The sequence below is a fragment of the Lytechinus variegatus genome, chromosome 2 (assembly GCF_018143015.1).
Source record: "Lytechinus variegatus isolate NC3 chromosome 2, Lvar_3.0, whole genome shotgun sequence".
NCBI classification, from domain to species: domain Eukaryota; kingdom Metazoa; phylum Echinodermata; class Echinoidea; order Temnopleuroida; family Toxopneustidae; genus Lytechinus; species Lytechinus variegatus.
The window spans coordinates 44,921,775-44,993,863 of NC_054741.1; the positions used below are offsets into that span (position 1 = coordinate 44,921,775).

At 37.7% G+C, this 72,089-nt stretch overlaps 2 protein-coding genes across 2 annotated transcripts; one reads left to right on the forward strand and one right to left on the reverse strand.

Moving 5' to 3' along the window:
* The first annotated feature begins 1,627 nt into the window (after positions 1 to 1,627).
* LOC121408135 (adenylate cyclase type 2-like) lies at positions 1,628 to 31,105 on the forward strand. Its single transcript, XM_041599460.1, has 4 exons — positions 1,628 to 1,901; positions 9,462 to 9,675; positions 10,029 to 10,153; positions 29,978 to 31,105. The coding sequence occupies exons 1-4, from the start codon at positions 1,791 to 1,793 to the stop codon at positions 30,137 to 30,139; spliced, it is 612 nt and encodes a 203-aa protein (XP_041455394.1). The 5' UTR covers positions 1,628 to 1,790; the 3' UTR covers positions 30,140 to 31,105.
* Positions 31,106 to 35,305: 4,200 nt separating this feature from the next.
* On the reverse strand, positions 35,306 to 37,128 carry LOC121406829. Its single transcript, XM_041597699.1, has 2 exons — positions 36,270 to 37,128; positions 35,306 to 36,075 (listed from the first exon to the last, which is right to left on the reverse strand). The coding sequence occupies exons 1-2, from the start codon at positions 37,126 to 37,128 to the stop codon at positions 35,306 to 35,308; spliced, it is 1,629 nt and encodes a 542-aa protein (XP_041453633.1).
* Positions 37,129 to 72,089: the final 34,961 nt, after the last annotated feature.

The window sequence follows — 72,089 nt, forward strand, 5'->3', positions numbered from 1 at the left end:
GTAACAAAGTGGGAGGTTTGTTTAATTCCATCTCATTTTCATTGGTATTTCTTTTGCCATTTTTAAAAAAAATTAATTTTGCCATGGTAAAAGAAGACCCCCTAGTATATCAATCATCCAGGATATATCCTGGTCAGCTGCACCCATGATCAGCAGCCTCAGTGGCTGGTAGTTAAATAACTGCAAAGACACATTCTAATACAAAACAGTGAAGAAAAAAAGAGAACAAGTCTGGAGAACTTCTTGTAGTGTTGTGTTATAATGTTGCTCCCTACATGTAGCTACAGGGCCTTGCCTAATATGTTTCCACATTTCAACTTTTCGTGATGTCATATTCTGCATTGAAAATTTATATGCTTGTGAATATATAGTTAATTGGCATAAATGTATACATACAGCATGTAAATGTGTATATATATATTCTTGAATATTTTCGACAATCATGTAGCAATACGTGTGTATGATCATGAAAGAAAAAAGAGAGGACTACTTTTCCTTGGTGGAATGACACCAAACTCACATGACCCAAAAGTAATGTGGTTTCATGGTCTGTGACGTAATTTCACCACACCCAAAATGATCGTATGGTGTTAGAAATTAATAATAGACGCATAATGCCTGCAGGTCTGTATGCATGTAAAAGGCGTAAAATTATGTTATAATTGTAGATTTAAAAACAAATACATTGTATACATAATTCTAAATGTCCAAGAATATTTAAAAATAGATTTAAAGGTCCCATGAAATACTGCAAAGATGCTGATTATTTTGTTAGCTTAGTGGTTACTTATTACGATTCCATCAAAATTTTAACTGAAAAACATCCCACATCAGGTTCAAAGGCATTTTGTATTGAAAATTGAGCCAAATTCGCCCCGCCCACAAAAATTCAGCCCAATTTGGTTTTGTATATCACGTGATCATTATGACGTGCCTATTGTGGTTGTCGTCAGAACTTGATGAAATTGGTCGGCTTGAATGGCTGGAATAATATTCAGAACCTGAATCTTCAAAGTCCGAAGAATCAGACGCAGCTGATGACAATGCTGCAGCCACGATCAAAACCTCGTAAAAATCTAAAAAATCGGTTAAGGATGAGCTCGGTCGAAACCGTAACTACACGAGAAACATGTACAATAACTAGGGATCCGGCTGCACAGCTGATAAAGCCTTCCTTCGGTGACGTCACAATGATTGACAGGTCGATCGGCCGACTTTTTTGAACATTTTAGTGGGCGTTTCCGTTGAAGTTTATTTCCATGGAATAACTCAACACCGGTTCGTCGTACACAGAAACCGATGACAAATTTGTATTTTTCAAGTAAAACTGCCTAATAACAGATTTGTATCTAGAATGAGATGGCCTGTGTGTCTTAGAACCTTTAACCTAACTTATAGTTACACATTCTGAAAGAGGTGGATTTTTAATTGCTCAAGCTGGGTAATATTTTGTAAAGTCGGTGGGAGAGAACTCCAATGTATTGGTGCAGCTTTCTGGAAAGCCCGAACTCCTTGTGATTTGGGCTTGACAGTAATTTCAGAGAGAAGATTTTGTGAACCAGGACAGAGATTACGCCTGGGTTTATGAATTTTAACAAGTTCTTGAAGATAAGCAGGGGCAATACCATGTTGAATGTTGATATGAGATGTTTATATTTGGTCCTTTATCGAATGGGTAGCCAATGAAGGTCAGACGAGATTTGAAATACAAATTTACACATTTTAACTCATGTTTCTTTTGATTGTTTTGCTAGGAGCTGTATCACCAGTCATACAATCTGATTGCAGTGATGTTTGCCTCCATACCAAACTTCAAGGAGTTTTACACCGAGACTGATGTCAATAATGAGGGTCTAGAGTGTCTGAGACTACTCAATGAAATCATTGCAGACTTTGATGAGGTGTGTTCTCAATGTATCTTCAAAGAAAGATCTTTGCAGCTCTTTTTAATGAAGGCTCAATTTTCACAGTTTGTGTTGGGAAAATAATTTATTTATTGACACCTATGTTTACATTGCTCTTGCTCAGCTTGATTCCCCCCCCCCCCCCCCCCCCCGTTTTCATCAAATTAGACGTTCATACTTAAAATTGTATTCTTATTTTATTTATTCTTGCATATTATGCTTTATTCTTTCATCCCATATTAAACAATATCTAATTAAATGCTTTGAGATTTGTGTTTGCCAATTATTTGTAGAGTGCTATTTCTTATTAATTTGACATATCGTGGCTGGGCTGACAAAACCTCATATCTCAAAATTAAAACATTTTGAGGGCAGCTTCGAAAAGGCTGCATTTAGAAATATAGCTATGTTGGTCTCATATTCTCTGGGAAAAGTCTCCTGATACCTGTGAAAAACTCTTTTGAGGCAAAAGTAGGTAGGTGCCCATGTTTACTTCTAAAATCTAGCATATTCTGAGCTGTCATCAGAATATTTAAGTTATGAGACACAAGGTTTTATCAGCCCAGCCACAATATGATTTTTCTATTTTTAGTGAATATTTTATTCAAAACAAAAGAAATATTTTAAACATGCAATTTTGTAATTGTTAGACATCTGAAATTTTCACTCTTAAACCCAGTAAAAAAAATTTAATACTGAATACATTATTCTCACAGTATTCATTTAGAACAATTATTTTTCTAAATCTGTGAAATATGTAATTTCAATATACGAAAGCACTACTTTACGGCAATAACAAGGACACATCTACTTGATAGGCCATTTTATTGTCTGTCACATTGTGTTTGATGTGAACCTGACTTATTAATCTAGTCAGGCTGTTTGACCATCCAATAATTAAATAATTAAGATAGAATTGTATATTTTAATCAAAATGAGTTTATTATAATATAAAATTTTGCCAACATAGAGGCTCACAAGCTGTCAAAACATAAGCATCAGCAAATGAGTATCAACGAGTTGTGGAACAATCTGTTTCAGTTCATTTTAGTATAATCTGAATAATCTGCGATTCCTATCTAAAAACAGAACACAGTTTTGTGTTTATAAGAACAATTTATAAAGTAATTACTTGACTGATTTTTATGCTACCGCAGACGAAGTCAGGAGGGGGCATAAAGCGTTGCTCCTGTCCGTCCATCCCCCCACTTGGTTTTCGCGCAATTACTTGAAAAATATTTAATGGATTTTTGAAAAATTGGGTGTTTAGGTAGGTGACACCAAAATACAGGCTAAGTTAGAATTCGAAGTCTGCAGGTCAAAGTTTGCAGCTCATTAAATATGCGAGTTGGTTTTCGCGCAATAACTCGAAAAATATTTAATGGAGTTCAAAAATTTTTGGTATGTAGGTAGATGACACCAAAAAACAGGCTAAATTTGAATTCGGAGTGCGCAGGTCAATGGTAACAGCTTTTGGTTTCTGCGCATTAACTCGAAAACTATTTAATGGATTTTTAAAAAATTTGGTGTGAGGTAGATGACACCAAAATACAGGCTAAATTTGAATTTGGAGTGCGCAGGTCAATGGTTACAGCTCATTAAATATGCCAGTTGGTTTCTGCGCATTAACTCGAAAACTATTTAATGGATTTTGAACATTTTTGGTGTGTAGGTAGATGACACCAAAAAATACAGGCTGAGATCAAACTCAGAGTCTGCAGGTCAAAGGTCACAGCTCATGAAAATATGCAAATTGGTTTCCGTATGACAACTTATGAAATATTCAACAGATTTTTTAAAAATTTGGGTGTGTAGGTAGATGACACCAAAATACAGGCTAAGTTCGAATTTGGAGTCCTCAGGTCAATGGTCACAGCTCATATATGCGAGTTGGTTCAAAGGTCTAAATTTGTTCATTACATGTATACGCATATAGGTTTCTGCATGATATTAAGTTCAATCATATTGAATGAATTTCTGATCACGTTAAGCAGGGGCATCTGTGTCCTTTGGACACGTCAAATTTCTAGTCTTATTTATGAGATAACTGGATACATCTACTTAAGTCCCTCCCACCAGCTCTTTGCCTTGCAGTAACATGTCTCAGCTTTACGAGAGCTCACAACGAGGATGCATGTTGCAACTGATTGCGTTGTGTTGAACGGAAGTGCGTATGATGGCGCTATTATGCAAATATTTGTGTACTATTATTCAGAAAGCATATTATTTATTTATTTATTGGTATATATGCACATAAAAATTGACCAGCAGCACAAACTGAAAGGGTCAATTTACAAAAATTAATGAAGTACAATATACAGATATAACAAAGCAAATGCATAAAAACATAATTACAGTATTCTACATCAAAATTTATCTCCAACTAAAAGATGTATCTCTTAAATAGAAGTTGAGAAAGAGAGAAATAAGCAAAGGGGAAGAGGGAAAGAGAAGACGAAGAGAGAGAGAGAGAGAAATGAGAGTAATGGAAAGAAAGAGAGGGGGTATGTCCTCCAAATAGAAAGAGAAAATCGAGTGAGGTAGAGAGAGAAAAAAGAAGAAAGTAGTTAAGAAGAGGAGGGTGACATGGAGAACATGAAAGCCAAAATACTGTAAATTATGATTGACACTACATAAAAATATGAATATTCTACATGAGATACAAAATGATTTATATATAAAAAATTGATTCAACATAAGAACAAATAGTATATAATACATTTTAGCAAGACAATAACTAATCAATCCAAATTTTCCATGTATGTAGGCCTAACCTACAAAAAAACGATAGAAAGCTAAAGAAAGGATGTAAAGAAAGAAAGAGGGACAGACAAGAAAATAAAAAGAGAAAAGTGTAAGGGATAGGACTCAAATAGGTAAAGAAAAATTTACTATAGGAAAGGGAAAGAACGAGAAAAGGGGAGAAAAAATAAGGTAAGAGAGTAAGTTTACATTGTAACAACACTAAAAAAAAAGGAGACAGAAGGATCGTGGGCTGACACGGTGACAAGGAATGGCTACATAATCAAAATACAGAAATTGAAACTACTTCCAAATCTTTGCAAGGTGAGGAATGGTGGATTTACGGTATCTTTCAGTATTGCATTTGATTGTGGGAAACCAGTCATGTTGCGTGATAGACTAGTACAAGAAACGGACCTTGGTGTTGGAAGTAGGTGTTTATGATGATCAGAGTTCATCAATTTCTGTCCAAAGTTTAATAAAAGTGAATCCCTTCGGGAAGATAGTGAAGTGAGTTTGCTAATTATCAGAGTAATGAATGTCATATCCTACAATTATTTTGAGTGCCCGCATTTGAACAAATTCCAGTTTATCGGATTCTTTGATTGTGATAGAAGTGTGCCAGACAGGGGAAGCATATTCAAGAATTGGCCTAATATATGTAGTGTATACAGTCACCATCTCAGCCAAACTTGCTATTAGACAAGAATATATCATAATCATAATATATCCAGGAAGCTCATGAATGAGAAATTCAGGTATTTTCATGACATACATGTACATACATTATACACACAAAAAATATTGGGTAAAAATGCTCCATGAGGGTAATTATCTGTCCAACCAACATTCAGCATTTCTTTTGTGCATTTTTATTTATCCAGTGCGATGAAATTTTTGCCTATTCTAAAGTAATTGCTGCTTATTTTTGTCTCGCCTGCATAGCTGAGCGACACTAAAGGTGCCACTTTTCAAACGGCAGTGGCGATGGCATCGTCAACATTGAAATCTTAACGAAGGTTAAGTTTTTGAAATGTCATCATAACGTAGAAAGCATATATACCTGATTCATGAAGTTTGGACATAAGGGTAATCAAGTATTACTGAACATCCTGCTTGAGTTTCAGGTCACATGACCAAGGTAAAAGGTCATTTAGGGTCAATGAACTTAGACCATGTTGGGGGAATCAATATTGAAATCTTAACCAAGGTTAAGTTTTTGAAATGTCATCATAACGTAGAAAGTAGATATACCTGATTCATGAAGTTTGGACATAAGGGTAATAGTGCATCAGTAAAGATCCTGCCTGAGTTTCAGGTCACATGACCGAGGTCAAAGGTCTTTTAGGATCAAAGATATTTTAAGCTTTTGTCCTGGAGAATGAAGCCAAATTATTGAAAGCCAATGCAATGTGAAATTGGTCATTCTATCTACTATGGGGAGTTTAAAATGGCAATTTTAAGATGGTATGGAGTCAGCAGTTACTGCTTTGACAGGTTACTGGGTCATATATATACAAATGTCACACTAGAATTTAATTCGTCATGCGGACGAATTAGGTGGTCTGTCATGATTTGTCATTCAGTGTCGGCTGATGTATGAAATAAATCATTTAGATATCATTGATAATCTTGATCGTAGACATCCTAAGTTTTGACCATTACTAAATGTGATTATTGATGTGGTGATGACAATCGTCAGACATACATCTTCAAACAGATACATACAAGATAGATGATTATACCTCACGGATCAACACGGCAATGCTGGCATGATCCGGGGAGGTCCGGGATACTTTTGCCCCAGATGACTGTGAACACGGCATCAACACGGCAGCACGGATCTACACGGATCATGCCGGCAGAGCACGTCGTCAACACGGACCAATACGTCAGCAACACGGACCTACACATCAGCTACACGGACCACCACGTCAGCAACACGGACCTACACGTCAGCAATACGGACGAACACGTCAAATGCGTTATCCATTGAGCAAGCATATTCCCCATAGAGATTACACGTAAGCAAGTTTGAGAATTACAATTCAAATTTTGCAAGCGATATACGGGCATGATCCCGGCATCTGATCAAAAAATGGAGGGCACACTTCCCAAAGCTTAGAATCTCGGCTACTACATATCGAAAGTTCAGGGAAAACTGACATGAAACAATGGAGATATGGATCACGAAATAGAGGAATGTCGAATCTAGTTTTGAGAAAAAGTCATGTCCCATAGAGATTACACGCAAAACACATGTGATATGAAAAAAGCAATTATAATCTGTTTTATCTTGCTAAATTTTAACTTTTATAGCTTTTAATTATCATAAAGGATCATGTAAGAAGTGGCAAAAAGAAAAAAAAGTGAAAAAAAAAATCATCTTGTTCACCCCCGGACTCGAACCCGCGCCCTTTAGAAAGCAGTCAAATCCAAGATATTCCCCATAGAGAATACACGTAAGCAATTTTAAGAATTACAAGTCCAATTTTGCAAGTGAAATACGGGCATGATCTCGGCATCTGATCAAAAAATGAAGGGCACACTTGTGAAAGCTTAGAATCTCAGCTACAACATACTAAAAGCTTAAAGAAAACTGACAAGAAAAAATGGAGATATGGCTCACGAAATAGAGGAATGTCGAATCTGGTTTTGAGAAAAAGTCATGTCCCATAGAGATTACACGCAAAATGAGGAAAAATGACATGCCTCTTTTCATCGCTGTTTTACGCAATGATGCGTTTCTCAAAACGAATATTCATGTTAACTAAGGAGAAAGAGTACATTCTAAACTACAACATATCGAAATCTGGGCGAAAAACGATCTATATTCGAGAAGTTACAACCAAATTTGCATAAATTTGATGACGTCATTTTTGAAAAAATGAAATTTTTAGTTTAGGCGCCATTTTGATGACGTCACGATATAATTAAGGGACATTGATGACATGAAATCAAATCTACAACTCATACTCTATCGATATATGAAAAAAAAATTGGGGGTCAACGGACCTTTTAAAGAGCTACAGTGAATTTTCAATAGGCATGTTTTTGCCCATATATGGCCTATAGTGAGAGCTCGCGCGCACACGTGCTGCAGACTTTAACGGGTGTTAATTTCGTCATTAATGGTCGTAGAGAGCTAAATTCAGTATCAAATTGCTCAGAATTATATTATCAATGCAATGAAGTAAAAAAAACGGTGTTTCTGAGTTTCGTTAAGGTGTAACGTGCGGAAACGCGTGCGCATACGTGCGCGCGCGCAAATTTTTGAAATGCTTAAAATGACCTATAACGTACTCTCGTTTGGTAAAAAAGTGATTTTGAGCATTTTGAAATTTTGACGCGCGCGTACGTGCGCGTCGTGACCTCTAGGTTATTTTTGATGACATGACCTGATGACCTTTGACCTGAAGTTGATGTGATGTTAATTTAATTGATTTTTGATAATGTGATTTTACAAAATGGCGCCTAGATGACGTCATCATGACCCGATGACCTTGAAAAGCTTATTTTGACGTGTCCATGATAGATCCTATAGATGACATGAAATTCAATGATATTGATTAAGTCTATTTTAAGATAACCTGGCGACAAGAAAATCCGTAAAAATAAATAAATAATAATAAAAATAAGAAAATTCTGACGAAATTAAGAGGTGATCTGTCATAAATGACAGACCACCTAATTAATACACCTGTATACTTGTTATTTGCTTTTATAGTATGTCTATGAGAACTACAATCCACATATACAATTTGGCTCCACTGATTTTATTTTTTTCTCACCTGCGAAGCAGCTTGAGACTCTCGCCGCTTTTCTGATGGCTTTGGCGGCGTCAACATAAAATCTTAACCAAATATTAAGTTTTTGAAATGACAGCATAACTTAGTAAGGAAATAGGCCTAGTTCATGAAGCTTAAACATCAGCTTAATCAAGTATTACTGAACATCCTTTCTGGATTTCAGGTTAGGTGACCAAGGTCAAAGGTCATTTATGGTCAATGAACTCAGACCTTGTTGGGGGAGTTAATTTCGAAATCATTACCTAAGGTCTAGTTTTTGAAATATAACTTAGAATGTATATGGACCTAGTTCACGAAACTAGGCCATGAGGGTAATCAAGTATTACTGAACATCCTTTATGAGTATCAGTGCACATGACGAAGGTCAAAGGTCATTTAAGGTCAATGAACTTTGGCCATATTGGAAGTATTTGTTGTATTACCATCATAACTTTAAAAGTTTATGGATCTGATTCATAAAACTTGGACATATTAATCAAGTATTATGAACATCCTGTATGGGTTTCTAGTCACATGACCAAGGTCATTAGCTATCTGTGGGGGTATTTGTTGAATTACTATCATAACTCTGAAATTGTATTAGTTCATAAAACTTGAACATAAGAGTAATCAAGTATCACTGAACATCCTGTGAGAGTTTCATGTCACATGACCAAGGTCAAAGGTTTTTAAGGTCAATGAATTTTGGCCATGTTGGAGGTAATTATTAAATTGCTGTCATGACTTTCAAAGTTTATGGATATAGTTTATGAATTGTGGACATAGGGGTAATGAAATATGCCTGACAAGTCTTAGGTCATATGATCTAGTTAAAATATCATTAAGGTCAATGAACGTAGTATTGTATCATTGTATAAATGGTGTTTAGAATTGTGAATAATTATTTTGTAGTAGTTTTCAAAGTCAGCACTGCTGCTATAATGAATCACGTAATGCAGGTGATACTGCCAGGGGCACTCCACTTGTTCATTTTATTAATATATTGGTAGTCTTTATTCTATTTCAGCTCCTATCAAAGCCTAAATATAGCTGTGTTGAGAAAATCAAGACCATTGGTAGTACATATATGTCTGCAGCTGGTCTGAAACAACCGGAATCAGGAGTCAGTACCAAACAGTCTCTGTACTATGTAGGAGTCCTTACTGAGTTTGCTATGGCTCTACAGGATAAACTAGAACAACTAAACAAACAGGCTTTTAATGACTTCAAACTAAGGATAGGTAAGAACTTACAGGGTTGTATGTTTGATGGTGATTATAATGATGGTGGTGGTGATGATGATGATGCTAATTATGAAATTTGAGATCCAACGTAAATATTTGTTATTTCAGGTAAAATGTAATTTCAAACTGTCAAAGATTCATGTGTTTTAGCTATTGAAATGTCAGCATTCAACTAAATTCTAGCTAAAGAAATGAGTCCTTTTGAAATGAAGATTGTCGGATATAATGTATATAAGTTTGAAAAAATACAATAGACCCTTATTTCGTATTATAAGTATCATATTATTAACAAATTATAATTCTCATCTAGGATAAAGGATATTATTTTCCAATTAATAATTTTCACCCAGGTATTAACCATGGTCCTGTTGTGGCTGGTGTGATTGGAGCTAGAAAACCCCAGTATGATATCTGGGGAAATACTGTCAATGTGGCGAGTAGAATGGATACCACTGGAATGATTGGTGAAATACAGGTACAGTAATTGTTCAACTTCAATTTGATTCAAGATATTTATATTTTAAATTATTGTGGATATGAATATCAAAATGCGTTTTTACCAAATATTTTCTGTGTATTGATATTGTAATGTAGTTTAACCTTAATTAGACTGGGTCTGATTCCGCCTCCCCCCCAAACATTTTTTGTTATAAATCTGCTGCGTGACATTTTTTGACCCGCTGACTTTGCTGACTTTTTATTTTCAAATCTCGCGAAACTTTTGAGGCAAAATTTTCGACCCCCAGGTAAGCAGTTCCAAAATTACGCAACATTTTGTAAGTGCATGCAGACCCAAAATTGCTGAAAAACATCAATTAGTGTACAAATCCAATCCAAATAGTGTTTTTAGCCCAAATTCATAAATGTATTATTATTTCTCATTTTACTGATTGAAATCAATTAATTTCATGTTGTTTATATTCAGAATAAAGTCTCTGATGATTTCCATCGAAAAAAAAAATTAAAAAGCAAAAGTTAATAAAAACAGAGAATACGTACAAAATTTACCAAAAAATAAAATACATAGAAAATAATTGTGATGTTGAATTATTTTCATACAATTGATTAGAATCCTTTAAAATGTTTAAGGGGCCTTATTTAGTTAATTAGAGCAACATTTTGAATTTACACAATTAGTGATAAGACTGTTTGAAGAATTTGATATTACCATTTTGTAGATTATGCCATGGGTAATGTGCGTGCTGATTTTTTTTCGTGATTGCATGACTGACGGTCGAGATCCAGCCCCCCCCCCCCCCCCCACTCTTCTTAGGCGTAAAAATAGCAGTTTATTTAGGGTTAAGTGCTGGAAATAGGGGGCTTTATTCAGAATTTCTGGTGAGGAGGGCTTGTCAAGTTTATCTGGGGTTAAATTTCGTGCTGATTCCAAAAATGTGAGTCATATTGATCATCCTCACAAAATTTTGGCCATTTTGGCCAATATTTGACCGAAAATGACCATTTTGACCACTCTTTGGAAAATGGTCCCTGAACAGAATGCTTTGTTAATCTCATCCAATATAAAGGGTCTATCCTAAGTAAAAATGCACCCAGATTCCAGATAAAGTGGTTTCATTTGCCAAATCACAATTGTAGCGGTCATTATGGTCATATTTTGAAATTTAGAAATCCAAATTTCCTTTTTAAATTTATGCTGGATCATAACTATCAACCTCATGTAATTTATTCCATCACTTTGGTTTATGAGGGTTATTTTTGCTACTTTAGATATTACTGACCATTCGCGCAACTTTGCATTAGAAAATAAGCAGAAAACTAAGGTCTTCAACGTGTTTTATCATCGTCCCTAATTAAATGAGAATGCATTTAAAGGTCCATCTCGTGAAGAATTTTTATGCTGAATCCAAATATATCAGTATTAATGACCCTATTTAAAAGCTTATAGTCATTTTGGCTACTTTGACCCCTGCCCAATGTGTATGTTCAGCTTATAGCGAGAATCGTGAGGAGACAAGTTAGGATTGCGTTAATATTTATCATTATTAGCCGTATCAGACATCTGAGCAGGGCGACTTAAGTACATTATTGCTTGGTTATGACTGTGATCAAATGGTCAGTGAATAAGTTTCCAATAGTTTATTCACGGACCCAATTTATTGCCTGCTCAAGAAAGTCAATGAGAAAATGCGTGACCAATGTATTAGGCAATTTGGCCCCCAAAATAACCAATAACATCAGTTCAATTAATAAAAAATACTTCTAATGTCACCAGAATCGTTACAAGGGTGTGCTGTGACACCTAACACTGGTGTATTAATCCTTTAAATCATACATTTCAAAGTAGTTTTGACCTCATGTAATTTATTCCTATTTTGACCTATGAGGGTTATTTTTGTCTCGCCCACCAGAGGTGACGGCGAGACTTAGGGATCCAAATGTTGTCTGTCGTCAGTCCGTCACAAACCTGTAATGACACATAACTCCACAACCGTAAGTCGCTTTTCAACCAAACTTGGATGGTAGATGGGCTTAGGGGACCTGCATGTTATGCTGCAGTCTGAGGTCACATGGTAAGGTCAAAGGTAATTTTCAGGTCAACGTTAAAGTTTACATGCAAGACTCTCTTATGACACCTAACTCCGCAACCTTAAGTCATTTTTCAACCAAACTTGGATGGTAGATGGACTTAGGTGACCTGCATGTTATGCTGCAGTCTGAGGTCACATGGTAAGGTCAAAGGTAATTTTCAGGTCAACGTTAAAGTTTACATGCAAGACTCGTATGACACCTAACTCCACAACCGTATGTAGCTTTTCAACCAAACTTGGATGGTAGATGAACTTAGGGGACCTGCATCATATGCTGCAGTCGGAGGTCACATGATAAGGTCAAAGGTCATTTTCAGGTCAACGTTAAAGTTTACATGCAAGACTCTCTCATGACACCTAACTCCGCAACCGTAAGTCATTTTTCAACCAAACTTGGATGGTAGATGGACTTAGGGGACCTGCATGTTATGCTGCAGTCTGAGGTCATATGGTAAGGTCAAAGGTAATTTTCAGGTCAACGTTAAAGTTTACATGCAAGACTCTTATGACACCTAACTCCACAACCGTATGTAGCTTTTCAACCAAACTTGGATGGTAGATGAACTTAGGGGACCTGCATCATATGCTGCAGTCGGAGGTCACATGGTAAGGTCAAAGGTCATTTTCAGGTCAACGTTAAAGTTTACATGCAAGACTCTCTTATGACACCTAACTCCGCAACCGTAAGTTACTTTTAAACAAAGCTTGGATGGTAGATGTACTTAGGCGACCTGCATGTTATGCTGCAGCCGGAGGTCACATCGTAAGTTCAAAGGTCATTTTCAGGTCAATATTAATGTTTGCGTGCAACGCTCTTAATATGACAAGTGTTATTCCATCCCAGTCATTTCACAATGAAGCTTTGATATAATTCTCATGCATGCCCTCGCAAATCATGATATTTCTGGTTATTTTCATAAGTGGGCGAGACACAAAATTGCTTTTGCCTTGTTGCCACTTTAGATATTACTGACCATTCACGCAGCTTTGCATTAGAAACTATGCAAATACGCAGAAAACTGAGGTCTTCAGCGTGTTTTATCTTCTTCCCTTATCTAATGAGAATGTACTTAAAGGTCCATCTTGTGAAGAATTTTATGCTGATTCCAAATATATCAGTATTAATGACCCTATTTAAAAGCTTATGGTAATTTGGCCACTTTTGGCCCCCAGAATAACCAATAGCATCAGTTCAATTAATAAAAAATACTTCAAATGTCACCAGAATCATTACAAGGGTGTGCTGTGACACCTAACACTGTTGTATTAATCCTTTAAATTATACATTTCAAAGTTATTTTGACCTCATGTAATTTACTCCTGTTTTGACCTATGAGCGTTATTTTTGCTACTTTAGATATTACTGACCATTCACGCAGCTTTGCATTAGAAACTATGCAAATAAGCAGAAAACTGAGGTCTTCAGCGTGTTTTATCTTCGTCCCTAATTAAATGAGAATGCATTTAAAGGTCCATCTCATGAAGAATTTATATGCTGATTCCAAACATATCAGTATTAATGACCCTATTTAATAGCTTATAGTCATTTTGGCTACTTTGACCCCTGCCCAATGTGTATGTTCAGCTCATAGCGAGAATCGTGAGGAGACAAGTTAGGATTGCGTTAATATTTATCATTATTAGCCGTATCAGACATCTGAGCAGGGCGACTTAATTACATTATTGCTTGCTTATGACTGTGATCAAATGGTCAGTGAATAAGTTTCCAATTGTTTATTCACGGACCCAATTTATTGCCTGCTCAAGAAAGTCAATGAGAAAATGCGTGACCAATGTATTAGGCAATAAGTCAGAGCTAAGATCCGGGTATTCTTCGTGCTTTTGTACGTGTCCTGGAATCGCGCAGTGCTATACGTCACAATGTTGAGACAACGCTGGATACTGCGTCCCCAGGCCAGGGACACGTCATTTCAATTACGTCACAATGGTAAAGCTTAGAGGCCCAGTCTGCTCAACATGACAAAATAGATTTCCATTCTTAAACTCTGAAATGTCTAAATTTTAACGATTTTTACTCTAGATATCTGATTTGGTTAATAATAGCAACATTGATTGGCCTGGGGGCAAATTGACATATATCGCGCTCACTGAATTGATATCATCCTTGTCTACGACTCAGGCGATATAGATTTAGTTTGGGCGATATATGTCGTATCGCCCCGTTGCCGGTCAATATTGCTTTATTGTTAAATGGAGGAAGTTTGAAAGCTTTTTGGTGAAAATCAATGCAATGATTATAAATAATAGACCAATGTTATTGGCCTATTGGACTCTGTGATGATTTTGACCCTTTTTTGTCATTAATGATCAGTGACCAAACATTTTTTTTATTTAAAAAGGGCTTAGATGTTGCTCTGTATCATTATCAGGGGTGTGAGAGTTCAGAGTTTTAGCAGTTTTAATTTTTTTTCAGCTTACATGTAATTAGTTGATCTGTCAATCTGACAGATCACATGGTTTTTGTACGAAAATCTTATCCACTTATTTTTATTTTTCATCCCTTTTCTTAATAGCACAAACTCTAAAACTCCTCATCAATTTTCATCAATTTTTTTTCATTTACCGGTATGCGGACCTATAATGCAATGTGCATGAAACAAGATCAAGGTCAAAAGATCATTCTGTGAAATCATATTATCAATCATATATCTATCAATTATCAAAAATCAATCATATTTATGTCATATCAACTCAGGGTGACCAGATTTCACAAAATGAAATAAGGGACAATCGACAAACAAAGATCAACAAAGAATCCCACGCACAGCGTTAGACTTGTGAAAAAATATAAAGAATTGAAAGGGAGGGTGAACGAAAGAATGAAGGAGAGAAAGAAAGGAGATGAATTGAGAAGGAAAGAAAATGAAGGAAAAAAACCCAGAAAGTTAGAATAAATGAAGGATGAAAGAAAAAATAAAAGAGATAAAAAAAGGTTTCCATATCATTCTTTGAAATTATATAGAAAGAAAGATAAAAGAAGGGAAGATGAATACATGTGTGAAAGACAAAATAAAGGAGAGAATTAAAGGGGAAAAAGTAAGATAAAGGAGGAGGAATAAAAGAATGAAGTAAAGAAATATGTTTCCTTCATTCTTTGAAAGAAAGAAGAATAACAGGAATGGAAGGAAGGAAGGAAAAGAAAGAATAAGGGAAAAGTACGACAATACACCAGACGGTGGACTGTACTGTTTCCAGAAGAAGAAGAAGAAAGGAATTAGAAGGGAAAATAAAAATAAAGAAAAGAAGAAAGAGGGGGAGGGAAGAATGAAGGGAGGAGAGAACGAAAAAAAGAAAATAGTGGTAGGAGAGAAAGAACGAAAAGAAACAGGAAAGGAAGAGAGGAGGAAGCCAAGGACATTTTAAGGAAAGAAAGAGTGAAGGACATAAAAAAGGAAATTTGATAAAGAAGGAAAGTCAGATGAGAAGGAAGGAAAGAAAAATGAACAGAGAGAGAAAAAAAATGTTCAGGAAAGAAAGATAGGAAATAAAGAGATGGAACAAAAAAGGGCAAGCAGGAAGGATAGGGTAGAAAAGAAACAAAGAGGAAAAAATTTCAAACTTCTATAGCAAAAAAAAAAATCCAATCATTTAACAAAAATCACAATGTTATTTGGTGTGATTTTTAGATGTGCTTAAAAAAATTAAAAGTAAGATGTTTTAGAAATGAATGAAATTTCAAAGTGAAACATATTGTCGAATTAAAAAAATTGATGAAACATCACGGCATCGTCCGCTCAAAACGAAAGCTGAAACAATAACTTGTTCCTCCGATTACATCTCCAAATCATTTATCTGAGAATCCATTATAATTTTAAGAATTTCCCGCAGATTTTGTGATTATTTTGAGAATTTGCTCCGATCCTACATGCCTGTAGCTAGTCTAGTAGCCTGCCATACACGGGTAGGAGGCCAGTTCGTTTACAATGTACTGTATTGGGTTAGCAAAAAAATCACCGCAGAACTTGAAAAAACTTTACAGTTATCGATTTAATTGTTGTCTCTGCTTCGTCATCTGTTGGTTATTTCATGAAAATTTGTCACTTTTAAATGTATTGACTACGTTTGTTCAATATTCTGAAATACTGGACAAATAGGCGTCCCGGAAGGGTTTGTCGGGACGCCGGGACAAAGGAGCAAAATACGGGACAATCCCGGGAAATACGGGACGTCTGGTCACCCTGTATCAACTTCAGGTCAAGGGTCAACTGTTCATGTCATCAAAGGTCATATAGAGGTCCAGACTTGCGCGTATGGGCACGTCTTGGTATTTTTAGCTCATCCGGCCCGAAGGGCAAGATGAGCTCATGCCGTGGCGTGGCGTCCGTCGTCTGTCGTCCGTCCACAATTTCAAAATGCTACTACTTCGCCATTTCAAGTCCGATTTCAATTCTGTTTGCTTTATATGATAGCACTAGGTGGGGCATTCAAAACTTCTACACAGAATTTTGAAATTCATTGAATATGCTAATTTATGCGCATTTTTCAAAATTCACAAAAAATGCTACTTCTTTATTTGTTGAACGATTTTGATTTTTTGCTTCCATCTGGTAGAGCTTCATGAGGTTCACCAAACTTCTACACAGAATTTTGAAATTTTGACCAGAACAATTTTTCGCTAATTTATGCATATTTTTAAAAATTCACATAAAATGCTTCTTCTTCTTTATTTGTTGACCGATTTTGAAGTTTTTGCTTCCATCTGGTAGAGCTTCATGAGCTTCACCAATCTTGTACACAGAATTTTGAAATTTTGACTAGAACAATTTTTATGCTAATTTATTCGAAATTAGTTTATTCATATTTTTAAAATTTCACATAAAATGCTTTTTCTTCTTCAATTGTTGACAGATTTTTACTTTTTTTCTTCTTCCATCTTGTAGAACTTTATGAGGTTCACCAAACTTCTACACAGATTTTTGAAATTTTCAGTAGAAAATTACTTATGCTAATTTATGCGAAATTTATTCAGAATCACAGAAAATGCCTCTTCTTTATTTGTTGACAGATTTTGGTATTTTTTCTTCCATCTGGTAGAGCTGCATGAGGTTCACCAAACTTACACACAAAATTTTGAAATTTTGTCTGGAAAATTATTTATTCTAATTTATAAAAAAAAAATTTATTCATAAATCACAAAAAATGTTTTTTCTTCTTCATTTGTTGATCAATTTCAGTTTTGTTTGCTTTATATGATAGCTCGAGGTGGTGATACAAAATTTCAACATAGAATTTTGAAACTCATTGAATCTGCTATTTATTCATATGTTTTCAAAACTCACAAAAATTGCTTACTTATTTGTTGATTGATTTTGGTTATTTTTGTTCCATCTGAGAGCTACATTAGGTTCACCAAGGTTCTACACAGAGTTAAGAAACTTTGACTAGATAATAATTAATACTTAATTCATATGAAATTTATTCATAGATCACAAAAAATGCTTTTATGTCATTTCTTCATCAATTTCAATTCTATATCCTCAATTTATGTCACCAATATAATTCACTACAGTGTCAACTGGGCTGAAAATTAAAATTGTGTTAAATTGTGTTGCGAGATGCCGGATGAGCTCCACATCATTGATGTGCTAGTTTTTTTAATATTCAAAATCACTTTTTGACCAAAATTCATGTAAGAGTATGAATCAGGCTATTTACTGTCAATAACTGGGATGTATTCATTTGATTTGCTAGTTTATTACAATTAACTTGCATGCCGATTAAAAGAACACAATTTTTCCTGCGTGCGCGCAGAATCTCCCTACGCTCGTACTATCCCAAGATCATCACGCAAATAGGCGTCCATTTCCTCTTTACTTTCGACTGCCGCCGTGATCAGATGTTAGCTAAGTACACTCCCATTTTGCTTTTTTATAGTGTCCTTTTTGGCATATTTATCTTTGCATTTATCCTTATTTCAATCCTTTGCCTTTCGGCTTTAGATTGATTTCCTCTTATATCTCTCTGCGCGGAGCCTTTGTGTTATTTTTTCACGGTTTCTTACAAATAAACTTGTGAGTTCCGAACCGTCAGTTTCGTTTTCTGACAGACGGGTTGCCTCCGCTTCCCTTCCCCGCAGGTCCGCGCTCTCCTGCGTGCCGCCAGCATTGATGCGATGCTTCCTTTTTCTTTATCATCCTTTATAATTCTTTTTTAATTCTTGACTCGCTCCTTTTGCCTCGTCTTGAATTGAATTGATTTTATTTCCCTCTCCACAGCTTAGGCTATGTTGGACAGGTAGGAGCGTCGTCCTTTGTTCTCAAACTTGTTTTCAACTTTGTTGTTGTTCGTGTTTTGAGTTGGTTGATTGTTCCCTTTGTGTTTCAATCAATCTTTTGTTCTTGATTAGCTAATTAATTAATTAACTAATTAGCTAATTGTTTAATTATCAATTATTTATTATAATTATTATTTTGTAATGAAATTTTTTGTTTTTACTTATTGTCTTAAAAAAATGTTCTCTTAAATTTTTTGGGAAGCCCTCCTGTTCTTTTAATTAGCGTCTTTTGTTCTCGCTAATTATAGTTTCGGCTTTCCAGTTTAAGGGAAGTAAGCCTTTTGCTTTTTCCTTTCAGATCAGCTCCTATTTCTTGTTTTTTTTTCAACCTTTGTCAAAAAAAAAAACCTTGTGTTATTTTTCGTAGCTGATCCTGCACTTCGTCTTGGACTTCGACTTTTCTGAAAGGTGATAGCCAAGGCTCCCTTGACGAGATCTGAACTTATCTTGTGCCTCACTCTTCCAGGGCTGTTTGACCCACCGGCTATCAGGTCCAACAAATCCAGGTTAAGAGCATGGAACTCTTTTCCCGGCACAGACTAGGCTCGATGCTTTGTCAGTCTCCGTCAGGGAGCATTAGCAAAGGGCTATCAGCCCCTAGTTGCTAGAGACACGTGAGCTCACGATTATCTGATCAGGGTGGAACCGTGGTATTGCTTCCATGTGTCCTAAAAGGTGGAACCGTGGAATTGCGTCCATTTGCCTGAACGGCTTGATCAGATTTGGGTGACTTTTCACATGTGAGATATCACGTCCCCCCTGTCTCTTGTGCCCTCCGGCGGGGGCCGCATCGAAGAGGAAGAAGAAGAAATTCCAGGTCACTAACCCTGCTTCACGGGCAGACCTTTCTTTCTGATTCTTGTGCCGATGGCTAGGCGTTGTAACTTCATGTTACACCAGAACGACCTCGAGCATCACAGATTTTTATCCTCATGCTAACCGTCGGCTTAAACCACAGTGTCAAGCACCGGGCAGGTCAATCAGACATTCGCCATCTCAAACCTTAGAGAGTCACCGGTAATTTCTTGATTCGCCAGCTCTTGCTCCAGTCGGCGAGTTCACCTGCATGGATATCCCCATTAATATGCAGGTACTCCCGAATTTCGGAATTCGCCCTCTACGTCAAGCTTCAGAGTTTGACCGGGCATCGCTTACGGTGACGGTTCTTTCAGCGGTAACTCTCTCCATTCTACCCCCTAGGCAGCCCGTAGATTGGAGGTAAGAATTTCTTACATACCGCATGCCGCATGGGAATGTTTGGCTGTTTCAAGAGGGCAACCTATCCCGCCTGTGGACCATCGGCCCAGGCGACGGGCTTTTGGCTTGAACCTCACTTTCTATATGAAAGTAAGGGTGTCCTGTCTTCACTTTTAACTCCTACTCTTCCTTGTAAGGTTAGAGTCAGGGCTAGTACAGACACCCATTCTCCAGTGATCACCGCCGTAGTGAGGGCAACTCCGATATTAGCACCATTAACACTCAGTGGTATGACTCACTGTCTTGTAGCTCTGCCGAGCTTAAGAGCATTAATATCAGAGCTGAACGTCACAGCGAGTAATAGTTCTCCTATACTTAGTAATCGCTATGCCTTCACCAGCCGGTGCGTTATGGTTATGATTAACCTGTTTGTCTGCACCCGCACCGAACACCTGGAGGGAATCCGCTATTTATATGCTACATACCCCTCCTGTTGGCACAGCTTGTTCTCCAAGTCTTTCCCGGTCGGGTAAGCTTCACCTCGGAGGAAAGTAACCGCTGTATATCTCATTAGATTGTCATCTGTGTACGTGCGTTTAGGCTTGTTTCAAGCCCCAGGCTTTACTTGTCGGCATTTCTATGTCTACTTCCTGGGCACACCCACCGTGCCGGGTCGTCGAGCTCGCACCAAACTGTCTGCCGCCAGGCCATCGGTCGAGCTCAAACAGTGTATCTGATAGACTGCCCTCTATGCGGGTCAAGCTTGCGGGCGTCTCCGCCGCTTCCTCCTTATGTTGAATGGGTACGGTCGATGCATTTACCTAGCCCGTTTGTCGAGTTGTCTTCTTATTTAGAGGGCTCACAGGCCTAATTCATAGACTCGTGTGTTAAAGTGGCACTTAAAAAGAATTTTAAAAAAATAAGGAGGAAATTCGAGGGTTGAATTTACGGTGCCAGGTGAAAATGGCAGAGGAAAAAATGGCAGAGGTAAAAATGGCAGAGGTAATAATGGCAGAGGTAAAAATGGCAGAGGTAAAAATGGCAGAGGTTATAATGGCAGAGTTAAAGATGGCAGAGGTAAAAACAGCAGAGACAAAAAGAGCAGAGGCATAATGACAAGAGGTAAAAATGGAAGATGTGATAATAGCAGGTAAAAGTGGCCGAGGTACAGAAAAAACAGTAGATTCTAACGAAGAAAAATAAAAAACAGGTTTTACAGAAAAAACAAATAAATTTGAAGATTATAATAACAGAAGGATTTTCCACAATTTTACAGAACAGATATGTTTTAAAAAAAGGGGAAAACAGTTTTATTACAATAAATTTGTAAGGGTACATGCACAAAATACCAATTTTCTGTAAGTTTATACAAATGCATGCATGTAGGATTACACAGTGCAGTAAGATTACAGATGTTTTCCAGACTCTGTTCGGCAGGAATTTTTGATTTTTAAGTATAAATTTTCTAACAGTGTAAAAATGGCGGAGTTTTGAAATGGCAAAGGTAAAGATGGCATAGGCAAAAATGAAAGAGATATGGGGTGCTGGTTTGTTAAAAAGCCGAGAAAACAAAAAGTTTTCACTCTAAAATCAAAGGGGATTTGGTTAAGGGGGAAAATTACTCAAAAAAATTATTTCAATGAAGTGAAGTTCTTTTGGGTCAGAAAAAGAATTACAACAAAAATATTAACAATCAGATAATAAACAATGTTTTTTTGCATACCAAGCTAATTACCAAGAAGGTGCGGCTTAATTATGGTGTACAAAATACCCAACAGCACTTCCGCTTCCAAGGGTTATAAGCCGTTTATATCATTGGATGCAGTGGTAAAGAAGGTTCAGGGTCTTCTTTTATGCAAAGAATCTGAACCAGACGGCCCCCCTCGATCGACCCCAAATTGGTTTACCAGTCAAAACAAGATCATTACTGATTTTCATAATCAGTTACATATTTAGTGCCAAGCCTGGGAATGCATGCTTATTGTCATTCAAATATTTAAAAAGAATAGTACAGACGACAATACAAATAAGGACATAATATTAATCACAATCATTCATGACAATTTCAACGTCTAAGCTTTCCCCGCTATGTTCTCTATGGTTTTTTTTCTCCCACCCCTAACCCTCTCTGTCTCTCCACCTCTCTTATGTCTACTCTTCCACCTTTTTGCATCGGTAAACCTCGCAAAACTTTAGATATAAAAAAAACCAGCCAGAAAGAAAGGAATGTTATAAAATGATGAATGACAATAGTGCAGTTTCATTTTGCTCCTGATAAATTGAATGAAAAAATATCTGTCGTTTGATTTCTTTTTAAAAAGCCTTCACGGTACACCTCCAACAAATTTGTAAATAGCATTGTTAGGCCCCGGGTGTTAGGCCGATAAAGACATAATGATGTGATGAAATGCCTAACCGTGACATGCACTTCTAATTTAATCTATGTACATGTGGGGGCTTTTTGACAATTCATTGCATGGGGGTTTAAGGCTGGCCATATTTTACCTAGAGCTGCCATTTACCTCTGCCATTATTATACCTCTGCCATTTTACCTCTGCCATTATTATACCTCTGCCATTTTTACCTCTGCCATTTTTACCTCTGCCATCTTTACCTCTGCCATTTTTACCTCTGCCATTATTACCTCTGCCATTTTTACCTCTGCCATTATTACCTCTGCCATTTTTACGCCGAGCCAGATTTACTACCAGTGGATAGGATAAATGTCTGACATTACATATCTGACCAGAAAAGGGTACCTCGACCAGCTCATTTTAAAAATAAATCAGCATTTACGAAGACTACACCTGACGGGACCAGATTCATCACTTGAGAGAGTAAAATGACCCTAATTCTTCTGCCAGTAAAAATATAGTTCCGTAATGGTGAAATATCTTTCCAATTTGGAAAAAGTAAGTTCAGTAGGTACCCTCCCTGGAATCAGTGTTAGATTGTCAGTCATATTCATTCATTTTGGTCAATCAGCCATATTAAATTTGAAAATTGAGCAATGGGTTGGCTTGAATGAATATCTTTTGCCTGCCAGTTGTGATTAGGCCCGTGCAACCTTTATTATTTGGCACATGAAGGTTTCTATTTAATTTACCTTTCTGGCTTTTCTTTAACATCTGTACACTCACCTTATCACAAAGAAATGCATGACATATACATATGTGTTATCTAATGACCAATTTTAATGTTACTCCTTTATGTCTGGTGCCCTATGGATTTACACACATCCTACCTGCCTATATGTAGCTCAACAATGGATGCAATGTAGGGCCCAACATCCTATAATGCAAAATTGTAGATATGCATAGTGTGCATATCTGGATGCAATTACTGCCCACAACTATAAATACCAGATTCACATGAGTTAAATGAGATAACAATAAAAAGAAATGAGAAATAACATACAAGCATACTATGCATGTACATTCACATCTTCCTGTGACAAGGGGTGTAAGAGAGAGAGAGAGAGAGAGAGGGGGGGTAGATGGCTTGTATGGAATGGGGGCTAGTCTGGCAAGAAATAATCAAAAGTTAGAACAAGATAGCAGTAGCACTCATTCTCAGTCACCCCCCTCCAGACATACCATGCTTTCTTCTACCCCCCCCCCTTCTTGAACCCACCACTATTCAGTCAAACTCTATAAAGTTCTCTGTTCTCCATCCCTTTCCCAAGAACCAATTTCACAATTGCAATTGTACAACTTTGCTTAGCTTGTTTTACACGAGCAAATGGGAGGCTGAATGTCAAACATTCGTACCGTTGCACGCAAGACGTACCATCCAAAATGTACAGTCCAAAATGTACCGTTGCTTGGCTTTGGGAGGTGACGTCACAATACGATTCAATTATTTGCGCTCAGTAAAGGAAGGTTAAATACGCGCATAGCTTGCTGGCTACATGCGCAATGCTGCCAGAGGTCATGTGCGCTTGTGGGATTTGCTTTTTGCTTTCAATTTTTTTGCTCCCTTTTCATAGATACTCCAAGAAAAAACTCCCTTTTCCCCGATATTTTTCGCTAAATTTTGAGGCGTTGTACTACACAAATAGCGAATATTCTTATTCGTGCAATGGTGCGAGATTTCGCATTCGGTGAAAGAAACACTATTCAAATTTCTTTCACCTCATGCGATATCTGGCACCATCGCACTCATGCCTATTCGCTATTTGTATATTGATCAAGGCCTATCTAATGTTTAGTATCCTGTAATGGGTGCTATACACAAATACAGCAGTGCTCGTTGGTATACAAAAAAAAAAAATGCAGAGACTAACTATAGACTACACAGCCTAGCCTCGGTATAAAAACACAGATGATGTATTAGTCAGACTGTTCCATGCTTTCGCAACAAGCGCCGGGGGTGCTTGCCCTTGCGATCACCAGAGAAACCAGGCCTTGTGGCTGTTGTTTTCGTAAACAACTGGTTCTCATCGCAGACTGAGGGAAATATTGGTGATTATTTTCCTTAAGTCGTCATACTCCTCTGCTTGTTTCTTCAAGCGAGGACTTAGACACTCTTAGCCAGTTTCCGTCCTTAACCTTGATAGGACAGGGCCGTTTACTCATTCGATTCCATCAGGAACGTTACTGTTAAGGTATCATGTGTGGGGATGTCTGTTGGTTCAGAGCGTCTTCTTGACCGACATCTCTTGATTGTCGCTTACACGTGAGGTCACGACAGCCATTATTTAGCCAGCTCACCTCTGGCGTACGCTTGCTGCGGCTAGGGATTGCTCCGTCCAGCGGACATCCATCGCAGCCAACCCTTATGGGCCCTCACGTAGATGGTGGCTTCAGTCGAGCCACCTCCCACCTCTGCACCTATGCTTCTTCATTGTTGACCGCTCTTGATTTGTTTTCCTTCTATCTGGGAAAGCCTCATGAGGTTAACTAAGCTTCTTGGAATTTGGACTCGAACAATTTCTATGCTAATTTATGTGAAATTAATTTATGTATATTTTTTCAAAATTCACATAAAATGCTTCTTTATTGGTTGACCGATTTTGATTTTTTTCCATCTGGTAGAGCTTCATGAGGTTCACCAAGCTTCTACACAGAATTTTGATGAGAAAAATATTTATGCTAATATATGCAAAACTAATTTATGTGTATTTTTGAAAATTCACATAAAATGTTTCGTCTTTATTTTTGGACTGATATTGATTTTTTTTCCTTCCATCTGGTAGAGCTGCATCAGGTTCACCAAACTTGCCCACAGAATTTAGAAATTTGTAGAAAATTATGTTTTCTGCAAAAAAATATCACAAATAAATGCTTATTATTTATTTGTTGACCAATTTTGACTTTTTTTACAGAAAATTATGCTTATTTATGTGAAATTTATACATAAATCTCAAAATGCTTTTACTCCTTTGTTGATTATATCAATTTTGCTTGCTTTATATGAAAGCTCTGGGTGGGGATACAAAATTTCTACACAGATTTTTGAAATTCATTAAATATGCTAATTTATGCATATTTTTAAAACTCACCAAAAAATGCTTCTTATTTATTTGTTGACCGATTTTGATTTTTTTTCTAGTTCCATCTATGAGCTACATGAGGTTCACCAAGGTTTTACACAGAATTTAGGAATTTTGACTCAAAAATTATTTATGCTTATACAAAATTTATTCATAAATCACAAAAAAATGCTTCTCTGTCATTTGGGTTGTTGGGTTGTTTAAAAATTTGTTATACAGTGCTTTTAAAAAAAGTTTACTCTTAGAAAAAATCCTATAAAATTATACATTTGTAATATCCTAAAGATTTTTCGACATGTTAACATTGGTACTTATCCATTTAAGCAAATGATGATATAACTGTCGAAAAATATTTCCGCTTTAGTGAGCACCACTTACTTTTTAAAAGTTAGTGAAAAATGATTTGCACCGCACTTTGAAATAGTTATTCGAACAAAAGTAGACCTTAATCATAAAGAACATGTGGAATTTAGGTAGTTAATTTGATTTGAAGATATCTTTTACCTTTTTAACTTGCCCAAAACACTTTGAAGAGTGCGTTGCGCCCCACCCCACTCCCCCACACACTGAGGCCATCGTGACAATATCCCGGGGGGCCACTTACATTGACGAGTGGATACCATGCGCGACCATAAAACACGTAAAAAGGATGTCTTTTTCATGATAGGGCACGTTACCTACGTAACGTGATAAGGGTGTCAAAAACACAAGAATAATGAAAAAAGGGTATCTATTTCGCTAGGAAAATTACGTGTTTAGGGTCGAATTTGCGGGGATTATAAAACAAAATTAAAATGTTCTATAAAGGATATCCTTTTTGCCCCAACACTTCGTGTTTAGAATCCGATTTGCGCGAGATGTAGAAGATGGGGTCGTACTAAACCAAATAAGGTAAAGCCGACGACCGAAGGACCCGTAACAATAAAACATTCCTGTACTTGTTTAGGGGTTCATTTCAGGGAATATTTGCCAAGATAATCGTTTTGTTTCCAATACTTGTTAAGGGTAGGGTTTCACACGCCAATACTTGTTAAGGGGTGCATTATCAGAATATGGAAATTACGTGTTTAGGGTGCTTTTCGAGACCCCATGGTCTAGCATGGTATCCAATCGTGAATGGAACTGGCCCCCCCCCCCCTCCCCCGGACGATATTCAGTCAGACGGCAGGTCCCAAGAAAGAAGCTTCTTTCATCCAAGTGATATTCATGACTTGAGATGTTTTGCATATTTAATAAGCTTGATGCGGACCAAAATACCTCTTTTCGGTCATTGCTGCTCTAATTGTGCATCAAATTTTATGGTCATGTGTTTGAATTTATTCAAAGATTTTGTAATATAGGTTAAAATTTGATCTAAAATATGCCACAAAATAATTATTTTCACCTGAAAAAAGCTGCTATTTTTCACACTTTATTTTTGTTTGAGCCCAAATGATTTTTTGATCATGATCATGATAAAGCTGAATATGTATGCTTTAAAATGATATAGGTTTCAAAGTAAGAATCGGTTTAATCGGGTCAAGATCACACTTTCATTTGCCAAGTACATGTAGCAGCTTGAAAACAAGAATACTGCACTCTGATTGGTCAAGGAGACCACCCACTGGCAAATTACAACTGTTCCAGTGCCTGGGTTCATAGGAAGGTCACACTTCCCATGTGGTAATCTCCTCAAATACCCATGCCTGTTATTCTGTGAACCTTATCCAGCCAATCAGGGGGCCGTTTCATGAAAGGACTTGTCGGACGTTTTATCCGACAAGTCCCATTTTATCCGACAGTTACCATAGGAACAGTGCCTCTCAGCCAATCAAAATCGTGGAAAGATGTCAGATCTGACAACTTGTGGGATGAAAATATTGATGAAACGCTCGCCAGAACTCTGGATTTCATGCAAGCAGAGCTACCAAGTCTCACGCATAATGCGTGAGTCTCAAGCATTTTGGACTCTTGTTCATCCCCTCAAATCTCTGTCTCACGCAACTATCACAGCCTATCCCCATATACATTGTACACAATGTCTGTGATCTCACTCAGATTCACAGAAAATCTCTTTGAACTTGGCATCTCTGTGCAAGTACAAAATTTCAGAAATCTCATCTTGTACCTTGGTGGGAAAAGTATGATCTTGACCCGATTAAAAGGTGCCGCATATCAAGAGTGGCATTGTGAGAAAGTACAGAAGTTCAGCTTTATGGTGATATAGATATCATTGAGGCTCAAAATAAAAAGTTTTGCACAATTTGCAAAAGAAAACAGAGGACGAAAATTCAGCTTTGAAGCACATTTTCAGGCCAGAAATTCACTTATTAAACAAAATATTGTATACAAAATAAATGGCAAATATGAAAGAGTAACATTTACTCTATCTGATTCTGCAATAATATTTCATTTAACTCGAGGTTAAACCAGGTTAATTCTTAGGGAAAGAAAATCTCACGAATCACAAGATTTTGCAAGGAGGAGGATTCAGTCACGAGATGATTTGGATGAATCTGGCCTTTTTGCTCATTAACATAGGGACCTGCGGTCTGACTGCTTAAGAAATAAAAGTATCAAAAACATTCATCTAAAATTGCACCCATGCATATTTATAACACACAGGTCTATTAGGTGTTTTAAATCGGGTGGGTTTAAAAATAAAAAACGAGTGTTTTAAATCACACCATTTAAAACGTGCCAACCCTACCATCAGAATCGCATTTTACTCTTTTAATAACAAGTTGTATGTTTTTATCAAATAATATAGCAACTCCTCTTGCATTAGATTTGTTCCTCGTTATCCCTAAGCCATGTTTCAGATATACCAAGTATTGTAATATTTTTTTTTCAGGAATCAATTCATTCTAAAAAGGTTCTAAAATTATGTCTCAAGTGTCAACAATTAAAATGAAGCCTTGTTCAAGTATCTTTAGTATTGTTTATATACTATTTTTCATCATATCTTGTAAATGATTGGTTATCCATAATGATTGAGCAAATGCATTATGCTTGAGAGGCTTGTAATGCAATCGAGGTGAAGATGAGACCAAATGTCGTCAGTTCGTCCGTCACAATTCTTATGACACATAACTCTATAACTGTATGTCACTTTTCAACCAAACTTGGATGGTAGATGGAATTTGGGGACCTGCATGTTATGCTGCAGTCGGAGGTCACATGGTAAGGTCAAGGTAATTTTCAGGTCAACACCTAACTCTGCAACCGTAAGTCACTTTTCAACCAAACTTGGATGGTAGATTTACTTAGGGGACCTATATGTTATATTACAGTCGGAGGTCACATGGTAATGTCAAAGGTTATTTTCAGGTCAACACCTAACTCCGCAACCGCAAGTCAATTTTCGACCAAACTTGGATGGTAAGATGTACTCAGGAGACCTGCATGTCATGCTGCAGTTGGAGGTCGCATGGTTAAAGGAGAATGAAACCTTTGGACCAAGATAGCTTGTTTGAAAACAGAAAAATAAAAAAAACAGATCAACGAAAGTTTTTTAAAAATCGGACAAGTAATAAGAAAGTTATGAGCTTTTGAATATTGCAATCACTAATGCTATGTAGATCCTCACATTGGCAATGCCACAAACGTGTGATGTCACTCTTGAACAACTCTCCCCATTACTTTAGTATATATTTCACTTAAATTGCCTCTTTTATTACATCTATCAGTAGAACATGTATTATTTCTATAGGAGGGAATGTAATACAGATTTTTAAAGAATACATCATGGATAAAGAGTTTGTATCACCATATGAAAAAGCAAAAAGACACATTTTCAGGGTATTTCATAGTCCATCAAAGGGAAAGTTGTTCATCAGTGACATCAAACATCCTTGTCGCGTTGCCAATGGGAGGATCTCCATAGCATTAGAGATTGCAATATTCAAATGCTCATAACTTTCTCATTATTTGTCCGATTTTTCTCAAACTTTCTTTGTTCTTATTCTTTGATTTTTCCGTTTCGACACAAGCCTACTTGTTCCAAAGGTTTCATTCCCCTTTAAGTTTACATGCAAGACTCTCTTATGACACCTAACTCCGCAACTGTAAGTCACTTTTCAACCAAACTTGGATGGTAAATGGACTTGGTGGACCTACATGTTATGTTGCAGTCAGAGGTCACATGGTAAGGTCAAAGGTCATTTTCAAGTCGACACCTAACTCCGCAACCGTAAGTCACTTTTCAACCAAATTTGGATGGTAGATGTACTTAGGGGACCTATATGTTATGTTACAGTCAGAGGTCACACAGTAATGTCAAAGGTCATTTTCAGGTCAACACCTAACTCCGCAACCGCAAGTCAATTTTAGACCAAACTTGGATGGTAGATGTACTTAGGAGACCTGCATGTCATGCTGCAGTTGGAGGTCGCATGGTAAGGTCAAAGGTCATTTTCAGGTCAATGTTAAAGTTTCTGTGCAAGAATCTCATATGACACAACTCTGCAACTGTAAATCACTTTTCAACCAAACTTGGATGGTAGATGTACTTAAGGGACCTGCATGCTATTGTTTTGGGCGGTCACATGGTATGGTCAAAATTAGAGTTTACGCAAGACTCTTATGACAAGTCTTATTCCATCCCAGTCATTTCACAGTGAAGTTTCGATACAATTTCTGTTGCTTGTCCTCGCAAACACCATATTTCTGGTTATTTTCATAAATGGGCGAGACACAAAATCTCTTTTGCCTTGTCTCAATTCACTTTAATTCTTTTACTGTATTTCCTCTCACTTGTATAGTATATTTTCCATTTTCATCAGGTTACTGAGGAAACAGCCAATGTACTATCAGAGCTTGGGTATACCTGTGAGACTCGAGGCATCATTGCTGTCAAAGGTAAAGGAAAACTGAAGACGTACATAGTACGAAGGATGAGTCGCTCCATTTCACAGTCGACCAATCTAAGCTCTGCCGTCTCATGATGATGGGTCCTGTTGCATAGCAACATGTACTGTCTTTGGTAACTTTTTCACTTATTGAACACTTCTTTATTTTGAGGACTTCTGATAGTTGCTTAGCAACTGAACCTTTTGCCTGATGGGAAATTTGATGCCAATGTAGAACAGCGAAGTCAACATTCAGCTTATGAATTTGATACTCTAAATGATGGCAGGAGTGGAATACCTAGTAACCGCAATTACAAATAACTGCCACTGGTGGCAGCAGTAAGATAACTATTTGCAGCAATCAAGACAATTAGCTGAATTTAAGGATGTTCCAAATTTGTGTTTGTCCACATCATGATTAGCGCATACTTACACACTCTGCGCATTGACGTCACAATGGATGAACAGGTGTTTAATCAGCTGTAGATATCAGCTGAATTTCCCTGTTATCTGTAGACCCGATTTGTTGTTTTATGAACCTAATTCGTGGGAAATATTCCATGGTCCTTATATTTTAAAAACCTCTACAATTACAGAATACTTTACTCTGCAGTGCTGCAAAGTATGACAATATGACCTCGAGTTTGATTAATGGTAGAGTGGTTTGGAATTTTTCTTTAAATAGATACAAAGCATTTGGCACATTTTTGTGTTTTAAGAAGCATATTTTCTCTAACAAAAGTACGGATAGGATGAAAACAAGCACATGAGCCCCCATCTTTAATGTTTACACTTCTTTAGTATACCTTCCTCTACAGCATTGCAAATTTTGGTGAAAATAACATGGAATTTGAATAAAGTGCAGCATTATTTTACTTCTCATATTTATCATAGAAATTTCTAACTTTTGGCTGTTCTGTGGGGGGGGGTTGATTCAACCCTTCCCCCCCTGAGATCTTGGCTGCTGATTGCGTGGGCGCAGCAAAAACTTGCACGCTGGTAGTGTACGATGTAATCTACAAAGCTGTATGGTAAAATTTTTCAAAATATTTATTCTATATGAATTAATTAGGCTAATTTATGCATGAATCATACTTTTTGCTCCAATTCACTAAATAAAGCTCCTAGAATGCTAATTTTAGGTAAAAATATTCTTCGTTGCATTCTTAACAATCGCAATTGAGAAAAACTTTGGTTTGGAAATCAATTTCTTATGTATTTTATTGTTTTATGAATTTCTTCTGTATTTCTTTGTTTTTCAACCTTTTGTTTTTCTTTGTTTTTTTCACCAAATTTATTGCACAACCTTTTTGAAGCATAATTATGCTAAAATCAATTTATTTCAACTGTGAAATTAAAAATAATCATATCTTTATGAATAATATGAGAAAACTCAATTTGCATTGACTTTGTACACAAAATCATGTTTTGGAACAATTTTTGGTCTGACATGCATTTACAAATGTTAGGTCATTCCGGAACCGCATACCCAGGTGTCGCAAATTTGGTCTCAAAAGATGCAGGAGATTTAAAAGTATAAACTCTGCGAGTGGTGTGGTCAAAATAATTCACGTGGCGGAATGACTGCAGAAAAAGTTTGGGGGGGGCTTATTGAACCCCTGCCCTGTTTAGGGTTAACATCCTGTGCAAGTTTCAGGTCACATGACAAAGTTAATATAGGGTCAACAAACTTTGGCCATGATGGGACTATTTGTTGAATTGCCACCATAACCTTGAAAGTTTTGATCTAGTTCATTAAACTTGGATATAAGAGTAATCAAGTAATCATTGAACATTCTGCATGAGTTTCAGGTCACATACCAAGGTCAAAGGTCATTTAAGTTCAATGAATTTTGACCATTTGGGGAATTATTGGATCGCCATCATTACTTTAAAAGTTTATAGACCTAGTTCATGAAACAAAGACAAAAGGGTAATCAAGTATCACTTATTGTTTTGCACGAGTCTTGGGTCACATGGTCAAGGTCAAAGGTCATTTAGAATACATGAATATAGTGTTTTTGTCTCACCTGCATAGCAGAGTGAGATTTCAGGCACCGCTTTTCCGACGGCAGCGGCGAAGACGGCATCAACACCAAATCTTAACCAAAGGTTAAGGTTTTGAAATGACATCATAACTGAGAAAGTATATAGACCTAGTTGACCCTAAATCTCTCGGTTCATTTTGATTCTTGTCATTCCCGGGGGTGGAGGGGGCCATTATGGCCCCCCTAAAGATCTCAGCGGCGGATTGCGCGATCACACCGAAAATTTGCATGATGGTAGAGAATGATGTAATCTACGCAGTACTTTTGCATTGGTAAATTTCACTGAATTCATATATTTTTATTTTATATGAATTAATTATGCTAATTTATTCATGAAATCATACTTTTTGCTCTGATTCACTAAATAAAGCTCCTAGAATGCTATTTTTTGTGAAAATATTCTTTATAGCATTTGAGCTATATTTTATATATTATTAGTTCTAACGCGGGTTCTTCCAACATAGAAACAAGAACAGAGGGAGAGGTGGACGTTGCTAGTTTGAAGGTCTGTGCTCAACTGCCTTAGCTTGGCAGGGCAACATTTATTCTGCATTTCTTCTCTAGGCTCTCTTTGCACAAGGTACTAGATTTCAATACATATTCAAATTAACTTGGAAGATGACAATAACAGAAGTAACACGTCATCATGAAAAAGAACCAATCACATATAAGGAATCTTATAACATAAATATTCATGATTCAGTCAACCAAGAGAGAGAGGAGGGGAGTAATTAACATAGCTGAGATACAGGGATTTGATAACAAATAGAATGGTCAAGTGCGGGGTGCAGGGAATGAAGGATGGATGAAGATAACAAAGGAGATGGGGATAACAAAGATAAATGAGGATAAAAGGCAAGAATGTTGATGAAGACTGAAGAAAAGGGGAAAGTAAATTGGGGTTATTTTGGAGAAGAGCAATGTCCTGAAAATGAGAGAGGGGTTAAGGAACTTGTGAACTCTGGCTTAAAAGCAGTGACCTTGTATGACCAAAACTGAAATGAACAAACAAACTGTAATAAACTTGAACGTACAAACTAGTTCCCTACACATTTTTAACAATTGTGAATGAAAAAAATTCTGGTACCAAGACCGATTTCTTATGTATTTAATTGTTTATTTAATTTCTTATGTATTTCTTTGTTTTTTTTTACTTTTTGTGTTTTTTATTGTTTTTCGATGGAAATCGTTCCAGACTTCTGATCATAAACAAGGCAAAATCAAGTAAGTCTAATCAGTGAAAGTAGAAATAATGATACATTTATGAATTTTGGCTGAAAAACACAATTTGCATTGGATTTGTACATGAAATCATGTTTATGAGCAATTTTGGGTCTGACATGCGCTTACATAATGTTGCGAAATGTCGTAACCGCATACCCGGGTGTCACAAATTTGGACTCAAAATTTGCGCGAGACTTGAAAGTAAAAGTCAGTGAGTGGCGAGGTCCAAAAATTTTGCGCAGCAGATATATCGCAAAAATTGTTGATGCCCCTCCCCCCCCCCCCCCCCCGGAGAATTATGGTTAATGAAACTTGGACATAAGGTTAATGAACTATTACTGAACAACCTGTGCAAGTTTCGAGTCACATGACCAAGGTTAAAGGTCAATGAACTTTGGCAATGTTGGGAGCATTTGTTGAATAACTCTGAAAGTGTATGGATCTATACACTACAAAAAAGTAAGTCCCCCCCTTGAACAAACATCAATAATTTCGTAACCAATGCGAGTTGTTAATATATTTTTACATGAGCGTGTAGGTAATTGTATAAGCTACCCTCGGAGTAAATGTTGTGGACGTATTTTACGTCATGCTTCAGTGAGCTCCGTCAGAAGGCAAAAATGTCACTTTTCAAACTTCACGAGCCAAATATGATTTTGATTTCATTTTATCGGAACTAATTCCACATTCTCATCATGAAAAATGGTCAGATGGTTTGTAAAAGGTGCTTTATAAAAGACGATACAACTTTTTTTGGCTAAATTTCATGGTTGAATAAACACAAGTTATTGTAATATAGTTCATGTTGTACCCGGACAGAGAGTCAGATGAGTCAGTATTACCGGTTTATTTGTTATTTATTCAACGAACTTGAACACAACATTCTGCTGACTGGCAGACATGTTAACTGGACAACCTTCGCCGTAGATGGCGGTATTAACTGTTAATATCTTACAACATTACATCCCTCCTTTTCTTTAGAATTGTTGTTAACATATATTTACATTGTTGCTATTAAAATTCTAAAACATGAAAGGATTGTGTGAGTTCTATTCATTTGTCTTTGACTGTATACAGTACATATAATGGGTTTCTTGCACAAACTGAGTTGTTTGAAAATATGCACATCTTAGACAATAGAGCCTTATTTTAGTAAGTATAACTGAAGCTGAGTTGACACTCGAAATTGTGATATTTGAGTTATTCTGTTCAGGATGTAAAATAGTATTGTACATTATTTCTGATATGAAAACACTTCAATTTGTGAAAGAAGGTCAATAAAACAATTAACCGTAATTTGTAAAAATGTCATGAGCAAAATATACCTTAGAAAAAACATTTTCCTTTTAACATTGAACAATTAGCAACATAATTATTCAAAATTCTATAGTCATAACGAAATATTGTTTAAACAACATTCTTCTTTCTTCGTCTTTTAATTGATACATTCAGGCTTTTGAGCATGTTTAAAATGTGGTAATTTGTCTTGTGGTTTTATCAATCATTAGTAATCTTACAAATTCTGCTTTGTGGAAAAACAACAAAATTCCTGTTTTGCTTAAATTCAATATCTGGCAAAATAATCTTCTTTCCATGGTAGAACATGTTTGAAAATATACCTTTAAACTTCTCCCTTCCTTTTCCAAAAGAAAGAGCTAAGCTGCAAAAGTATAGCAAATCTTTATACACAATAAGTAACACACCTTCCTGTACGTGTGTTCTTAAACACATTATGCATGTATTATGCATATATGGCTGAGAAAGATTTAAAGTATCCACTGATCAACAGGATAATATAACACTAACATTTATCAACCAATGTTTTACAAATATGCTTGTGACAAAATCTTCACAAATGTTTTGCAAACAGAGAACAAAAGCTTTAATTGTAGTCCTTTATCTACATTGAGAAAATAACACAGCTCATTGTACATAGTCTTTCAGATATGAGGGTGGGCTGCGTTTTCGTGATGTAGTCTTAGTTTTTTGTTCAGACTTCTAGTTTTTGTGCAGGCATTGGCTGCATTGGCGATCTTTTAAAGTTCGCCACATTGCGTGTGACTCTTCTGAAGGTTGAGAGGCACTTTGCAGTTATCATGTTCCCTTTTCTCACTATGATCTGTAGGGGTTTAGGATCATATGGCGAGGTTAGTTTGTCATGATACATGTCTCTACGCACAATTACGATGTCACCAACTGAAAGGTCACATTCAGCAGTGCGAAGACGCTTGTCAGCATTAGATTTTTGTTTTTCTTTAGCGATTGCGTCATTCTTGTTGGCTTTGTCGTGATTTGCTGCATTTTCGTCGTTGCTGTATGTAGAACGCGAACTGATCTCGGGGAGACGCGTGACAGGATCGCGATCGAACATCAAGCGGAACGGGGTCACACTTGTCGAAGAATGTGGTGTGGCGCGGTACTGTCGAAGATACTTGTAGAGCTCTTGTTTCCAATTCTTGGATTCAAGATGTGCAGCACGAAGAGCGGTGATGAGTGGTTTGTTAAACGCTTCAGCTTGGGCGTTTGCTTGCGGATAATGTGGAGTGATTTTCCAATGCTGGAATCCACAGTGAGATGCATAATCAGCGAAAGATTGCGAATTGAATGGGCTTCCGTTATCACTTTTGATTACTTTCGGGAATCCAAACACAGATAATACCTTGTCGAGAATGGGTATTACAGATTTCGCAGACACTGAACTAACGGTTTCCACAACTGGATATCGTGAATACTCGTCTATCAATACCATCAGATATTCACCTGTGGGTAATGGACCACAGAAATCAATGCTCAAATTTTGCCACGAGCCGGGCGGCATTTCGGACATTTTGAGAGGCTCTGGGCGTGTGCGGGTGTTGCGAAGGTTTGGCATACCGGACAAACTTTCACAAGTGATTCTACTTGGCGATCAAGCGATTCAAACCAAACTTTTGAGCGAAGCAACGATTTTGTACGCACAATTCCTGGATGGCCTTCATGGGCGATTTCAATGACACGCATCTGTAGAGATTCTGGTATCACAATACGCTTATCTCTCAACACAATATCATCTTCTGTGACTGTAATCTCATTGCAAACATTCCACATAGCGCGGTGAGATTCCTTGAGATCTTCCCACTTTCCACTGCGATAAGCTGCGATTGTAGCTTGAAGAGCTGGATCATGAGCCGTTTCCGAGCGGATGTCGTTAAGACTCACGGTTTTGGGAGTTGCATGCTGGGTCACGAAGTTGAGGTAGGTGTCAACATCAGGAAGTGATGTGGCAGCATTGTCGGTACGCAGGTGTCGGGAGATGTAGTCTGCCGGATTCGTCTTGGCGGGAGCATGGACCAAATCCATGTCATAGTGCTGCAGCTTTAACATCCAGTTGGCGATACGTGCTGAAGGAACAATTTTCGGCTTGCCGAAGATTGGGATCAGGGGTTTGTGGTCGGTCACCACGGTAAAATTGCGGCCAAACAGGTAGGTGTTGAGACGATTCACACCCCATGCTATGGCTAGAGCTTCCCGCTCGATCTGGCTGTAGCGCTGTTCTGTGGGAGTTAGGGAACGGCTGGCATAGATGATTGTTCGACCTTCCTGCATTAGCATAGCACCAAGCCCTACTGGACTCGCATCGACGTATAACGTGGTGTGCTTTGCTGTGTCAAAGTATGCTGAGACTGCAGTTTTCGATATAGAACCTTTCAGTGCTTGCCACGCTGCTTCATGTTCCTGGTTCCATTCAAACTTTGCCCCTTTTATCATGAGACTGCGTAGGGGTGCGGTAATTGTCGAGAGATTCAGGATGAAGCGTGAGCTGTAGCTGGCCATGCCAAGAAGACTTCTCACTTCCTGGGCGCTTGTCGGGCGAGCTGCTTCATGTATCGCGTCTACTTTCTCTGGATCAGGGGACACACCTTGGGCGGAGAACACAAGCCCAAAGAATGAGATGGTGGACTTGCAGAACTAGCATTTCTGCTTGTTCAGGGTCAGTCCGTGCTCGAGCAGACGCTTGAATAGGGTATTCAGTCTCTCGTCATGGGACGCTTGATCTGGTGCATTAACTAGGATGTCATCAGAGACATTGAGGACACCAGGTATGCCCTCGATAGTCTGACGAATGGCATTTTGGAACACTTCGCTGGCAGAGGAGATTCCAAAATTCAGCCTTTTATAGCGCTTAAGGCCGACGTGTGTAGCAAATGTTGTGATGTATCTGCTTTCGAGGTCGAGTTCAAGCTGATGGTAGCTCAATTTCAGATCCAATTTGGAGAAGACTGTGGATCCATTCAGCTCTGCGATAAGTTCGTCCATAGTTGGTGTAGGGTGGCGTTCCCTCATGACTGCTTTATTGGCAGCTCTCATATCTACACAGATATGCACATTGTTGGGATCATTCGCTTTCGGGACTACTACAATCGGTGACACCCAAGGGGTAGGCCCGGTTGCGTCCTCTATGTCTGCCTCCTGTAGATCATTGAGTTGCCGCTCTATTTGTTTATGCAAATGGAATGGGGCATTGCGGAAACGTGCTACCGGAGGGACAGAGGTGTCGATGTGAAGCTTAATTTTCGTGTCCTTCAACTTTCCTACTCCGGTGAATAGGGTAGGGTATGCGGATGTGTGGTCGATAACGGGATCACCATCGATGGCATTCACTGTGTCCCGGATGGTCAGGAGCCCAAGTTCCTCCGCGGTGCTGCGTCCTAGCAGACAACCGTAAGACCCTTTTACAACGAAAACTTGGTCAGCCACGACTTTGTTTCGCGATTCTAGAGTTGGTGTAAACACTCCTAGGACATGGAGAGGTTTCTTGGCACCATAGGGAAAAGGCGGATGGAAGATGGCTTCAGACTCATATGTAGCTTTTTGTACATAGTTTCATCTATGATACTTCGTGAGCACCCCGAGTCAACAATCATTGAGCATTTCACATCATTAATCGCAATGTTCACGCGTGTGGGCGGCTTCGGGTAAGACATAGCGAATACATATTCGGCGTCATTTACCATGTCAACTGGTTCATGCGGTGGGGTTAGCCAGGTGTTATCTCCATTTGGGTCCTCAAGAACTGATTGCACAGGGCATCCGCCCCTGCACACCGATCCGAAGTGGTTCATCCGGTGGCACACATTGCATTGTTTTCCTTTCGCAGGGCATTGTCCACGGTGTGGATAAGAATAACCACAGTGACCGCACTTCTGTGTACGTTTTTGGGAAGTGTTTTTCTCTTGGGGTGATTTCAGCAGTGGTTGTGAAGATGGTGGCTTGTTACCAGTGGAAGCGGCACTGGTATTGACTCTAGCGCTAGTATTAGCGGATTTACGGGTACGATTCCTTGGTCTGTTGTGCTTTGTGGAAACACGGTTAACGTTTTATGATGATGATGAAGTGTCCAATTCAACACCACGCGCGCGTTCTTGGGATAGTTCGATTGATGCTGAGAGATCCAAGAGGTCTTTCAAGGATATTTGCTTCTCGAGTGCACGCCTTCTCAGCTGTCCTGACTTACAGCCTGTGATAATTTGAGTAACAAGTTCTCGCTCAACATCACCAAATTTCACACTTCTCAGCTTCCTTCCTTAGACGTGTACAGAACTGCGAGACATTTTCATCTTGTTGAACCATCCTGCGGAAGAGGATTGTTTGGTAGACAACGTTCTTTTGGGGAACGAAATGGTTTGTTAAGACATCTCTCGCTTTATCATAGTCATTTTCAGTCCCTGTGTCACTTAGTGTATCAAATACATTTTGGAGCAACTCACATCCATAATGTAGTAGCAGAGGCCTTTTGCGCTTAGGTGTTGTGATGTTAAATCCAACCACAGCCCCTTCAAAACGCTTCAGATAAAGTTCCCATCGCTGGCTAAGCGAAGAGCTGTCCCCATGTGGGTCGAATGGGGGGATGACGGGCATAGACATAGTGTGGTGATCGCGACACAAAAACACTGAGTTCGGAGTGGAAGGTACCAAGAAAGTCACAAAATGTAGTTCACCTACGTCCCCATTGTAATATAGTTCATGTTGTACCCGGACAGAGAGTCAGGATTACCGGTTTATTTGTTATTTATTCAACGAACTTGAACACAACATTCTGCTGACTGGCAGACATGCTAACTGGACAACCTTTGCCGTAGATGGTGGTATTAACTGTTAATATCTTACAACATTACAGTTATTATTTGCTTTAATTTGATTTTTTACTTATTTCTTTCAATAACAAGTGGAATGCCTCTGGCCGTCTCACCTGCATCACGCAGTTCAATATAGCAGTAGTGCTGACTTTGAAAACTCCTCTAACTCGCACAAGATGTTCAGTGATACATGGTTACTATTATGTCCACTTTTTATGAACTAGACCAATAAACTTACAGAGATATGATGGTTATTCAACAAAAAACCCAACATGGCCAAAGTTCATTGACCTTACATGACCTTTGACCTTGATCATGTGACCTGAAACTCGCACAGGATGTTCAGTGATACTTGATTACTCTTATGTCCAAGTTTCATGAATCAGATCCATAAACTTTCAAAGTTATGATGGTAATTCAACAGATACACCCAATTCGGCCAAAGTTCATTGACCTTTGACCTTGGTCATGTGACCTGAAATGCGCACAGGATGTTCTGTGATACTTGGTTACTCTAATGTCCAAGTTTCATGATTCAGATCCATAAACTTTCAAAGTTATGATGGTAATTCAACAGATACCCCCAATTCGGCCAAAGTTCATTGACCCTAAATGACCTTTGACCTTAAATCATGAGACCTGAAACTTGCACAAAATGTTCAGTGATGCTTGATTACTATTATGTCCAAGTTTCATGAATCAGATCCATAAACTGTCAAAGTTATGATGGGAATTCAACAGATACCCCCAATTCTGACAAAGTTCATTGACCCTAGATGATCTTTGACCTTGGTCATGTGACATAAAACTCTTGCAGGATGTTCAGTAATACTTGATTAACCTTATGTCTAAGTTTCATGAACTAGGTGTCAGATCTTGGGACTGAAATTCCCAGTCTGGTAATAGATTTGGTTCTGTTTGAAATGAAAGTAGTTACCACTTACAATAATCACACAATCATTCAATATCTATATGTAACATAAATTTAATTCAGAGCGACCAGCTCTATAAATGTACATATAGTTAAAGAAATTGAACAATCAGAATTAAATCATGAATCACATGCATATCAACATAACATCAAACTGTATTTTAGCAGTTAGCATCAGCATGAATTAACCTATACTGAATATGTTGCAATATGTATCTAATGAGAGTGATTTATTTATATTTAATCAAGGCCTAATTTGGCATCCAAACGTGACAATATTTTTGGTTATTAACTCCCCTTTTCCACCAATTAAGTTTCATCAAAAGAGGGTTTATACTTGGATGAATACCTACACTGGACCGTAGTATATCTAATCTGGTTATAATTTATATAGTTCAGAATAAGGACCCCTTCGACATCGTCAATGACTATCGTTGGTCCGATGAATATAGTCGTCTAAGAGCGAGCTGCGGTGGCTTCGAGTTCGACGACGCGAAGTAAAGCGAGCGAACTCTCGACGAAAAGCCAATCCAGATTCGCGGACGAAATGATGAGGGCTGAGAGCCACAGTACGAAGATTGCTACGATGAATCACAAGTCACGAACTCTGAGTTCGAGGATGAAGTACGAGCCCAGCTCGTCCCTAAAGAGAGTAAATAAATAACCATCTCCTAATACAATAGACAAGGTCCAGTAATAACATTAACACTATAACTCTTCACAAGTCAGTTACGATATACTAGCTTGAATTCACTGAGCTACTTCCGGAAAGTAATGTAAAACAAAACTACGGTATCTTTTATCCCGAAATAGCAAAAGGAAATCTCTCTTCTCATAGAAGTATAACTTCTCAGTTCAATGAATATTTACATCAACTATATCATATACAACATCAATAAACTGATCATGGATATTACTCTTGTTCAGTTCACAAGCTATTTATCACATAACTATCAGCTTAAAATATATGGGAATCGTCATTGTCATTGAGCGTATAAACCAACAATTCTTCCATAATAAAATGTCTCATTTAGTAACATTTAATTACTTCATCTTTATATCATTACTTCATGTTTAGTTGGTTTCACAAAGTTTTCATTTATGAAATATAATTTACTATACAATACAACAAAGCATTTAATATTCTTTGCACTTTAGTGTTCAATACTCCAACATTAATCATATGCAAAATAATTACTGAATTTCTGTTTTCTTTGAAAACACTAAGTTTTGCTTTTAATTACAATAATTAATTATACCAATAAAATAGTGAACTTACAGTTCTTTGGAACAGTCGTGCCTGGTGAGATGAGGGCAGATGTGGTGGCTTTACCTGGCCTGTGCTGCCTGGATCCAGCCTGCCAACGATGGGGATTAAGACTCAGCTGTGCCTGCACTACACAGCCTGCAACATAGACACCCAAAGTAATGGCCTACGAGAACCACACCCTCACACTCCGAGTTAAGACCAAATGTGGAAGGGTCTTCCTCTCCCGAGAATCAAACGATTTCTGATTTGCTTTTACTCAAACACCACTCCATCTTGACTCTCACAAAGACAAAGTCATTAACATTCTCAATATTCCTCTGCTTTACTCTTCCACGCTGAACATATCCAATTAAAACTACTTAACTATCCAAGCTTTAATTTCACTTATTCAAAACTCCCATCTCAAACATTCTCAACAATCTTTTCCTCTCATACATAAAAACAAACATCTATAGAATTTTAGAGACCCATTGAACTTAACAAAATATATCAAGTTAAATGACCCAATGCTCATGACCTAAGCTTGTCAAGAAGTCAAAGTAAAATTCTAATCCTTACACCCCAGCGGGTTTGATCACTTACTTAAAGATGCAGTTGATTGACTCTGGGACTATGACAAGAGTCAACCACCCAAATTCCTTTTATTATATACAAGCTGAATGGTTACTAGGGGTTAACACTAAATAGACTTACAGTCGCATTGTGACACTAGGTCCATATACTTTCTAAGTTATGACGTCATTTCAAAAACTTAACCTCAGGTTAAGATTTTGATGTTGATTCCTCCAACATGGCCTAAGTTCATTGACCCTAAATGACCTTGGTCATGTGACATGAAACTCTAATAGGATGTTCAGTAATACTTGATTAACCTTATGGCCAAGTTTCATGAACTAGGTCCATATACTTTCTAAGTTATGATGTCATTTCAAAAACTTAACCTCAGGTTAAGATTTGATGTTGACGCCGCAGCCGTCGGAAAAGCGGCGCCTATAGTCTCACTCTGCTATGCAGGTGAGACAAAAATGATAGAATATGATGACAGTTATTTTGGGGAAGAGTATCTGCAACAATATTCATTGTTTCACGGTTCAATGAACATTTATTGAAAACAAAAAATGCGATTTTCAAATATCATAGGCAAGTATTGTTTCATTTTGGTTACTGAAAATGATCTTTTCTTAACTTTTTCGTTATGTTCATGACCAATTAACATGCTTTAATGATTCAAAAGTGTTTAATTAAACATTCACGCTTGAATGAATATATGGAATGTGATTAGCTCTTTTTTACGTTATTGGAAAAAATGCAACTTGTAACTATGGATATCTGTCACAAACCTTGCATAGTTCATTTGATTTGTTTTTTGTGGAAATCCCAATTTTAATGCATCAGTGAGCACACAATATTCGAAGATTATGCAAATGAGAAGTAAGTTGGCCCCACTCTGTGCCGTATCGAATGGTTATTTTGGTGTGCGCGCCTTTTGGATAGTGTTACTCTGAACCCATGTGCAAAGTTTCATGAAATAACTGCTGGCTGAAGTAACAAAAACTGTCCATGAAACAAACCCTCATTTCATATTTGTTAAAATTTTTACTTCCTCTCTCATAGACTTGTGTACATTATGGGTACATATGTTTAAGAATAAAGTAACCCCTTATTCAATATGATGAAACTTTTTCAAGGCTGCCTTTAGCAATGTCATTCGGCAGTAATGTTTAACAACCTATGGGCAGAATTCTGTGCAAAAATGAAATCGATTTGTTTATTTATGGATGAGTGAGCACGTATCAAAGTGGGAAAATTGGTATTTTCAATGTCACAGACTCATTTAAAAAGGTAATAAAGTGAATATTGGGGGCAAATTCAGTTTGAAATGTGACTTTAATTGCTGTTGTTTTTATCATCCATCATTTCTATCACCCACACTTTCCGAACTTTAAACATTTTTTCATGGTTGAGCGAGCACATTCGAAAACTCAATTCAATTCAATTCTTTTTATTTCATTTCCATTCAAAACATGATACAAGGTAATATAAAGTAATACAAATCAAGTACAATTTTACAGAAGGGCATTCTTACTTCGTAAAACAAACACACAAAAAAAACAGTATAATATAGAGCATAAATGGAAATGAGGCATGAATACTCTTTATACTGCATAATTTTTTTTATTCTTTTCCTAACAATTTCTCATGATAAGTTTAATTTATAGACAAATCAGTGGCAATTACCAGAATGGCAAAGTTAGAATAGTGGTTAGTCTTAATGAATTGGGGTCCAGGAGTGAGAGTGATTTCCTAGTCCTTTGTTCTGTCACATTGTCGTTAGTATGCACATTTTTCAATGAAAATCCATTATTTCTTATTATATTTTATGTCTGTAGGCATACATGTTTCATAGCCCAGACCTCAGTAATGACCCATTCTGAATTGTTTAGATTACCAGAATACAACCTATCCCTTTCAAAGTTCTTTCACTACTATAAGTATTACATGTAGATGATTAGAACATTAATAAAGGGTGGGTAGGTGTGCCCTTTCGAAAAAATGTTTTAATCTTGTGTGAAACCTATGGACCTAAATATCTGTACTCCAATTAATCTTTTTTTTCTACAGATGTGTAGTTTAAGCAACATTCAATATGTATTGACACATTTATTCAAATTCATTCAATTTTTTAAATCTGTAATTGCAATGAAGTAACTACTTGTTATGAACCTGGCCTCCATATTTCTTCTTGATCTGCCCTGGTGATACGCAAACAGCCTGTGAAACCTGCATTGTAAACAAAAAAAGAAAGGAACATAATGAGCTGCTGATATAAATTATTCTTACTCATCTAGTCCAGTTTATTTAGAAGTTTTAAACTTTTTATTAGCCCCTACTCTTCCGTGCAATATTATTTAGACAATGCACATGTAGTAATTTATGTTGCCAGATAAAAATCATTGATATCTATTATAGATCATTATTCAAATAACTTTTATTATTAAGTGTGAAAACTCATTTAAATATATATCGAAAGATTACTCAATATATTGTCATTTTTTATTTCTGTCTTGAGAGTAACTGAGTTTTAAAGTGATTTTATGTATGACTAATATAGCTAAGAGACATGGACAATAAGTAGGCATTGATGATAATGGAAATACTGGTGAATCTGAATCCAAAAGAATATTATCTCATAATGGAGCTTTACTTTATGGGATAACATGATTCAGAATAAAATAGTTTTTTATTTTTTATGAAAACAAGCATACCTTGCAAGTTTTTAGTTCAGATATCCTGTTACTCATCAGATTGTATCTCTTGGTGATGTGCAAATGGTAGTTGACTTTGTACTTTTGACTAGCCTGGGACTGCTAAGAACTTGATCCCATTGGATCTGCAATTCAATATACATACAATACTTTACAATTTCAAAAGTGGTAAACAAAATTCCTCTCTTAAAACAATATTTTCAGAATTTCCAGCTTTCACAATTCCAAACTAGAAAAAAAGCTGGTGTTGACCAAAAATTAAATGGTTCGAGCATACGTGGCCTATACTATGGCGAGGTCTTTTGTCAATCTTCAATATATATACACCAAGCCAGCTTCAACAGATGTAGGATAATTGTTATTTGTGTGATAATATGGCTCTCGCTCATTCACCAGTGCGAGACAATCATTTAATTTTTTGCACTCGTCTATAAACATGTCTGATGTGAATCTATACGTTAAGTGAGTTCCTCTTTAAGTTTTTTTATTAAGAATTTTATTTTTAAAAAGGGTTAGCTTGCTCGCAGATTTAAATGACCCTTTGCCTTTCACCATAAATAAGTGAGGACAATAAAGATAAATCAATTGGATCAGCCACCCTCTCTCCGCTTAGCCTTGTACTTGAAAAATTAAAAATAGGGCACTATAAATTTTCTCAACCTTTCCAAAAAATAATTAAGCAGTTTGAACCCTGACAAAGAAATTCCCCCCCCCAAAAAAAAAAGAAATCATTAAAGGAGAATGAAACCATCGGAACAAGATAGCTTGTGTGAAAACAGAAAAATCAAAGAAACAGATCAACATAAGTTTGAGAAAAATCGGACAAATAATGAGAAAGTTATGAGCATTTGAATATTGCGATCACTATTGCTATGGAGATAGCAAATTGGTAATGCGATAAAGATGTGTGATGTCACTGATGAACAACTCTCCCCATTACTTAAGTATATATTTCACTGGAATTGCCTCTTTTATCACATCTATCCATAGATCATATGTTCTTTCTACATGAGGGCATGTAATACATATTTTTTAAGAATACATAATGGTAAAGAGTTTGTATCATCGTAAGAAAAAGCAAAAAGAGACATTTTGAGGGTATTTTATAGTCCACCAAAGGGAAAGTTGTTCATCAGTGACATCACACATCCTTGTCGATTGCCAATGGGAGGATCTCCATAGCATTAGTGATTGCAATATTCAAATTCTCATCACTTTCTCATTATTTGTCCGATTTTTCTCAAACTTTCTTTATTCTCATTCTTTGATTTTTCTGTTTCTACACAAGCCCATTTGTTCCAAAGGTTTCATTCCCCTTTAAACTTTGTTGTTAGGCTAATTATATTTTAGTCCAACGGCAACGGTCCAGCCAGGAACTAGAATAAAGATAACTTTAACAGATCTAGAATTTCATTTTTTTTTAAATCTATATCTAAGTTAGACCTATCCTAGGGCTTTACTATTAGTAAAAAAAAAAGAAAAACGTTAGCATCTGTCTCAACTCATTCCATGAATGACCGTCCATGGGCATGGCAAAATCTACTGATATCATTCCAAACATATTCAGTTCATTTAGATTTGATTTCATTTAATTTTAAATGCAGAATTATATTGGGCCCAGGCCCAACTTCAAACTTCAACTCAAGCTTGTTTGACAATTAATTCCCAACACCTAATGACCTAGCCTACATCGGCAATTTCGCAGCCGGCTGGCACCGGCGGTATCAAGTCCGCATCCCGCTCTGACTACCGTACGGTAACGGGTATATTAATCATTTGGCTTAATTTTGATGCAGCTTTGCCGTTACTGAACAAGTCCACATCTACCCCTGATATTTTACAATAGAACTGACATACAGATTTAATAAGGACGGACATGAAGCATTTCAATTAACCAACTTAGTTCTACGAAAAACTGTATTATTTTCGGAGAAAATATGTCAGTCAGATTTCAGACTTGGGATCAGGAAAAAGAAATGGAAATTGTGGTTCACGTTGTAAACTGCACATAAGACCATGATTGTGACGCCGAACCCCAGCAAACCCATTACAATTTCAACTGAGATCAAAGTAAGAAATTGAACTTAACTTAACTTTTATTCCTATGTAATGTCATTAGATTAATATTGATGTTTCCTCCAAGATTTTCTGCTCCAAAGAAGTTCTCAGAAATCATGATATCGAACATCAATTCTAAAAACAGATGATTAGTCTTGCTATTGTATTTCAAAAAGTTGAATTTCGCAGACTCAAAAAGAACGACACTTCGCACAGATATATCGTAGGGAATTGTGGGACGGAAAAAAATGTTCAATGCATGAGGACATGAATAAAACATTAGCGTTTTATCCAATCATACAAGTGCATTATGCGTATTTTGACGTCATTGTCATGAATTAAACATTGACCTTCCAAAATCATTCTTCAAATTGGCCAAATGGCAGCCATGTTTGTTATGTACAAAACCTATGGAAAATCAAAAACGCGCGAAAAGAGTTCCCTCTCTAAGCTCCCTTCGGGAGCTTATACGTATACGTAAGATCGTATCTCTGTGAAGGTAATGGTAACTGATGCGTAACCAGCCAGTGAATTATGAAAGATGTTAACATGAGCAAACCCTGAAAATATGAGACCAAAATGGATGAAACCGAGGAGGTTATGGCAGTTTTACATTTTGAGATTTTTCAATAGAGGGCGCTATTTCGAAAGGTAATGGTTGCTGATGCCTAAAAAACTGATAAAAAGGGAAAACATGATACCATTAGCAAACCCTGAATTTATAAGACCAAAGTGAATGAAAACAAGGATACTATGGCCATTTTACTATTTTGTACTTTTCAATAGAGGGCGCTTTTTATTAAGGTTCACTGATGCGTAAAAAACGTTTTAATTATGACGGATGATATCCTGATCAAACCCTGAACAAATGAGACCAAAATGATTAAAAACAAGGAAGAAATGGCCATTTTACTAATTTCGACTTTTCAGTAGAGGGTGCTATTTATAAAGGTCATGGTCACTGATACGTAACCAACAAAGGTTACAGCCCGATAGACAGCGGGTCCGATAGACCGCGGGTCCGTTATACCGCGGGTCCGATAGACCGCGGGTCCGATAGACCGCGGGCCCGATAGACCGCGGGTCCGATAGTCCGCGGTGTGTGTAAAATTATGATCAGGACAATATAGTGAAATCCATGTCATCAGGAGGTCAAAAGGTCATTGATACGAGTCCATGGGGTTCTATAACGATGACCCACAGGACAATCGCCCCCTGACATATACTCAAAAAATATTATCTCCATATTTTTATCGTCGGGGACTGTTACCCCCCCCCCCCCCCGGAAATATGCCCTCTAGACGCCATGCGGAGCCTCTAAAATGCCATCGACTTGACGACATGGCTAGATACTTTATCTTGCCATGTCCACTAAATAAGCTTATTATGTCCGCATGGCGAGATATGTTATCCTGCCAAGTCACTCCACTTATAAAAAGTAATATGTCAACATGGCGAGATATTGTATCTTGTCAAGTCGACTTAAATAATTATGTTACATGTCAACATGGCGATATATCGGGATTCTTGCCGGGACTTGTACACTTCATATGTCGCCATCGACTTGGCAAGATAGAATACATCGCTATGTCGAAATAAGAAGCTTATTAATTACTTAGGCGGCGGAAGCGGGGGGGGGGTGCTTTCCCCCTAAATTTGAGATGGGAGGACGGTCCCCCTAAATTTTTAGTTGAGATCCTTTTTTTGGTCGTCAATTTCTTTTCTACGTCCCCCTAATTTGAGGTAGACCACCCTAAAATATTTTTGTCCCCCCTTAATTTTGGTTGATAACCATCTTTTTTTTCCTTGTCAAAATATTTTGGTGGTCCCTCCTAAAATTTTGGTTGATTTGCTTGTCAATTTTTTACCTGTGTCCATCCCAAAATTTCAAGTGGATCCCCCTAAATGTTTTGCCTTCAGCCGCCAATGATTAATTAAGACATGGTAAGATAAAGTACCACGCCATGTCGTCACGTTAAGGCATTTTCACAATTATTTTTTTCATAATTATCTGGAGAGTAAATTTCCGGGGGGGGGTAACAGTCCCCGGCGGTAAAAAAATATGGTGATATTTTCCTTGAAGTAGCTGTCAGGGGGTGATTGCCCTAATTGTGTTATTGTTATAGAACCCAGGCGCGGATCCAGGATTTCAAGGGGAGGGAGGGGGAGCAAATTCGACCTGATGTTTGGCGCCCATGTGTACTTTTTGAAAAATGGCGCCCACGCCCTCCCGGCAAGGCTAACTTAAATTATCTTATAATCACATTAAAAAAATAAAGGCCACTTTTTAATATGTTCTTGAAAAAAAAATCCATGAATACATAAATACCAAAAGGTAGGGGGGACACAGGGGCGGTTCCAGCCTTCGCCAATAGGGGGGGGATGGGGCGGAAATTTGTTTCAGCCATTTTTTCCCTGATCGGCAGCTCGAAGACATTTTTTGCTTGTTTCTTTGAAGGGGTAGTCTTCATTAGTCACTTCTTGGCTTTATTCTTATGAATTAATACATAATATCATAATCCTCATCTATATATATGATGCGAGCGCGAAGCGCGAACTAATTTTTGGGGAAATTTTATGTATTTTTTCCTAAAACTTGAACTGATTCTGGGCAATGTTTGTTATCGTGAAAAAGACATGTATGCGACTTAATAACTACTACGAACGCAAAGCGCGAGCTGAATCTTTTTGAAATTTTCACCCAAAGATAGGAAATTCTAAGCACTTTTTTTTAACTCAAGCAGAATATGTATATGAGTAAACAAAGCAAGCGCGGGCGGAAAATTTATAGATTTAGTCCTATAATATTTACTGAACGAGACACTCTATTCATGATTTGTAAATCCTAAAAAAATATTAGTATTAATAATGCGAGCGCAAAGCGCGAGCAAAAAAATATACGTTTTAAACTGGTACCTGTTAAGGACTGCTTGCACTTAGCCATGAAGGCGTCACATATTTCAACAATCAAAAAAGGCGAGCGCGAAGCGCGAGCTGAACATTTTTGACCTTTTAAAAAAAAAGAATGGAAAATTTCAATCAGTTTTTGTAATCGTAAACAGGATAGCTATGTAATTTAACGATTGATGCGAGTGCGAAGCGCGAGCAGAAAAGAAAAATCGAGATTTAGACCTAAAATTGGGCCACTCTGTTCATCTTTTGTAAATCATCAAAAGGATGAGTAATATGGGGTCTTCCTACATTAATAATGCTAGCACAAAGCGCGAGCAGAAAATTGTGATATTGTGATCTGAAACTGGAAAATGATTTAAATTAGAGAACAAGTTGGTATCTGAATAAACATGCGCGAGCGTGTTTCATATTTAGACCTGGAATCTAGGCATTCTAAATACAACTTCCATCATGGAAATCATGAAGCTTTGATAGTCCGATCTGAAAAAAAAGAGTCAATTTCAGCTTTATATTTTTAGCACTTTGTAAAAAAATTGTAAGGTGGATATGGATCGCACTTAAAAAAGAGCTGATAATATTATTACTTTGAGTTTTGACATTGGACCGGGACATCCTTACAACATGCCATCATATGAAAAATGATGACTATCTTCCTATTTATCTTGCTAAGCGCGAGATGAAACAAAGGGGCAATTTGATTATTAAATTGATATCATATTTATTAATGCCTAATGAGGGCGCGAAATGTGATGATACCATGGCATAAAAACTGGACATTTCACTTTTGTGATTATGAATAGGATGCATCAGTTTATATATTTTTAACCATTAATGCGAGCGCAAGTCGCGAGCTATAATTTTTGATAAACTGTCATGAAAAGGGGATTTTAAGTAGTTTGTTGTATAAACAATATTTAAACATTTATATAACTCGCCAATCAAAATGCGAGCGTGCAGCGCTCTAGCTGATGCGCCTTAACAATCAGACCAGAAAAGGGATATTTTGAAAACTTTATGGAATACACGAAAATATAGGTACCTGATAAATCAAAATCTGCGAGCGCGTAGCGAAAGCAACAAATGTTAACATTCGAACCATAAAATTGACATTTTTACAGAGCACTTTTTAAAAACCAATTTGTAAATTACATAAAATAATGAAAGTTCGATTTCCGAGGTGAAATATGTGTTGTATATTGACTTCCAAACTTGATATTCGAACTCCACATTGAACAATATGTAAATCCCCTAATAGGCAATGTAAGCGCGAAGCGCGAGAAAAAGTTTTATATAGTTGCACGAAAGATTCTTTTTATTTTCCAAGTCTTCCCTTCATCTTATTTTATGCCTTCGTCGTCCTTCTCTTCCTTTTCTCCTCTCTTTTTCCTCCTTTTTTTCCTTCTTTCTTTCCTTTCCTTTTCTTTTTTTTGCTCCGCCAAGAGGGGGGGGGGAGCTCGGCCCCCTGGATCCGCCTATGGGGACAAGGGGCGGGAAAATATGACAAGCAAAAAAAAAGGTTATCATCGCCAAAGTAAGGTCATCTCGTCCCAAAATACACGTGTTTTATTTCGATTTAGAATGATGTATTTCTATGATTATCATTGACCAAAATAGTAGGTGGACATTTGATATTGTCCCCCCCCCCTACTATTTTGAGTAGGTGGGACACGCCCCCTGTCCCCCTGGGATTTCCGCCCATGATGTAATATCAATGGGAGCACGAAGCACGAGTGATTTTGGGGGGTTTCAATTTGGTTTAACTTCTCACCAGAATAGGCCCAACTAGAATATTGTGAACGGGAGCTGTAGTTTCTGTACTGTTGTTTTAGTATACCCTTCAATATTATTAATGATAACCTCTAGGAAATATGCAGTCTCGACTAATTGTCCTCATCAGTGGCGTATTTATTCAGCATGGGTGCAGGGGGGGGGGTTGGGCGAGGGCACCAAGATAAAAAAAAAATAAATGAAGTGGGGGGGAGAAGACGTTAAACAAAATTCGAGATTTTATTCTTGAAAAACACATTGAGGTATCTCACAAGGCCTAATTAAATAATGAGAACGCGAAGCGCGATCTCATTTTTTTAAAAGAATTTTCCTGTATTTTATCCTGAAAGCCTAAGTCAGGGGCGGACCCAGCTTCCGCTAATAGGGGGAGGGGCCATTTTTTCACCCATATTTTCCCCGATCGGCCGCTCAAAGTCCAAGTGCCGTAATGAGCCAACAATTTCGAGGGGGCTCGATATGGCGTATCGCATAAAATTAATAAGAAGTTGGCAGTGAGTAAAAAATATGTTGACACTCTTATTACAAAAATATGTTGACACTTTTATTACAAAAATATGTTGACACTTTTATTACAAAAATATGTTGACACTTTTATTACAAAAATACAAGGTCGTGATAGATTTTGACATAATAATTGGAAAATAATAGTATATCTCATCCTACTCCCTTTCCTTTTCTCTCTATTTTTTCTTAGCCTTGATTCTCTCTTTTTTTTGTTGGGGGGGGGGCAAACGCCCACGTCCTAACAGTCATTTCCTAGATTTACTTTATTAGCAACTGAATGTGTTATAATCTCATAAGCCATATGCAAGCTACAAATTAAATTTCATGGATATTGTCCTGAAAATTTAACATTCTGGGCAATGTTTGTGAACCTGAACAGGACGCGTATGTAACTAGATAATTACCACGAGCGCGAAGCGCGAGCAGAAATGTTAAATATTATGGACTGGTCGAAAAGTTAGTCATTAAGACGATACATATTTCAACGATTAAACTGATTTTTTTTATATTCTAACCTAATAAGATGAGATTTCAAATCCCCAATCGGACATTCGACATTCATTTCCATCTCTCTTTTTATTATCTTTCTTCCCATCTTTCTCTCTTTTTAATATTATTCTCTTCCTATTTTTTCTTCTTCTTTTCCTTTCTTTTCCCTCTTCCTCTTTTTTCTCTTTCCCCCAATACTTATCCCTATTTCTTTTTCTTTCCTTTCCCCTTTTTTCTCTTTTAATTTTTTTCTTCTCCCCCCCCCCCCCCCTTCCACTCTCTCTCTTTATTCTCTTCTTTTCCCCTCTTCCTCTATCTCTCTTTTTTCCTTATCTTTCTTCCCATCTTCCTCTCTATTTAAATATTCTTCTCTTCCTTCCTTTTTCTTGTTCTTTTTCCTCCTTTTCCTTTCTCCTAGCTTTCTTTTCTTCTCTTCCTTTTCCCTCTTCTCTTCTTTCCCCCTGTTCTTCTCCCTTTTTCTTTGTGTTTCCTTTCCCCCTCTTACTCTCTTTTCTATTATCTTCTTTTCCCATCTTCCTCTCTCTTTTTATTCTCTCCTTTCCCCTCCCCCTCTTTTTTGAGGGGGGGGGGTTGGGTGAGGCAGTTCCCCCTCGCCCCCCCCCCCCATGGATCCGCACCTGATAGAACCCCATGGTCTCGTACCATTTGACCTTTGGACCTCTCGATGAGATTTGATATATCTGATCATAATTTTACACGCACTGCGGACTATCGGACCCGCGGTCTATCGGACCCGCGGTCTATCGGACCCGCGGTCTAAGGGACCCGCGGTCTATCGGACCCGCGGACTATCGGACCCGCGGTCTATCGGACCCGCGGTCTATCGGGATGTCCCCGTAACAAACTAGTGAGTTTTTTACGATGTTGCCGTAAGCAAACCCTGAAAAATAGAGTCCAAAATTGATGAAACCGAGGAAGTTATGGCCATTTTACTATTTTCGACTTCTCAATAGAAGGCGGTATTTCTTATAGGTAATGATGCGTAGAAACATAATGGATTATGAGTATTGATTCAATTAGCAAACCCTGGAAATTTGAGACCGAAATGAATGAAAACAAGGAACTTTCATTTAAATGCTGTTTCAAAACGCCGATCGTAAACTCACAAAAAGGTTCGTTTGGAAATGTCGTTTGACAAGAATCAGGCTTTCTGGGGAAGTATAAACAGAACCACGATTGTAAACATGTTTAAATGACGTCATTTGGTACATGCTTCCGGTGAGATGAAAATCCACGGGCAAATACAGTCGCACTGCTCCATGGTCGCATGTTACCTCCACGGAATTACCTCTCATCTTCCTTGTTTTGCATATGTAGTACTATTACTAGTATTACTCTTCCAATTTGTCATCACGATGAACGTTGAGGATCGATTTACCCCCCCCCCCCCCCGGAACATGAGTTATAATGAGGAGACATCGCCAGATGCCCCAGTAGCATAAATAAATAGCGACAAATAGATATTTCATTATGTTGTATACTTAATATTTTTTCTTACTTTTATCCTCACCACGGTGGAAATCATATGGCCATATCAAGAAGCTCCATGCAATTACTAAAATATCGAAAATTGTTCGTTGTTTATATAATAGTCGACGTACCTTCCCCATAACAACACTCGGAAAAAAAAACTTTCGGAAAAGGGCGCGCCCAATTTGACCTCAATTTCCTGCTCAACGAAAATCACGATGCGAAGCCAGCTGGAGATCGTGATTTCGCCTCCAAAACGTTAAGGATAAACAGCACTCCCAGAACCACGTTTACGATCGGCGTTTTTAATCGACTGATTCTGTCCTCGCATTGGAAGCATAAACACACCCTAAGACTGTACGGCTTCATCATGTTAGGGCGTAGAGCGAATGCATCGTCGCCGATGAAAAAGCATGGTACATCCTGGTTGTCGTTGGGAAGAGGATCAGGATCTGGGAGGCCTAAACTGCCGTCTTCAACACATTATCTTAGCTAAGAAGCATTGTTCATTTGCAAAATCAGACATATAGAATTGGTAATTGCTAAACAAAAACACAAAGAAAACACGCACTATAGAAAATGGTCCGCTATTGAGAATTTATTTAATTATCCATAATCATATATTGATAATGAGACAATCCAAACCACCAGGACTCATTTTTGTCTCACCTGCGAAGCAGAGTGAGACTATAGGCGCCGCTTTTCCGACGGCGGCGGCGGCGGCGTCAACATCAAATCTTAACCTGAGGTTAAGTTTTTGAAATGACATCATAACTTAGAAAGTATATAGACCTAGTTAATAAAACTTGGCCATAAGGTTAATCAAGTATTACTGAACATCCTATTAGAGTTTCATGTCACATGACCAAGGTCAAAGGTCATTTAGGGTCAATGAACTTAGACCATGTTGGAGGGATCAACATCGAAATCTTAACCTGAGGTTAAGTTTTTGAAATGTCATCATAACTTAGAAAATATATGGACCTAGTTCATGAAACTTGGACATAAGGTTAATCAAGTATCACTGAACATCCTGCACGAGTTTCACGTCACATGACCAAGGTCAAAGGTCATTTAGGGTCAATGAACTTTGGCCGAATTGGGGGTATCTGTTGAATTACCATCATAACTTTGAAAGTTTATTGGTCTAGTTCATTAAACTTGGACATTATAGTAATCAAGTATCTCTGAACATCCTGTGCGCGTTTCAGGTCACATGACCAAGGTCAAAGGTCAATGAACTTTGGCCGAACTGGGTGTATCTGTTGAATTACCATCATAACTTTGAAAGTTTATGGATCTGATTCATGAAACTTGTACATAAGAGTAATCAAGTATCACTGAACATCCTGTGCGAGTTTCAGGTCACATGATCAAGGTCACAGGTCATGTAAGGTCAATGAACTTTGGCCATGTTGGGGTTTTTGTTGAATAACCATCATATCTCTGTAAGTTTATTGGTCTAGTTCATAAAAAGTGGACATAAGAGTAACCATGTATCGCTGAATATCTTGTGCGAGTTAGAGTAGTATTCAAAGTCAGCACTGCTGCTATATTGAACCGCGTGATGCAGGTGAGACGGCCAGAGGCATTCCACTTGTTTAGCTTCTACCTCAGGTCTGTTTGCTGTTTTTTTGTTTTTTTTGTAATTGTTACAGTGTTTCTTATTTGATTATTGTTCTTTTAATGTTATACAATTATGTAATTCCTGTATGATTGTTGTTTTTGTAATGTTACAAAAAATATTGTGAGGGATTCTCCATCCATAGGACATTGAGCGGTACTTGGTCCCAGACGCAAGATGTCGAAGGGTGAGAGGATCGAAGCATCAGGCCAGGATCGAGGGCATCTCTGTAGGTTGTATTCTGTTTGGTGATACTCGGGCCCACTCTTGTAAGCAGTTCGTCGAACATCTCTGGTGGCATTCGCATGAAATTTTTGAAGGCTGCCTAGAAGTATGACGCAGTCGGAGCGCATCTTCAATTATTGGCTTTCCCGAGCCAGAAGGGTTGTCAAAAATGCCTTCGGCATTCTGTCCAACGGGTTTCAAGTTCTCCTGACCATGACGCAGCAGCAGCCAGCTACCGTCCAGCTCATTGTCACGGCATGCATCATCCTCCAAAACTTGATGAGGACAAGGTACCCAGGTATGCAGAACCAGCAGCTTGACCGTGCCGCGAACCTTGGTCATAAATACGTCCCAGGAGCATAGGCGGCGGAAGCGGGGGGGACGTGTCCCCCCCCCCCCCCTAAATTTGAGGAGGGGGGACGTCCCCCCCCAATATGTTGTTGATGACTTCTTTTTTTTTTGCATGTCAAAATTTTTTTGGTTGTCCCCTCCTAAAATTTTGGGCTTCCGCTGCCAATGCCCAGGAGCATGGAGATCAGGCCTCAACATGCAAGACACCATCTCTGTCGCTGGCAGCAATACCTCCAGCAGGGAAGGAAAAAAAGCAGAGGAATCTTATCAAGCACTGGGTCAACTCCGAAGCCGGTGCCGTTCCATGGCAGGACAGAATGATATAGACAACATTTATGTGAACAGTTCGGGCAGCTTTAATCATACAGAGTTGTGATTGGATGATGGTTGATTAATGCTTTGTACTATTTCATTCCATTCCTTATATACTGTTTATTTGACAAGCATGCGCTTGCAAACATACATAATTATACACAGGCACACACACACGCTAACAATGCAAATACATTTGAACACAAATCCACACACACTTTTCTCCTACGTGTGTCTATTCTTAGATTTTTTCATATTTCCCCTATCTTAACTTTTCGGCTCTTATTTGTAAAGTATTAAAAATATTATGTATAGTGATAATGTTCAAATCTGCCGGCAACTTTTTTTTCTCAAAAAAAAACTTGTTTTCCCTGCCTGATAAATTGACACCGATTCAAATATAAAATATTTTCAAACTATTTTTCTTTGGTAGTGTAAGTAACAAAATATATTTTCTTAATAACATAGTATTATTTCTACAAATGTATACATTGGTTTATAGGTTTTTTTTAACTGGATATCATCTCAGTCTTTTTTACCAAATGTGTTCTAATGTACTTCTGCTCCCATTTTCCTGATATCCCTTTCAATTCCCATTCTTTATTTTTTTCTCATTATTCATGTCCTCTCTTTAATTATGTAATTATATTTTGTAATTATCATAAATTAGATCCATTTCAAGAACTAAACGTATTCGCGTTTTTATATTTCAATTTCATTGATTATTATGTCGACTTGTATATTGTGTAAATCCAACTTGCATGTTGCAGAAGAATAAGTTTAATAAACACATTTTAATGTAGTTTGACAAGAAATAAGACTGTGCTGTATTTATTCATTGCACTAATTGTTTTTCTTAAAGGCCTTGCAAAGTTAAATTAGTTATACCCCATCCATTTTTTATTGGGAGGAAGGAAGGGGGAGGGGTACAAAACCGAAATAGAATAAACTAATTTTTTTTTATTTATTTTTTTATCGTTTTTAGCATTTCTATAACATTAAAATCTTTGTCTTAATCTTTTGCATTCAATTTTTTTTATTTTATTAACTTGGCAAGTCCCCTTCATGCTTAACCCATTCAACTCAAGTTTTAGTTTCGATTGTATGTTTACCAAAGTTACTATATTAGTTTTCATTGTTTATTGGTATGATTTGAAGCTATTCCGGTAATAGCAAATCAATAGTTAAAACATTGTAACCGAACAATAATGAACAAAAAAAGAGGTACAAGCACTGAAACTTGAATTGAGGGACTTGTTCAAGAGGGATAGTTTCCATAATGTTCTGCACATTAAACAAAACGTGTTATAATGAGGACAAAATCGATCGATTTATGGCGAAATTAACATTTTACTATGTTCAATAACAAACGCTTTCTCTTTTGAAATTTTTGTAATATTAAAATCGAATACAGAGCATATTGTTTAACAGTTGAAATGAGAGGTTGATAACAATCATTTTCCAAGACTTCTATTACCACTTGTTTTCAATCTACACTGTCCACGTGAAAAATGGGCAAACACAAAGCGTATTATTTCAATTAAACATATGAAATAACCAATTTTCTATTCGTAATACTTGTAACAATTTTATTTTTTAACTTGAAAAACGGATAAATACAAAACATTATTTCTACATTAAAACGATTCAGTAACTAACCTTTTCTCTATCAACAGTCGCTTTTTAACAATGAAATGGAATAATACAAAACGTTTTGTGTAAAAGCAATCATTTATCACCACTTTTTTTAGAACTTGTTTTCAATCTTTTATACAACTACACTGTCTATGTGAGAAATAGGCAAACACAAAATGCTTTGTTTCACATACATGTAAATATAAAATATCCAACTCCCTAATTGTACAACTTATGACATTTTCTTTTCCATTTACAAAACTCATGAACATTATACACAAATGAAGAAAGTAACATCATTTTCACATTACTATTGTCAACTTCTTAACAATTAATAGATGCGTAAAACTCGCCACCGTATCCTCAGTATTTGAAAGTTTAACAATGAAATATGCATTAAAAACCAAAGCTGTCCTTGTGCATCTTTCTACAGTGCGTATCAAAAAAAGTTTACACTTTGAAAAAGCACTTGGAATTCAAAAATATACAACATGTGGGTAATTTTTTCACATATAATCTTGGGTTCGGGTCTCATCTATCCAATAAAAGTAAAAGTTTTGTCAGAATGTTACACTTGAGTGAGCACTGTCCATTTCTGTAAAGCTCGCAGAAATCTGTTTGCGCAGAAATGCTCGTTTTCATGCTGTGTCAAGGGGAAAGGACGAAATCAAACTTACACTACGAAAGATTTATCATACATTTCCCTTTCACTTTTAGTCAATTGGAATAAAACAGATACATTCAAGCATTTTGTGACAATTTTGCCACCCAAATCGAAATTTCAACACTTAATAAGCACAACCTTTACCCTATTTGTGCCAGCAGGATCTGAGGACATAACTGAATTTTAACAAAAGTTTATATCAGACAACTCCAACATTTTTTCACTAAGTTTTTATCATTGAAAGTTGGTTTACATTTCATTTATCATTTAATACTTGTTTCTCCACACTTTTCCCAAGCTTAGTAATGATTAACAAAATTAAAATCAAGCTTAAGCCACTCCATGTAAATCAAGAGCTCAGTGTAAAGCGAATATCGTCACGATGGCCTCGGTTAATGGGGGAGTGGGGTGGGGCGAAATGCACTCTTCGAAGTGTTTTGGGCAAGGAAACAATTCAAACAATGTTGAAGATATCTTCAAATCAATTTTACCAGCTAAATTCCATGTGTTCTTCATGATTAAGGTCTACTTTTATTCGCATAACTATTTCAAATTTCTGCGCAAATAATTTTTCACTAACTTTTCAAAAGTAAGTGGTGCTCACTCAAGCGGAAATATTTTTAGACAGTTATATCGTCATTTTCTTTAATGGACCTGTACCAATGTTAAAATGTAGAACAATCCTCAGAATATTACAAATGTATCATTTTACAGGATTTTTTCAAAGTGTAAACTTTTTTTTGATACGCACTGTATAGCGTCCCTCCCAATCTTGATCAAGACTGATTCTCACCGGCACCAGTCATAGTAGGAGTATTCAAATACCTGGGTGTCATCTGGCCCGAGGTCGGAGATGCAATCTGACCTGAGGTTGAAGATGTCTCCAATAATGTAGATAAGCTAGAGATGTTAGCCATATCTCCGAGGTCCCGCTCAGAGGTTGTGGGGAGCACTTGGTGGGCACTGCGGATGATATCGGACACGCTCTGCTGCTGCTGCTTCGGTTGGTGCTGTTGATACTGCTGCTGATTTCGATGTTGATGATTGGGGTGCTGGTGTTGCTGATGCTGCTGCTGTGGGTATTGATGTGGCTGCAGTTGGGTGTAATGCTGATGATGGGAGAGCTGAGGTGGACCCGGAGGAGGCGGCGGGATCTGGTTGGTCATGCTGGATCTGTACCTCTCCATGTAACTGCAGTCCTTGGATTGCCATAGCGACGTAGTTGGTGGTTTGGTGCTCTTCCACAGCTCTAGGGCCGGCTGCCACTGCTCCACGGGCATGGAAGAGGACAAGAAGGGGGTGCAGAGCTGGGTTGGAAGGAGCTGAAACGTGATGATGTGACTTGTGGAGGCTCTTCCTCGTCGCTATCTTCCATAGCATCTTCTAGGATCTGCTGATTGCTGTGCGCGCCTTTTTGAATTTTCGCCCCGACAAGTTCAACAGTGTCCCCTTCACGTAGTACCCAAAGACTTCTGCAGGTGTCTGTGGTCACATTGCTTGCTGCAACTGGATCATCTGCTGGCCAGACTCCTGCAGCCGCTCCTGTAATGTGGCCAGGACTGTGTCTTCCAACTTCGTGCTCTTTCTCTTTCTACCAGCATTATGGGAAGATTTTGGAGCCTGTTCCTCCTCTTGGCTCACCTCCGTGCCGACCAGGGCGCACTCAGTTTCAGCAGCCGAGAGATCTCCACTGTTTGCATTAATTGTATCCTTCACCTGTAAGTACAAACAAAAAAACATACCATGATTTACAAACAATATTTTGTTAACATTCCTAAGGCTAAATTGACTACAAAGTTTGGTATAAAAACATTCGACCTAGATACACTTATATTTTTTGAACTAAATGGTAACATCATAAGTTAAATAACATTTAACAATATAAAAAGTTCAAAAATATGTACTTACACTGCTAAGTGGCTCTGGTCTGTGGTACACGATCTTTTGAAGAAAGTGGAACTTCTTCAATGTCCAGAGCTCCCCGGACCCAGATATGGGTATCTTTTCTAGTCGCGTGAAGTTGTCAATCATGCCCCTGAACCAACCTTGCAGATGAGATACCTCATTGGACATGGTTTCCGCCTGCTTCTGCCACGCAGCGTTCTTCAGAACTGGCCTCCTGTAGTTCATAACTTTCTTGTTCCATAGCATTTCGTGTTCCTCCAGGAAGGCGACCATCAATTCTTCCTCCTAATCGGACAGCTTGTTGGCCTTTTTTCCCCTCTTCTTGCCTTTCTTTGGGAGGATCTCTGCGACTGACGACACATGTGATGCCAGTGATACATGGCTGTCTATGGACCCAGTATGCGAATGAGTGGGGGAGCGTTGAGGGGATGAGGAAGCAAAGGATTGAGCATCCACCACGTCACGATGCTCAACGGCAAAATCAGGGTCCGGACTGGGCTGGCGATGGTTCAGGTTGGGAGTAAGCTCATGATCCAGGCTGGTCTCCCGATGATCCAGGTTGGGAATGAGCTCATGGTCTTGGCTTGGCTGCTGAGTGTCCGGATTGGGGTTGGGAAGCTCCTTGTTGCCTCTGCGGCCTCCACGACCTCTTCCTTTACGGCGACCAACAATCATTGTCTTTATTGCCAGGATGCAAAGATGAAAAATTGGGTTGTATGCGATATGCCTACACTTATCACTACACGAGGTTCTTTTTAGTTTTGCAGCCACAGTCACGTGACTGGAAGTTTTCGGTCGCGGGCTGCGCGTTGAACGCGCAGTGCATGCGCTAGCAAAGCGCTAGCCATTCGTTCAACACGCTCGCAATACGTGATGCATTCGTTGGGAGGTTTGGTATATGCGCTTTGAGTACGGTCAATATATGCACCCAGTTTCGCGCAGCGCGTTAGCAATATGTTAAGTATTCGATGCAAGTTCGCTAGCCTTTCAGAAATTTAGTCAGGAGTTGAGCGCACAACGACGCACTGGTCCTGTTTTCCAATTTTAATGCGCGGGTCGTTCGACGGGCTATATGTGACCGGGGGTGGTATTCTGAGGTCATTTTATCTTTAAAATATTTTATTTTATCTCTTAAAATGAAATTGGTATTCTGAGATGACATTTTATCTCTCAGATAAAATTTACAATTTTATCTTGCGTATAAATTTTATCTTGCGTAACTTTTAATGATACGCAACAAAACAGTGCCCGTGTAGACAAAGGCATCGCGTATCTGGGTATTGCAACGCAGATGATGTGCTTGCGCCCAAGATAGTTTGAAGAAAAAAATAAAATAAACTTAAAAGAGGGTAGGGGCTATTTTATCTCCGCGACGTTGATTTCACCAATATTTCTAGGTGAATTAACCCCAAATGTTGACATGGAAATGAAGAAAAATTATATATTTATTAAGAATAACACCTTAACGTTATTCCTGTACAATAAGAAAGTATTTCATAAGACTTGTCTCTACTAATATTGTCTTTGAAATGATGTTTGAAAAGATGCGATACAGACCTCGAAAAAATATGAGAGCATTGTTTTTTTTATTAAAAAGAAATCTCTGTAAAGACGCGCGAGCGTATAGTGCAAGCGTATTTGAAGTCAAAAATTAACGCAATCTCACTCCTTTGCCACACCTCCTTGTGGAATGGATTTCCATTGGTTGACTGACACGAAAGAGCTATAAAAGCGCGTTTCTAATTGGATACTGATTAAAAAGTAGGTTTGTCTTACAGAGATAAAATGAAGATAAAATGGTTCTCAGAATACCAATTTGGAGAGATTTTAAGGGCATTTTATCTCACTGACTTTAACGGAGATAAAATATTTTATTTTATCTGAGATAAAATGGATCTCAGAATACCACCCCGGGCCTTTAGTAATTTTAGTCTTGTAATATATTATAAGGTCTTTGGCCTCGACACTGCACACCTCGCGATCCGATCTGCGTCTCATGCATGCGCTCTTTGCTTTTTGCCATAGCAACTGAGAAAGTGCGCAAACTACTGCGTATGCGCGTTGTTTATCATATATGCGTCGTGCAACTCTGCTGTCTGATTGGCTGGATGTTGGATTGAGCTTGCGATCCAGTCATAAGGATTCGACATGTCAAATCCTTACGATTTTCCTTGCGACTTGTCTCTGACCGGTCTGCGACGCTCAAGCTGACAAGAGCTGTGACGTCACATTTCCCCTCACCCAATCGCAAGCCAGTCGCCGACCAGTCGGGTCGTAAGGTGTGCGGTGGCCTTTTAGGCGAGCGGCGAGAGGCCAAAATTTGGGACTTTAATCCCCCCGACTGGATCAAAGCAAAAACATGCATCATTTTGAAGGAAATTTTCTGAATTTTTCAGAACTGAGAGCTAAAAGTGTCGCAGAGTCTAGCTTCACCATGGAAACCAGCCTTGAATAGGCCACGCCCATTTTTGTGATAAAAGCAAAGCAGCAACTTATTATTTAGATTCGTTAATTAATTATACTAATTTATATATAAATATAGAATTTACAAGGATAAAATCACTACAGATTGAATGATATGATAATGCCTAGCAACCAAATATATATTTCATACATATTTGATTTCAAAACCGTTGCCTAGCAACATTATTTTCCCTAGCAACCATATTCACTTTTCAATATTCTTTGATTTTTTACCAGATTAATTTATTTTATATATTTTTTTTAAGTTTTTAATTTGTAAAAACTAATTAAAAAGGTGAATTTTGATGAAAAAGTGATAAAAGAGGAAGACTAGGATGTATAATGCATATATGATCATGAAAAGTTACATTATTGCTGAGTTTGATTAACCCCTGCATGTGACAGATATCACTAAAATATATGTTTGTGTGTATTTACGACTATACGCATCATTTAATGGATATTGTAATATTGTTATAAATCAAACAGATACCCTGCTGAATCATGTTATCTGTTCTAATCTAAATAATTGAGTATTCACAGATTTTTCTGTTACCGATGGAAACCATTTTATGTTGCCTAGTAACAGTATTTTCCCTAGCAACCATCACTTTTTGGTGATATTTCAAGCCTGTAACCTCCCCAAAATTCCTGTTTTTGGTCCTCAAAATGCATCTTATACTATTCTAAGCATTTACTGTGGTGATGACAGTTAATTTCAGCCATCTGGCCAGGCAGTCAGCATATTGAGAGAAGGCATGGCTTTATACAGAAAACTTTTCCTTGGGGGTGGCAAGAAAGTCTCCAAGAAACAAAGCGAAGAAGCAAAACGACTGAGTTTGGCAAGGGATGCTTTTTCATAGTAAATGGAAGGATATCATGCACACTTGTAAATTTTGTGAAAATTTTCAGTTAGATACCCTGTGTCAAGTTATCTGTTCTAAGCTAAATATTTCAGTATTCATAGAATTTTCTGTTACCTATGGAAACCATTGTGTTGCCTAGCAACAGCATTTTCCTTAGCAACCATCACTTTTTGGTGATATTTCAAGCCTGCAACCTCCCCAAATTCCCTTTTTTGGTCCTCAAAATGCATATTATACTATTCTGTGCATTTATTGTGGTGATGACAATTAATTTCAGCCATCTGGCCAGACAGTCCAAATATTGAGAGAGGGCATGGCTGTATACAGAAAACTTTTCCTTGGGGGTGGCAAGAAAGTCTCCAAGAAGCAAAGCGACTGAGTTTGGCAAGGGATGCTTTTTCATAGTAAATGGAGGGATAACATGCACACTTTTGGTGAATTTTGTGTAGATACCCTGTGTTAAGTTATCTGTTCTAATCTAACTAATTCAATATTCATAGAATTTTCTGTTACCTATGGAAACCATTACGTTGCCTAGCACTAGCATTTTACCTAGCAACCATCAATTTTTGGCGATATTTCAAGCCTGCAACCTCCCCAAATTTTCTTTTTTGGTCCTCAAAATGCATCTTATACTATTCTAAGCATTTATTGTGGTGATGACAATTAATTTCAGCCATCTGGCCAGGCAGTCGGCATATTGAGAGAGGGCATGGCTGTATACAGAAAACTTTTCTTTGGAGTGGCAAGCCGACTAAAAGTCTCTAATAAACAAAGCGAGGAAGCAAAGCGACCGAGTTTGGCAATGGACGCTTATTCGTAGTAAATGAAAGGATATAATCTTTTCGCTGCGTACAGCCATGGTAGAGGAAATGGGTATTATTAACAATATCATTTAGTTTGTAATTTGGAACATTTTATTATACATTTTAGGAAAGGTAATATATATCCAAGACCAACCAATAAGTCTTAAAGTGTATCCAAGACCAGCCAATAAGTCTTAGAGTGCCTGCAATGGGAAAACGGAATTATTTATCTTATGGAAAATATAATTCCTATACTGTAGTGATTGTGAACTCTAAAGCTAATTACTTTATGAGGTTCCTACTAAAATATGTAAATCACAATGATCTATCAAAGTTTCTATCTGCAATTCTGGCAACTCTGTACATTGTGAACTCAAAAACTAATTACTTTATGAGGTTCCTACTAAAATATGTAAATCACAATGAACTATCAAAGTTTCTATCTGCAATTCTGGCAATTTTCTTGTGTTGTTGGAAGGTTTTTTTTTATTATACCAATTGATGGGCAATAGGGCAGTTAACACGATACTTGCAGACCTTCAAACAGGATTGCTGGTTTATATGCACAACTTGATGAAAAAAACCTTTTAAATGATCACCTGCCATGATTTAAACACAGATCAAGAGATCCTCAGTACGTCGTATATGCCAACCAGACAACAAAAATTACTCTAATCTGTGCCTGTTGCTCACTAGAGCCGATTAGTCTCTATAGATTAGTGGGCATTGCATTACTGATTCCAGCAGTTAATTAACAGGTCAAATATCTGTTTAAGTAGAATTAATTAGGAGTAGTCCCTGTTATTGTCTCATCAAGATAAATGGCAAAGTCCTAACCATTTAACTTATGAGTATTCCCATTCAAGTTCTTTCTATAAACCTCCTAACCAATCTCTCTCCCTTCCTCGAGAAGCCACCTCCGATTTAGAAAATGTAATTTATTGGGGATTTCAATAGTCACAGCATTATCTGGGGTATGGAGAAACCAACGAGATGGAGAACTTGTGGAGAACTGGTCAGATGCAAATCAGATTGCACCACCCAACAAAATGTGAGAAGGTTGTGCTTGACCCTCTCCCGCACACTCAACATCAACCTATTGGACTGAAGGTCAGCCATCACTCCATGCACAGTTCCCTTTCACAGATGTTCACCCTAAAGAAAGCAATCTGAGAGCAGTTTGTCATTGATCCGGATAACTATCCACAGGATCTTCCAGCATTCCCTACTCATTACGACACATTTGGAAAGCTGTTAAAGAAATCATCACAGAAGAATATTCCACGAGGATGCTGTACAAACTATTCTCCGGGCTTGACGAATGATGAAGCTGCTGTACAGTAAATATTTCAAGAGCTTTGAGAATGACACCTTTCAGGCGCGGATCCAGGAGGGGGCCGAGCCGACCCCGGCCCCCCCCCCCCTATTTTTTGACAACCTGCAGAAAAAAGTGTACTCTTTACCTTGATAGAAACTACGAAAAACAGAAAGGTAAGAAAGAGGTATTTTACCCATGATGGGTAATTTACAGCCTCGTAACGACCGGCCCGACCCCGAAAGGTGAGGGGAAAAATTGGAAAATAGACTTTATAAAAAAAAATTCGCTCGCGCTTCGCGCTCGCATTGCCTGTGTAATGAATCCCATTCAAGAGGGTTAAATGACACTAATATATAACCAATATATATAGAATATATCTAGTTCTGATATCAAATTGCACACAATTTTTTTAGCTCGCACAACAAGCTTTCATTATTTTGTTTGATTTACACAAATTGTTAATGTGTATCAAAATGTTCAGCTCGCGCTGCGCGCTCGCATTGTTTGATTTGTGAGAAACCCATGCTCTTTGGAAATTCTTACCGAAATTTGTCAAAATGCTCCTTTATCATGTCAGTACATCAAAAAATTAAGCTCATGCTTCGTGCTCGCATTTAATTGTTTGAGACACACAGCTTGTTTATTTAAATAAAAACGCGCTTAGACTGTTCATTTTTTTCAGGTCGGAATATAAGAAATTTTGAACTCGCGCTTCGCACTCTCATTATTTAATTGGTGATACTTGTATCCTCTTCCTTAATCACTAAAAACAGTCCTAATTGAGTCACTTTTCACGTTACTATATGATAAAATTTCGGCTCGCGCTTCGCGCTCGCATTGTTTAGTCGGATACTTATCTTTGTTCATGATTATAAAAACTGCTCTGAATCTTCATTTCTAAGGACATGAAATATCAAAGATTTTTAGCTCGCGCTCGCATTATATATTAAGACAACATGAGATACCTCATATTGTTTATAGCAATAAATACTAACATATACTTAAAACTTCAGTCTTTAGTTAGGACTACCCCTGAAAAACCAACAAAAAAAAGCCAGATTGTAGCGGCCAATCAAAAAAATGTTGATCGAAATATTTTTCGGCCCCCCCTATTGGCGAAAGCTGGATCCGCCCCTGCCTTTGGTGCTGATACACTTGAATGTTGGGGAAAATTGACAACTGTCATTATGGATAATAAAAGATTCAATTCAAATTCAATTCAATCATGGTTTATTTCGTATAAAAAACAATACATGTTACAAAGCCAGAAGGCTGAAATTAACATGTTTACAATAAAACGTTCACAAGTCACGGATAAAAGCAAACAATTACAATTTACGATGTACAAAGATAATAAATAAATTTCAAAGAGCAAGTGTACATAAAAAATCATTAAATGTAATAAAATAGAACGAAAAAGGAAATACAATATTAAAAAGTGAGGAATATTAGACAATTAAAAATTCAAATATCAATTGGATTGAAATGGAGACTAAAACAATGGCAAACATTTGAGTTGATTTCAAGATGTGAAAAGAAATTATTTAGAATTTAGTAAGTCAATGAAATATGGTATTGCACTTTTTCTAAAGCAATCTGTTTTGCATTTTAACTGAGCAAAGTTTGGAACACTCCTTAATTCCTTAAAAAGAAAGTGACAGTGATTTAATAAATCAATGGAAATGACTCACAACAGCAGAAACGCCGGGGAAAACGATTCAGATCTTTGAAAAACGATTCAAACTAGTGACCACCGACCAAGTGGCCCACTATCTTCTTGTGTACAGTCAAAGTAACCCTATTTATTGCCCACGAAGGGCCAACCTCCCTAAATAAAAGTGCAGTGACAGTCTCCCAACTAAGAGTCATTTAAAAAAACAATACCATTCAGCCTGAAGGTCTTGTCTACTTGTGCTAGGCTATCAAAGGGAATAATTAAGAGCAACAAGATGGTGTCCTCTGTGAGCAGATCACCCTTCATGGACCAATGGCTGCTGACATGTTAAACTACTGTTTGCATGAAGAAAAAAAAAACAATGCCAAGAGGACATTTAGGATAGTTGTCAAAGTCGAGCCAGGCAAAGACCCATCAGAGTTACAGATAAATTTCTCTACTCTGTCACACATACAAGCCCTTTGAAAAGCTCCTGCTTAACCGCATTGTTCGATTTTTCCCTTTGTGACTGAGTTCTTCATTCCAGTACGCAAGATTCAGGCCAGGAAAGTCCTTTACCTATCAAGTACTGAGTCTGACTCGGTAAATCAGATGGTTTGAGGGAGGTCTGAAAACTAGAGCAGCCTTTGTTAACTTAACTGCAGCTTATGAAACAGGTAATCATGGGGTAGGCCTACCTACGAGGAAAGTCATTATGATATGACAAAGGAAGTCAAGTTGACAAGGCTAATTAAAAAAAAAATACCTTCAAACTGGTTGTGAATCTCAGTGGTTCCAGCAGCAAATGGTGGAGGCAGAAAAATGGTCTCCCACAAAGAAGTGTCCTTGCCCAACTCCTCTTTAACATCTACGCAGACGATTAAGTAATCCGTCTGTCTCCCATTTGGTCATAGTATACTGAATGATTTTAAAGGGCAATATTTGCTCTGTGCCCATCTCCTCGGGTAACTACACAAGTCCTTTGTAGTAGAGGGTTCAAGCAAGAACTGGCGTAATAGGGTTGAATGATTCCAGATCTTTAATTGGCAGCGCACGGCTCTGGTAAGAGGGGGGGGGGGGGGAACCAAAAGGTGATGGACTGTCTGATCCTCTCCTCAGTCGTAGATAGTGTCTGCATCCCTGCATATTAACGACTTTGCACCTTTTTGTTCCAGACCATAAGCGATTACATGTAAGACATAGCCAGGATGGCCATTCGTCATTTGAACCTTTGGGCGTGATTCGCTAGGTCACATGGAAAGCTTTCGCGTCACAGACTGGGGGTGGTTTTGTCCATAGGGCGATCCTTTGACTATGTGCATAGCTATCAAGGGATTCAGTCAAGTGAAGGAAATTGTCTTGATTCCAGTCTCTTTTTGTCAGGTTCATAGTTAAAGAGTGGAAGAAGGACATCTTTTTTGCTCTTTTACCTCTATATCTGGGGGACTGTGCCACACAATAGGTAAAGATCATCTATACTCTTCATGGTCAGATGTCAGATTACCATAAAGAGGTGTCTTCTAACAGTCGGATACTTAATGAAACATTTCTTCTTAGGTCATTAAAGATGTCGTGTCCTGATAATGGTACAAGATCTACATGTAGCTTTCCTGTGAAAAGAATTGAGTGCAGTGGCAAAGGCAGTGGCAGTTCAAAGCTCTGGTAGGAGGGGTATGCCAAAAAGTGTTGTATCCTGTGATCACCTTACAGTTGCAGGAAGTTTCTCCATTCCTATTGTAGACCCATAGGCGGTTCAAACAAGATCAGGTAGGCCATTCTTCACTTGGACCTGGAGAGTGATGTACTAAAGTCCATAGGTGAGATTGTGCATCACAGAATGGAGATTGTTAGACCAGTGAATGACGCTGCGAGCAGAGTCATCAAGGGATTCTATTGAGCAGAGAAAACTGAGTCTAGATTTGAGTCTCGTTGCAGGCTCATGATTGACGAATGGAATACTATGTTCTTGATTGTTTTTTCTTTCATCTATGCTGATGACTTCTGACGTACGGTGGGGCAATAATACATTGTACGTAAAGATTACTCACTTCTTTTAGTCACAGGCAGTCAGTGATGGCTCTGCAAGCTCCATTCAAGATTTGGGGTCAATATTTATCACCAAGATACTCAGCAGTGCAGAAGCATAAAGTCAGAGCTATGGTACAGAGAGATTTGGCATCTATCCAATTCCCCAAATGTTTCCCAGCTTCTTCAGAATAATATTCCTTGCTCCAAATTTTGCATTTGTTTGGCAGCATATTCTTTGTATGAAAAAAGAATGGTCTACAATGACGCCAAGGTAGGTTGGCTTGTTAACACCTGACCCTCAGTTTTTGATCTGCTCTCTGTTCTTAAGGTGGAATACACTAAGTTTGAGTCTTTCTGGATCGGGACAGAGATGATTTATAGCACAGTATAGGAGTTAAACTTGCCAGATCATCACTGAGTCCGTTTTGGCACACTGAGGAGTGATTATTACTTTAGAGATTATTGTTCAATTCAATGTTTTTCTACTCCATTCAAGTAGTGATACAAATTATGGCTCTAATTTAAATGTTCCAGCCTTATTATTTGAACAAATCATCATTACAAATGCAAATGCATTTGTATTGTTAGTATTGGCATGTTTTACCAATACTTTAGGGGTATCATCCCAATTGCATCAGTTTCAGATATTTTCTCATACACATTCCTTATACCATGGATGTGTTTGAAGATTTACATTGATCTAAATCTCCATGGAACGAACAGTAGCGTTAGTTTAAGCCCAATAATCATGACAATAGAGGAATGTGTACCCGTTTTCTGAAGCTTTACCCATGTCAACATCCTTTACATATGTATGCATGTTGAGAGGAATCCTTGTCTTTTTTTCAGACATCTTTTTTTCACTGAGTATTTAAGGCATCAGTTTTTAACCATCGGAGTCACTGACACTATCGCTGTAGCAGAAAATACCCTACGGACAACATCAAAGACTACGATATGCCTCCTCTCTATATTCCGGGACTTTTATTGTATGCCCCACCCTGGTTGTCTCTATTCAGCAGATGTGTGCAAACCTCATGACATATTACATAATGACATTTAGACATAGAAAACATCTCCCACTTTAGTAAGCCTTTCTATCCTTACTGGTTTTCTTGTCCTTTTCTTGGCCTGATCAGGAATGATAGCTCAGTCGATAGAGCGGGGGTTTCGGATTCCGGTGAGCTGGATTTGATTCCCAAATCCTCATTATATCCTCATTACCAGGAATTGGAGAGGACATTAAGCTGTCGGTCCTCTGGTTGTTTGCTTTCTTAGCAATCAGGTAAAAAAACCCGCCATATCATAAGGCTTAAGATCCCAAGTTTCCATACTTTCATCCTTCTGATTTCTTGACAGTTATCAGATTAAAAGTGACGTCATAAGTTCCATGTGATTCAACTTCTGACACTTATTAATAGTATTAAAGTTTCAACAGAAACTTGTCGAACTCACAGCCTTGGCATCTTTTGGCTACAGCCTCAACACGGACACAACCTTTGAAGATGGACATGCATGGGTGATTATGTATTATTTGACAAGAGAGATCCATTTGTTAACCATTCCATATTCACTCGAAGAAAGTGATCTGAATATGCAGCCAGAAGCCTTAGCCAATGACTTTAATTGAGTACTAGTATAGGAGGTCCCTGAAATAGAAAAAATATCTGTACAAGCCTAAAGTTAAGACCCACTTTATGATCAAAGCTTTAATCAGGGACTGTGCCTGAAGAGTAGTGTTGTCCATTTTATTATATCATCAATGCTATACCAACTGTAGCAAACTAAAAAAATGCTATGTACCCAGCAGCGATGAATCATCCAAACCATGTTATTCCTTTTTCATCTGCAAAACATTTAAATTTCTCTTTGAAGCTGCTCTTTCTTAAATGATAAAGTTTAAATACCATTCTCATATTAAGAATTGGTAGACAATATACGTACAAGGATAAATTATTATTTTTTTTGGGGGGGACAGGAGAAATGAAGCGGTGTCCTTCAATTTACCTTTGCCAGTATGCATGTAGGTATATTATTGAACAAATGGTACTGTACAATTAAAAGTGGATTATTTTCCTCAAGATTTATTAAGGGGAA

Bases quoted from the DNA above. Each gene is read 5' to 3' on its own strand.
- LOC121408135 (XM_041599460.1), top strand. From the start codon at position 1,791: ATGTTTGCCTCCATACCAAACTTCAAGGAGTTTTACACCGAGACTGAT. The intron at 1,902-9,461 runs GTGTGTTCTCAA...ATTCTATTTCAG, and splicing joins TCATTGCAGACTTTGATGAG to CTCCTATCAAAGCCTAAATA. The intron at 9,676-10,028 runs GTAAGAACTTAC...ATTTTCACCCAG, and splicing joins TGACTTCAAACTAAGGATAG to GTATTAACCATGGTCCTGTT.
- LOC121406829 (XM_041597699.1), bottom strand. From the start codon at position 37,128: ATGGCCAGCTACAGCTCACGCTTCATCCTGAATCTCTCGACAATTACC. The intron at 36,076-36,269 runs GTACAAAATCGT...CATTACCCACAG, and splicing joins AGGCCATCCAGGAATTGTGC to GTGAATATCTGATGGTATTG.